Here is a 72,089-nt window from a genome sequence, read left to right on the forward strand (position 1 = left end):
TATAAAAAATTATCAAGATAAAATGAACAACTATTGTCTTTTTATCCGAAATTCAAAACCCTAGGCGTCTAACGCCGAAATTGAAATAATGTTTTTTGGTAATGTTTGGAACATGATAAAAATCTTAAATTTCTAAAACAAGCCCAGAGGGCAAAGAAAAATTGAGTGTCCCAACGGATACAGCCACAATCCCTGCTCCATTACTGACCCGGAGTTTCACTTCTCCCTTCACTAGCCTTTTACTTTTCCTTAGTCCCTTAGCATTGGAACAAAGGTGTGAGCCACATCCAGTATCTAATACCCATGAAGCTTTGCTAGTAAAGTTAGGGGTGTACACCGGCCCAAAACAGTACTGGACCTGTTTGGACCGGGACCTGAATCAGTAAATTTTGAGGACCGGAGACCGGACCTGATTCAACAGGACCGGAGACCGGACTTGATTCAACAGGTCCGGTTCCGGGTCAAACCTGAAAAATCAGGTCCGGTCGAGGTTTAGACCTGAACAGACCTGTTTTGTATTTAATCTTGGATTGATTCCCATGTTTCTTCATCCAAATGCTCGATCAATAGCTCAATTATACATCACACATACAAATTTCAAGCAATTTCCAACCAAAAATCAAAAACCCTACTCAACCAAATTGTTCACTTTAATACACACAATATACAACAATCAATCACTGTACTTTTAAAAAAACCCCAAATTATAAAATCAATTCAATTCCTAAAGTATTCATAAAGTAATCATACAAAATAGACAGTTCACCAATTCAATTCAAATTAGGTCTACTTACCATTCCACATAAAGTATTCATACAAAATCTTAATCAAATAATTCCTAAATATACAAAAATTATGCAACCCCAGAAAGTAAATTTTACTCACAAATGCCCTTTGAGTTCTTCGATGCCTAGATTTTGCTGCTAGAAATCTTAGAGAAAATACCCACCATTTTGAAAGTTTTTTAGCTTTGAATCAATCACTATACTTTTACAAAAAACCCCAAATCATAAAATCATTTTTTATTAAAGCTCACGAATAAACGATTAAGCTCGTACTTGCTGGCTTGATGTATTGCCTTTTTCTTGCGAACGATTAAGCCCCACCTAGAGATGAAGGAGAAAGAGAAGAATGAGTGGGGGTTACGGTGGTTTTCTTGCCAGAAGATTCCGACGCCAAATGGTGGTAACGGCTGTTGTAGTTGACGCCAAATTGCCGGAAGTTGCGGTAATGGCTGATGTCGTGGTTTTCTTGGGGAGGTTGTCGCCTTTTCAGTGTTGGCTGCTGCGGTGGTTGTCGGTGTTGGGCGAGGAGAGGAGATTAGATCTAGAGTTTGAGAAGAAAGAGGAGAGGAGAGAATTTGAGAAGAGAACTACAACTCTGAAACTCTGAAACTAGATCTAGGGTTCTACTGACTTGTTGTTAAAAAAAAATTATAATTTCGAGGTTTCAGGTCCGGACCGGGGTTTTTCGGTTTTTACCCAGACCGGACCGGAAAACCGGAATCGCTTATTTTTAAGGACCAGGACCGGACCTGAATCAACAGGTCCGGATCAGGTCCGGTCCGGTTCAAGTCGGGTTTCAGGTCCGGTCCAGTTTTTGTACACCCCTAAGTAAAGTTAACGTTTATAACATATATATCTGATCTAGAAGTAACGGTGTCGTTCTTCTTATCCTCCTTGAACTTGAGGAAATCCCGTTTCTAATGTCCCTTCTTCTTACAGTAGAAACTCTTGGAATCGGATTGAGAAGACGCTGCCTTCTTTTCTTTGTTGCTCTTGGTAGCTTTTGACTTAGGCGGAAAGGTCTTTTTAACTTTCCCCTTGTAGCCCTTCTTCTTGCCCGAGCGCTTGAATGGCTCGCCCTTCTTGACCATAACCATATCATGATTCCCCTCATCCTTGACCGTTTGCTCGGCCTGCTTCAACATCCAATGAAGCTCGGTGAGGGTTTTCTCCATGATGTGCATATTATAGTAAATCTTGAACTGATCATAGTCTTTGTGCAGCAAATGTAGAATAATGTCAATTGTCATCTCGTTCGAGTACCCAGCATCAAGCCTTTCCATGTTCTCAAATAATCCGACCATTTTAAGTACATGTGGGGTGACCAGCTCTCCTTTTTTGAGCTTGTTCTCAAGGATCTCCCTACGGGTCTCAAACTGCTCAGTTCGGGCCTGCTCTTGAAACATGTTTTGAAGCTCAAAAATGATTTCAAAAGTCGTCTCCTTCTCAAAGAAAGTCTTTTGGAGATCTGGAGACATTGTGGCCAACATGATGCACTTGGCATCCTGATTGGCAGTGTGCCATCGGTTAAAGGCAGCCTGTGTAACCCCCTCATTAGGAGCGTCGGGCATTTCCTCATCAAGGACGTATTCCTTTTGCTCTTGCATGAAAACTATACGCAAGTTCCTTTGCCAATCAAGGAAGTTTGGCCCACTCAATTTCTCCTCATCGAGAATTGAACAGAACGAAAATTGGTTGTTGTTGGTGTTAGTTGCAGACATTTTTCTAAAATTGAAAGAATTTGGTAATGAAAACCCATTCATAAAACCAATAAGAAAGAAATTTAAAGCATACACGCAAACTTTCAATCATATTAAGCGTTTTATCCACACATTTAAAATTGTCCCCTTTTAGGCGAGAATAAAACGATTCCAAGACCCCAAAAATCAAAAAGTGATTAACCATGCTTTGGCTTGTCTCAAAACTTAATATTTTAAGGTAAGAAATCCAATCGCTAATAGCACTAAGCTATTCTTGGTTCGATAAAACGTTGCGTCTAATGCTTTCTTGACATTTATCTCCATTGCCACGATATCTAAGGACTCCTTACTGATATCGTTGAGTTTAACCAAAACTAACGTGTATACCTAGTATACCTTACGTCCCTAGGAAAGTAATAATGCCTTGCTTTGGCATAGCCCATTACTATTCTCATTAAGTGTCATTTTGGAATGGCAAATTTTAACTCAATTTTATAGGGACTTAGGGTTTCTATGTTAGTTGATTTAAGTGAACTAAACTAATCATTCAACATTCGAAATACTAAACATGCATCTAATATCGCAATTATATATAAGAAAAATATATAAGGTATAAATAGAGATGCATTTGACAACTAGCATGACCCCTTGAAACTCGAATCTTCAAATCTTCAAGGGCCTTCATTGCATCTTCTTGGCTTCGTCTTCTTATAAATGCCATCTTCGAGACATCACCACAAATTATACAACTACTAGAAAAACTAGGACTAATCTAAATAATTTAATTACAAAAATACTTAACGGCACACAGTCTATATTTAGATTTACAAAAATACAAAACGGAACGCAGTCCGTATTACTATCCTAGACGGGCCCCACTAGTTGCCATTTTGTAAAACCTGCATTAGAATATCTATTCCATTCATCCATTCACTTCTAAAGTGAATGGCCCATGCATTTCACAAAATAAATCAAGCAACAATGCAAAACGAGCACAAACTAGTAACTAACTTAGGTGGTTAATCCAATTGACGCGCCTAATTAATACTAGTCAAAGTAATTATTCGATTATGTGAATTAACGCAATAATAATAACAGCTCAAAACGATTAATGAAGCTCCCACTAAATTCCACATCCAACTTAATTAAAATTAATCCAAGTAAAATTAATTAAGTCGGTTAACCCAAAATTTTGCCAATTAATTTTGCAAGTGCCGGAAAAACTAAGGCCTAGCCTCGTTTTAATTAAAAACACAAAATTACAAAAATCAATGCCAAGTGCCTAGCCCCGAGCCAAAAGGCCTAGGGGATTGGCTCAGCACCAAGCATGGCGCGCAAGGCCGGCTATACGCACGTGGCCTACGCACCAAGGCTGCCACTACTAGCCACAGCAACTGCCCAGCAGCTCTAGGCCTTGCGGCATGGTGCGAGTGTTCGCCCCCAACCCAGCAACACTTGCTAGGTGCTCCCCTGGGCGTCCTAGCAGCGACCGCTACTGGCTGCGTGGCATGCAGTCATCCGCCCAGCCTGCTAGCTCTTCCCATACACACACACGCTCGTAGCCACACGCCCGCACTCCCTCGGTAGCAAAATGCAGGCTGCGTGAGCAGCCCTGCTAGCCGAGGGTGGTGCTCGAGGCTTGGGGCCTCGTTTCACATGCTCATGCCTCGGTAGTTCATTTTGAATTTTGTGTGTGACTTTAAAATTAATTCTAAATTGATTTTAGAACTAATATTGAGCAATATTGAAAATAAAACAAGTCCAACTTAATTAAATTCAATTTAAGTGCACAAACCAAAATTAATTCAAGAACCATTCTTTAAATTATTTTAGCTTAACTTGATGCAACAAAAATTGAGAGTTATTCTCACAATTAATTTAATCAACATAAATTAATAATGAGATTTGACAAAATAGTTGAATAAATAATCAATCATCCAATGAAATGATTTACTGACACTTACTTATGCACATTTGAATATTGTAACCTTCCAATATGACGAACAATAATATTTCAAGCACAAGTATTAACATTTTAGATTATAATCAACTTCCAAAATGATTAAAACCAAAAATTAGTTCATTTTGGATTTTAGCAAGTTAAGGTTCAACCATTTAAGCCATTAAAGATTGAATCTTTAACATTTTAAGGGCTTCAAAAATCATCTTCACCATAAACTTTCACACTACAAGAAATTTATTTGCAAGAATGTGAAATTTCAAGTTTATGTGAAATTAAGAGCTCACCAAATTAAGCAACCAATAAGCCTTCATAAACATGCTTAGTAAGGTGTAAAATTGCAGAAGATTAATGGTATAATCAAACACATAATCCAACAATCACATGCCATAATTAATCAAGGTTTAAAGATTTAAAAAATTTCGTTCCAAACGAAAAACCCCTAGAACAACCACTTTCTGGGTGGATTTTGGCTTCTAGAAGGTCAATTTAACCACTAATGATTTAGAATGTCGATTCCACCCACAATTCACTATTTTTGAGTCGAAATCGAGGTTCGTTGGCCAAAAATAGCATAAATACGATTTTAATCTAATTAAATATGAGCTCCTAATCTAATTAGGATCCTTAACCAAAAATTTAAATCACCTTAATTAATTTTTAGTTGTAAAAATTAAATGCAATAGGCTCTTATAGCGTTGTTGGGTTTTGCGGTGTACGACACCGCGCGGAAACAAAACTCGAAAACCGGATCGCATGCATAATAATTACAACATAAAACAAAAGCATGCAAATAAACAAAACACGAACACATAAAGAGAAGATAGAGGAAGAAACTCACCCTAGATGCGTGCTTCACTCACTCAATGTGCTTGGACTTAAAGCTTCATGCTCCGCAAGTACGAAACCTCCGACGGCTCACACCCTCGCTTACCAAACAGGTATCGGCCCCTACCCCGTAGCTTAGACAGGGCTAGACCAAAAATAACATAGAGTTTACGAACTAAGTTTTTCTCGCTTTTGGAGATCCCTAAGAGTTCACCAATTCAAGTGAATTTTCCAATACCCAATAGTTGGTATTTAGAGGGAATTGTTCCTAAGAATTCTCATCATCTTGCAATGTGGGATAGTTGGTAAAATGCTAAAAGAAAGAATGAATTTAATTCTAAATTAAATTAAAATGGTAAGGCAATCATCAAACAACAAGTGGCACAAGGAGAGCAAGGGGTCAAGTGAGGACCACAAGGGGAAGACCATCTTCCCCTTGCTCCCCAAGAAAAACCCCTTTCACAAAACCGGTGCAATAGGAGGCGACCAGTTGGCAACCCGCCTTGGGCACCGAGGCAACCATGCTGGCGCCTGGTCCCTCGGCTCGGCCTTGATGCATCAGCCTGCAACAGCAAGCCATGCATATGCGGGTCGCTTGCTGCTGCTGCACCAGCCTCGCTACCCCACAAAAGCTATTGTGCGATGCGGGGTGCTGCTGCTCTTGTTGGGCAAGCAGCCCGGGCTAGCTAGCACTAGCAGTAGCCAGCAAGGCCCAGCATTCTAGCGTGCGACTGGCCTTGCCAGCACGCGAGCTCAGCCAACAAGCTCCAGCCAACATATGCATAGGTTGCTGGGCTTGCGGCCTTGCTAACATTTAGGCTAGCAGCCTTATATAGTCTATCCCTCGCTTGGCTAGGCCAATGCGAGGTTACGACTATGTATTGACTTGTTGTTTAACTGATTTTTCAGTCTTGTGGATTCCAAAATACGACTCGACTTTTGACGCTCGGGTTTGATGCTCTAAGCTCGGAATCCGACGTCTTGGTGTGTAAATCTCCATTGACTCATTTAATCCTTCGGATTAATTCGTCACTTTGGTTCGGTCACACGATTGGGTGTGACCCAAAGGGTTTAGTAAAGAGCAAGCTGTAATATTAATTATACATTAATATTACTGATCGAAAGCAGCCTTTAGCTAGGCATTCCTATCACTTGACCTCACTAATTAATTAGCTTTCCTAATTAATTCTGAACCCTTTATCGGAATAATACACTTGTTCGAAGGACACCATTCCTTTAAGAATGAGATGACATCCTTTTTCTTAATGCCCTTAACCGCCTCTGCTTCAACCCATTTGATGAGGTAGTCAACATCCACTAAAATGTACCGTCTCTGGCCTGACGCAGGTGTATACGGACCCAAGATATCTATGCCCCATTTGGAGAATGGTATTGGGCTATGAATTACAGTCAGATCAGTGGTCGAACGCTGTATGAGCTTGCCAAACCGTTGGCATTTGTCACACTTCTTCACCATTTCCATGGCGTCTGCCTCCAAAGTTGGCCAAAAATAGCCTTACCGCCTGGCCCTGCCTGCTAGAGCTTTGCCGCCTATGTGTGAGGCGCAATAGCCCGAGTGTAAATCCTCTAGGATCTCACGCCCCCTTTCTGGGGTGATGCATTTCAAAAGTGGCAATAGAAAACTCTTCTTGAATAGTTCTCCATTGTGAATTTCAAAATTGGCCACACGCTTTTTCATTGCGACCTTTTCTAGATAAGTATCCGACAGAGTGTCGTCTCGCAAGTAAGCACGAATGTCGTCCATCCAAGTTGAGCTTCGCTCTAGTGCACTAATGGGATCTTCTTCGATACTTCGTTTTTCCATCACGCCCCAAAAGAATGACCGAGGTGTATCAAAGGAGGCGGATGATGTCAGTTTTGATAGAGCATCCGCCAAATTGTTCTCTAACCGGGGAACTTGAATTAGGTGAAATTCGTCAAGTGTTCCAGCCTCTATCTTGACCGATTGCAAATATTTGATCATAGTCGGATGGGTGGCCTCATAGTCACCGTGGTATTGGCTAACGACCAACTGTGAGTCCAAGCAGGCGTTAATTTTATTTGCCCCTGCCGCATTACACATGCGGATGCCGGCTAACAGGGGTTCATATTCAGCCTCGTTATTTGAGGCTTGAAACTTGAACCGTAGGACATATTCATATTTGTCCCCTTCAGGAGACTGACATATAAGCCCTACACCACAACCGTTCATAGTAGAGCTCCCGTCTACATACACTTTCCAAACCTAATCCAAATTTTTCGGCTCTATCGGACGGTGTTATTTCAACAATGAAGTTGGCGAACACCTGACCTTTCACTGCCTTCCTTGGTTCGAAAGTGATTTCAAGACTCTGCATTTCGATAACCCATTTGAGCATTCGACTGGATGACTCTAGGGTTGTCATTGGCCCCTTGAGTAGTTGGTCTGTATAGACTACCACCGGATGTGCCAAGAAGTATGGTTTCAGCTTCTTGACTGCCATGAAAAGGGCGAGGCCAAATTTCTCAACCGTTGAGTACCGGAGTTCTGCATTTCGAAGAACGTGGCTAACAAAATAGACCGGGAGCTGATTGTCGTCTCTCTCGGCAAGGAGAACAGCTCTAAGAGCATGATCTGAGACGGCTAGGTACGTGTAAAGCGTCTCCTTGGCAGAGGGCTTATAAGCCTTGGCAAGGAGTGCAAGTGTTCATTTAATTTTGAAAATGCCGCCTCAGCATCATCTCCCCATTCAAACACCGTTTTCTTTCGGATAGCTTAGAAGAAATAGAGGCACTTGTCACCTGACCGGCTGAGGAATCTTTCCAATGCCGCTAGGCAAACTGTTAACTTCTGAACTTCTCTGACAGTGCAGGGTGACTTCATGTCAATGACCGCTTGTATCTTCTCTAGGTTTGCCTCTATCCCGCTTTGATCAATTAAAAATCCAAGAAACTTCCCAGACTCAATGACAAAGACACACTTCTTGGGATTTAGCATGACCTTGTGCCGCCTGAGTGTGGTGAAGGTTTCTCGGAGGTCAACAAGGTGACCCGTGTGCAGCTTGGATTTGACTATCATGTCATCAATGTACGCCTCTACATTCCTACCAATCTGGTTAATGAAGACCGTATTAATCATACGTTGGAATGTAGCAGGTGCATTTTTCAAGCCAAACGGCATCACAGTATAACAGAATAACCCTTAATCAGTGAAGAATGTCATCTTCTCTTAATCTTACTTCCACAAGGGTATCTAGTGAAAGCCTGAGTAGATGTCCATAAAACTCATCATGGCATGTCGGACTATCGAATCGACCAGACTGTCGATCTTTGGAAGCGTGTAACTGTCCTTTAGACATGCCTTGTTCAAATTTGTGCAATCAACACACATGCGCTAGGTCCCATTCAACTTCTTGACAAGAACAACATTTGCTACCCAATCTGGGAAGTAACATTGCCGAATCAACCCGGTGTCTAACAGCTTTTTGACTTCAGCGGCTGTCGCCTGACTTCTCTCCTCACCGTGAAACCTTTTCTTTTTCCTGACAGGCTTTTTCTTCGGGTCAACGGCGAGTTTGTGGACGGCTAGATACAGGTTGATTTTTGACATCTCCTCTACTTCAAAATCAAAAACATCCTTGAATTCCTTCAACAGATTGTGTAAGTTTGCCCCAATCTTCCAAAGGCAACCATCCCCACCTTAACAGTTCTTTCTAGACGTGTGTCATCCAAAACGATGTCAATGTGCTCACCAGCCAGCTGGGGACGGAGTTCATCTGACCGTTCCCCAGTCAGTGATTGCTATTGCTTCTCCTTCTTGACGGTTACCAGCTGGTCGACCTTTCTCTTCTTGCCTCTTGTTGGTAGGGCAGACTTAGGGCCCTTGACCTCGTTAAGGTCTATCGGCTCCATGTCCAAGCCAATAGCTGTAGGCTTAACATCTGAGAGGTAGCACTTTCAAGCCGTCTTCTGATCTCCGTTCAAGGAGACAAAAGAGCCATCATCCTTCTCAAATTTCAACAAAATGAGGGAGTGGATAATGACGGCCTTGGATTCATTTAAAGTCGGACGGCCTAAGATGAGATTATAGGCGGTCATCTCTTCATCTACCAAGAACCGGACGACCATGTGCCGCCCTTCTCCCTTCTCTCCTAACCGGAAAGGTAGATCAATGAGGCCAACTAGGTACACAACTCCACCCCCAAAACCAACCAGGGAAGAAGAGACCTTGTGCATGCTGTCTAGGTTGTATCTCAGCTTTGACAAACATTGCCAACTAATTATGTCAGACGAAATGCCGGTATCAATGAGGATCCGACCAACCTTTTGGTTACCCACCTTGAATTCAATAACTATGGAGTCTTCATGCGACCGGCAGACCTTGCCCCGGTCCTTTTTAGAGATGACAAACTGAAGAAATGTGTTGGCAGACGTTTGGCCTTCGTCAACTGAGTTGACCATTTTTCTGACATGATCCTTGGTGCCTCTAATAGTTGGGCCGCCTGAAGCAAATCCGCCTGTGCAGATCATGTCCTGATCAGTGTCCGAACCACTGCCAGCTTTGGCTGCTTTCTTCGACAACTGCTTGGGGTCAGTTTGCAGAGTCACCTTGGACTTCAAAACATAAAATTTCAGCAATCCCTTTGCAGCCAATTTATTCCAATAACCTCTTGAGGCTGTAGCATTGATGTCATGGCCTATATATTCATGGAAATGGCAATACTTGTACTTGTCTCGGTACTTGGCCGGACCTTTCATTGCCAAGGGCTTTTCATAGCTCACCCAGTCTTTGATCTCCATGAGGATGGAGTAATAGTCTTTGTTAAACTCGTACTTAAGGACGTACGGTTTAACTTCTTTCTTTTTCTTCTTGGATGGCTGACTAGAATCGTCGACCGCCTAGATGTTATTTCTCTTTTTGCTCTCTTCATTTTTCTGAGCCGACTGAACTTGCCGACTCCCTTTTTTTCTGTCGGACCTCTTTGAGTCCGACTACTTGCTGTAGGAGCAGAGCTCAGTCGCTTGTACATAGGCTTCTACCTCCCTCGGCACTTCCTGAAGAGTGAAGATTCTCTTCTCAACGAGGTCAAACTTGAACCGTGACCCATCCTTCAGACCTTTGAAAAAGTCTGTGAAAGCAACTTCGTCTGACAGCCCATGAATCGAGATTCTCACCATATTGAACCGCCTGACGTAAGAGCGGAGCCCCTCCCTATCTCCCTGAACAACCGTGCCCAAGTTGATGATTGTCTTCTTGGGCGGTTTGTTCATGGAGATGTTAAAGGCGAACAGGAACGCAAGCGTCTTGAAATTATTTATGCACTCAGGCGGCAAGTTGCCAAACCACTATTGGGCAATTCCTTTCAGTGTAGCTGGGAAGCATTTGCACCATACAGCATCATCCAACCCCTGTAGATACATGAGGTTGGTATATGTAATTAGGTGGTCTTTTAGGTTGGTAGTGCCATAATAGGCACCAACTAGGGTATTCTTAACCTTGGCTAGTTGTGTCGCCTCGGTTATCTCCTTAGAGAACGCAGTGGGTTGTTCTCCAAGTTTGAGCAGATGGATCTGCTAGTCCAAGGGTTAGACTTGATATGCCTCCTTTCCACCAAAGAGTGCAGGCTGCTGGAATTGTTGGGAAAACACCCCGCATGGTCAATGGGGTACATATAGCGCCGAGCCTATCACATTGGGACCTGTATGGACGGACTGGCCGCCGGACAGGTGCTCTTGTGCTGATTAAAAATACCTCAATGAGGTATTCCTAAAGCTGTCTGGCATTGTCAGCGTGGATGTCATGTCAGATAGCTAGTTGTTCCTCCTATGCTCGATGACCTACCGAGCATCAGTGAAAGTCTTCTTGCTGTCATCTGGCTGTACATGTCGGATGGGCTTCCTCTTCATCGTTTCTAGGAGACGGAATTTTGCCCAGTCAATCAAGGGTCGATCCCCCTCCTTTTTCTTGGGATGTGGAGTGGGTTGCCGGTCCCTGACCGACTTGGCCTTCTCAGAGTGAGAAGGATTTTTGGCCGACTTTCCCTTGCTTAGACCGGCCGCCTGACTCTTGATGAGATCTTTAATCTCACCTTTGAAGTTCGTCATAAACTTCATAAACTCTTCACGGGTGATGTGAGCAGTCTTCCCTTCAGCTTGAGGCTTGCCGGCTGACTTGCTCGACCTGCCTTATTTTCGCCCCGCTTCTTTTTCTCTTTTTGGCGGATGCGTTTAGAGATGAGAGATCCATCTTTGGTCGTATGTACTTTGACCTCTAGATCCAACTCAGTATCATGTCCGAATGGACCTCTGCTGACGGACGTTTGTCCTTAGAAGTCGGCACAGGTTCTCTAGAAACCCTCTTAGAGGTACTCTCCCCACAGACGGCGCCAAATGTTTTGGGGTTTTTATGTGTCCTGCGGGAGAGTTACGTCACCAAGACTGGATCCTCTTTGCCTGTACCTGTAAGTATGGAAGCTCTGGTTGTACAAAGTTCCGCCTCCGACAATCAAGTTAGCAAGGGTCGAAATTGAGTAAAATGCAGAAAGTAAAATGAATCTTCTCGGATCCCGAGATCAGGTAATATATATGCTGTGAGAGAATTGTGAAAGGAATGGTGTCCTTCAAACAAGTGTATTATTCTAATAGAGGGTTCGGAACTAATTAGGAAAGCTAATTATTCGGTGAAGTCAAGTGATCGGAATACTTACCTGGAGGCCGCTTCCGATCAGTAATATTAATGAATAATTAATATTACAATATGCTCTTGATTGAACCCTTCGGGTCACACCCAATCGTGTAACCAAACCAAGGCGACGAATTAATCCGTGGAATTAACTGAGTCGACAGAGATTTTACAAACGAAGACGTCGGATTTCGAGCTTAGAGAATCGAAGCCGAGCATCGTAAGTCGAGTCAATTCATGCAATTGAGGAAATGAGAAAATAAGTCAAATGGCAAGTCGTCGCAAAAGACCTAGCCTCGGATTGGCCTAGCCAATCGAGGACTAGGCAACATTAGCTAGCATGGCGACTACCATGCTAGCCTCGGCCGCAAGCCCAGTAGCCACGCATGTGCGCTAGCCGGGCGTGCTGGTTAAGCTAGCTAGCCAGCAGCGCAAGGCCTCACAAGCATGGCTGGGCGAGCTCGCAGCGCTAGCATTAGCCCGCAAGCATGCGAGCAGGTCAATACTAGCAGCACTAGCACCAGCCCGCAAGCACGCGAGCAAGCCTAGCAGCAGCCCGCTAGCACCCAACAGCTCTAGTGGGCTTACGGCGTGCTAGCGGGCCCAGCCAAGGGTATGGCCGCCAGCTAGGCGTGCCTTGGAGCCCAACGCTTAAGGTCGGTCTTCCTTATGTTGACCAAGTGTGAGTTGGTGGGTTTATGCTTGCTCTCCAAGGATGGGTTTGTGGTCCTTACCTACTCCCTCCCTCATGTTTACACTGTCATTTGACTATTGCATAGCTTATTTAATTTAATTTGGAATTAAATTAATTGCTTATTTTCATATTTCACCAACTCTCCCACATAAGAAGTTGATGGAAACTCTTGGGAGTATTTCCCTATAAAAACCCACCTTGGGTATTAGGAATACTCACTTGAGTAAAACTCAAAAGAAATCTCCTATTAAGTGAGAAAGCCTTAAGTTTGTAAAACTCTAGTAATTTTGGTCTAGCCCCGTCTAAGCTACGGGGTAGGGGCCGGTTCGGTAATCGAGGGTGTGAGACGTCGGAGGTCTTACATTTGCGGGGCTTGAAGTTTGCCAAGTCCGAGCTTGATTAGTGAGCGAAGCACGTGTCTAAGATGAGCTTCTTTCTCTCTCTTCTCTTTATGTGTTTGTGTTTTATCTGTTTGCATGCTATTTTGTTATGCTGTAATTATTATGCATGCGATTCGGTTTTCGGGTTTTGTTTCCGCGTGGTGTCGGACACTGCAAAACCCAACTAAAATAATTAATTAAGGTAATTTAAATTGATTTAAATTTCTTGTTTAGCATCCTAATTAGATTAGGACCTCGTTTTTAATTAGATTTAAATCGTATTTATGCTATTTTTGGCCTACGAAGCCCGATTTCGACTCAAAAATAGTGAATTTTGGGTGGAATCGACGTTCTAAATCATAGTTTACCCACAAAGTGATTTAAACTGACCTTCTAGAAGCCAAAATCCACCCAAAAAGTGGTTTTCGAGGGGTTTTTCGCTTTGAACGAAAAATTTTAAATCTTTAAACCTGATTAATTATGGCATGCAATTGTTGGATTATGTGTTTGATTATACCATTAATCTTTTGCATTTTTATATCTTATTAAGCATGTTTATGAAGTCATATTGGTTGCTTAATTTGGTGAGCTCTTAATTTCACATAAACTTGAAATTTCACATTCTTGCAAATAAATTACTTGTAGTGTGAAAGTTTATGGTGAATACAATTTTTAAAGCCCTTAAAATGTTAAAGATTCAATCTTTAATGTTTAAATGGTTGAATCTTAACTTGCTAAATTCCATAAATGAACAAATTTTTGGTTTTAATCATTTTGGAAGTTGATTAAAATCTTAAATGTTCATACTTGTGCTTGAAATATCATTACTCTTCATATTGGAAGGTTGTAATGTTCATATGTGCATAAGTAAGTGTTGGATAAATTTTTTCATTGGATTATTATTTATTTATTCAACTATTTTTGTCAAATCTCATTATTAATTTATGTTGGTTAAATTAATTGTGAGAAAAGCCCTCAATTTTTTTTGTTGCATCAAATTGAGCCAAAAATAACTTAAAGAATAGTTCTTGAATAAATTTTGGTTTGTGCACTAAAATTGAAATTATTTAAGTTGGACTTGTTTTATTTTCAATATAGCTAAAAATTAGTTCTAAAATTAATTTTACTTCACACAAAAATTTGGAATAAAATCCTGAAGCACAAGTTTTCGAGTACCTAGGCTCGGTTAGCAGGGCTGCTTGCGCAGCCCGCATGTTGCTGCCAAGCCAAGGGTGTGCGTGTGTGTGCGTTGTGTGCGAGCAAATACGCGGTGGGTACGGCAGGCCAACCCGCTAGCACTGCTAGGCAGTGCGCGAGTGCTAACAGGCACAGCACAAGCTGCCAGCGCCATCAGCATGCTGCGAGGTAGCTGGTGCCAGTAGGTGTGCCATGCACTTCTAGCTGAGCGTGCCAGCACACACACGCGGCTATTGGCAAGGGTGGCTAGCAACCCTAGACCCCTGGCTTGGATGCTAGGCACTCGGCCTTTGGGGTTTGCTATTTTGCGATTTTATTAAAATGAGGCTAGACCTTGGTTTTTCTAGTACTTGCAATTTTTTGACAAATTTTTTGGGTGAACTAGCTTGATTAATTTTAATTAAGTTGGATAGTGGGAGCTTCATTAATCGTTTTGAGCATAAATTAGCCTTGATTTTGCTATTATTATTGCGTTAATTCACATAATCCAATAACTACTTTGACTAGTTTTAATTAGGCGCGTTAATCGGATTAACCACCTAAGTAACTAACTAGTTTGAGCTCGTTTGAATTGTTGCTTGAATTTTTTGTAATATGCATGGGCCATTCACTTTAGAAGTGAATGGATGAATGGAATAGATGTTCTAATGCAGGTTTTACAAAATGGAAACTAGTATGACCCGACTAGGATAGTAAATACGGAATGCGTTCCCTTTTTTTTTTTGTAAATCTAAATACGGGTTGCGTGCCGTTAAGTATTTTTGTACTAAATTATTTAGATTACACCTAGTTTTTCTAGTAGTTGCATAATTGGTCGTGATGTCTCAAAGACTGCATTTCTAAAAAGACGAAGCCAAGAAGATGCAATGAAGGCCTTGAGATTTGAAGATTCAAGTTTCAAGGGGCTCATGCTAGTTTGCAAATGCATCTTTAATTATCTCTTATATATTTTTGCTTATATATATAATTGTGATATTAAATGCATGTTTAGGATTTCGAATGTTGAATGATTAATTTATTTCACTTAAATCAACCAACATAGAAACCCTAAGTCCCTATAATATTGAGTTAAAATTTGTCATTCCAAAATAACACTTACCGAACTAATGAGAACAGTAATGGGCTATGCCAAAGCAAGGCATTACTACTTTCCTAGGGAAGTAAGGTATGTTGGTGGGCTTGCTAAAGCAAGGCATCATATACACGTTAGTTTTGGTTAAAGTCAACGATATCAGTAAGGAGTCCTTAGATGTTGTGGCAAAGGAGATAATAGTCAAGGAAACATTGGATGCGACGATTTATAAAACCAAGAATAACTTAGAGCTATTAGCAATTAGATTGCTTACCTTGAAATATTAAGTGTTAAGACAAGACAAAGCATGCTTAATCACTTATTGATTTTTGGGATCTTGGAATCGTTTTATTCTCGCCTAATTGGGATAAATTTATAAATTTATGAATAGAACGTTAATAAGTCAATTGAAATTGCTATTTTGCATGTATTTCAAAGCTTATTATGTTATCTTGATAAATGGTTATATTTTGCACTTATATTTGTAGAATTCTAAATCAAATTATAATGTTTCCAACGATTGGTAAAAGGAAATCTTTTGAGAATGGTTCTGAGGGAAAGAAGATGCATTTCTAAAATACAACTTCTCATAAATGACTTTATTGCTTAAGTCTGAAAGGACAGTTGGACATCATGTATTCAAAACACTAGGTAGTTTTGATAAACATGAAGTATTGAGTTGAAAACTCAAATTGTCAATAGTTGACAACCAACATATCTTTTCTCTTTATACACTAATGAGTAGGACTCATTGATGTAATAATTCAAGTACGAATTAAAGGAAAAGATGGAACTTTGTTTTATGGCGCATTAGATATTTGATTATGCCTAACAAAGTATAAAAGTCAAAATACTTAAAGAAAAGGTTCTTAAAGTTATGAGATGATGTATGATAAGAAATATAGGAAACAAGGAGCAAAGAAAAGGAATTTGAGATTCCAATTTTACCTGAGAAACTTAGGAACTTATCTTCACAAGTACTAGATACTGCTTGAGGTTTCACTTCCGAAGTGACCTCAAAACAAATGAAGTTAAGCTAGGTTATTGACTTACGAGCTTGGAATGAAGAAAGTGGTGCTACATGAGCTGTAAGGTCATCTGCTTGTTTAAAGACCTTTTAAAGCTAAGGTTGGAACAAATAATAGTTATTGTGTTCCATACTCAGCAAATGTTCTATTTACACACAGAAAGACTCACATTCAAAGTAAAAGAACAATAGTTGGTTTTATTTGAATGCCATGGTTGTTTAGGCCATGAGTCAAGGATGCTTGATTATAAACAAACATTTCCCTAACGTAAACTTACAAGGTTCAAGTCGTAGACATGATTTGTGTTCCGACTATCTTTAGCAATGTCACATCAACAAGAATATACTCAAGGCTCTATTAAATAGACTCTTGAAAGTTGATCGATTCGGAATCGTTCAAAGGCAATGAAGTATTACTTATTGAAACCGACAAAGAAAGGACCTATTGTGCTTGGAATAGATAATTGACTATGAAAGCTAAAGATAATTCCATTACTTCAACGTTTTCACAAGAATTTGAAAGAATATGGCTATATTCATCAAATGTGAACAAACTGGATCTTGAATAGCTCAAAAGTTCAGTAAAGTATGGAATCGACTTGGCAAGATATCAAAACATCTAGATTAGATCGAGCGATGTTTTCTTGAGCCAAGAGTGATCATCTCAAGGTTATAAAATTGGAATTTCATAATCAACTCCACAAAGAATATAGTATATCTTAACGGAGACCTCGAATTGAAAATGACTCGAACGATGATGAATCACATCCCTTCCTATAACGTTCTTAGAGATATGCACAAATGACTAATGTTACACTAAACAAAATTATTGAAGCTAAGAAAAGACAATATATTCAGTTATGAATAGAAATAGTTTCTAGCGTCTTTTCAAGTAGATGTCTAAGGCTCTTAGCCTCAGGGGGAGCTCATTGGCTCAGTGGGAGCTAAGTGGCTCAATAAGGGCTAAGGTAGCTCAAGTGGGAGCTAAGTGTTTGTTTCACAACGAACTTTTACCCAAAGACAATATACAAGTCTCTTTGTAAACATTCAAGTGAGACAAGGGGCATTACTTCCACAACCAAAATGAGAACATAGTACTTGTTACTCTAAGTGGTGTCTTTCTGGAAAGTAACACATTTCCAAAACGACAAGTGGGAGGAAAATGAACTCGATGAACATCGAGATTAGCAACAAGCTAGAACTAAGAATCTCGGAAGACTTTAGAAGGGCTTCATGAGAATGATTGGTCAAGAACACTCAAAGGACTTTTACAAAGTGCCTTAAGAGAATGCATTACTTCTAAAACTTTACAAATGTTTGAGTAAGATCAAAATAATTAAAGGGCTTTAGAAGCGCCTTGAGACTCAGTGTTTGATGCAATTATCCTGTATAGGTATTGAATACACCAAAAAGATTGGATTGAATCCCGTAAAGTTTCTATTAAGTTAGAAATGAACCTAAGACTTACAAGTATACTATTTACTATTGGATAGTGTCTTGTAAGACAGCTACGACAAATCCTATTTCCGAAAAATGGTTAGAGGCCATAAAATCTGAAATAGACTCCATGTTTGAAAATCATGTTTGAAACTTGATTAATTTGCTTGAAGGGTAAATACCCATCGATTGCAAATAAGTTTTCAAGGAGAAAACTAACAAATATGGAAATGTATATGAATACATAGCTAGATTTGGTTGAAAGGTTAAAATTAAACTCACGGTGTTGATTTTAATAAAACCTATTCACTATCGGAATGCTTAAGTCTTTTCGTGATTATTCTAGCAAAATTGTGTATATGAAATATGGCAAAATAGATATCGAAACCGCCTTCCTAAAAATGGGATTTTAAAAGAGACTATGGATATAGTCTAAGGCTTTTGTAAATCTAAATAATGCTAGATTAGAAAGAAAACTCAAGAACTCCATTAGTGGATTGAGGGAAGCATGTAGGAATTGGAATGGGTTTTCTCATAAAGTTAATATAAGGTTTGGCTTGATGAGAAACATGAAAATTCTTTGAATAAAGAAGTTAAGTGGGAGCTAAAGTCAATTTTGTAAGGTCCAATAAGAAGTTTACGAACTCTAGTGTAAAATAACTATCAAATGCTAAATGCTTTGATTTGAAATAATTTTTCAATAATGGACCAGGCGAAGACGACACTTAGTACATAGTGGGAATTAAGATATATTGAATAGACTTAATGAAATATTTGAACGGGTAAAGGAATTTATCGTGTTAAACATGAAGGACCTGAAAAGGCTTTCAACCCATATGTATAAAACTAAGCAAATGTTTGAACTAAGTATAAGCTAGGGAAATACTAAGTCAAACAAGAAAGACTCTGGTAGAGACTTTCAACCGTATCAGATAGCAAACAGTTTAGCAAGACTCAGTGGAACTGGATGAGTTAAAAGTTACATGAATGGGTGAATCCATCATGTATGCTACGATATGGAATCGTCACATGACCTGCATGCTTAGAGCATGACAAGTATAAAATACCAATCAACTTGAATCTAAGCAATGGATCTTTAAATTATGATCAAAAATGGATCTTTCTAACGAATGACCTGAGACGTTAAATAACCATTTAAAATTTTCTTAAAAATGGTATTAATTTGGGAATGTATACCAAATCACACGTCGATCGTATAATTAATGTTAATTTCAATTTAATATTCAAGGTTATCTTATCTAATGCGCCTTGGGAGTTGATTAGTTTTTGCATAGTAAAAATAATGCATGAAAAGTAAAGTACTACATTCGTTTTGTAAAAAATTGCAACAATTGACTTTTGCATTATTCAAATGTTTACTTTGACTATACCTTTTATCAATTTATAAAAAACATATGTTGTCATGTAAAATATTTTTGAATTAGTCTTAGGTATATATTCGTCATATCAACCTTTTATACTTCTTAGGGTGTGTTTTTTTCACCTTATTGGACCTGAACTTATTTGAACTTATCTGAATTGAACTGAACTTATTTGAACTTATCTGAACTTATTAAAATTATTAGACCTTATTGAACTTAATAGAACTTATTGGACCTTATTGAAATTTATTGGACCTATTAGACTTGATTATAACTTATTGGAAGTTATTAAACCTTATTTAACTTATTGGAACTTATTAGAACTTATTGAACTTATTAGACTTTATAAAACTTATTAGGCCTTGTTAAACTTATTGGACCTTATTGTAACTTATCTGAATTGATATGAACTTATTAGACTTGAAATTTATTTTTATAAAATGAAGAGAACAAACCCTTAATAATACTCAATATATATAATAATTACAAATATTAATAGTCAAAGTTGTATATTAGCATGTGTAACAATTAAATTTTTGCTATGATTATGAAACTAAGTAAAATTGAGTGAAATGTCTCAACTCAAAGTATATTTGAATTTGAAAAAATCTTTTTCAACAAATGTCATATTGTCTTATAAACACTTGTCAACCTAATAAACTCTCCACGCCAATAAAAACTTCTTTATTACAAAAACCATCGATTAAAAACAGGAAATGTGGAATTATTGATTTTTTTTTTCCATCCAATTTTACTCTTTGTCGGACACTAACGAACACAGTCGCGCCTTTCTCACTCTTCTGCTCCACCCTTCTTGTGTCCCACACCTTCGTCGGCGACTCTTAAACCCTAACCCTAAACCCTAATTTCATGCGGATTCAATCTCTTTGATTCATCTTAATCGCCCCCAAATTTAACCCTAATTTACAAATTCGATGAATATGGAGGTTGATCCTCTGCAGTCTGAGACCGATGCATTGAAGCAGAAATCAGAAGCGTTAGTAGCTTTATCAAATAGTGCAATTACTTCGTCGATTTCGAAGATTTCTGGGTCGTCTAGGGTTTTGCCTTCGGAGAAGGACTTCCATTTTTACTATAATTTCGATGAGTTTAAAGGTCCAATTGATGAAATTGGGGCCAAGTCTCAGTCAATGTTAGAACAAATTAATTCGGCGAAGCAGTTGTGGGGTGGTAAAGAGATGGAGTTTCCTCAAGATGTTGATGATGAAGCCTATGATTGGCTTGTTAATGTTAATGATGAAGTTATTGAGAAATTTGATGTTTCTGTGGACGAGTTTTCGAGGTTACGGAAGGTTGAAGAAGAAGCTGCTAGGGCTAGACCTTTGGTTGACGAAGACGGGTTTCAGTTGGTTTGTGGGAAGAAGAAAAAGGGTCTTGGTATTGGTGGGATGAGAGAGAAGGAGGAAATTGTGCCGTCTCCATCTGTACGGGTTGTGGAGAGGGATAAGAAGACTGAAGGACCAAAGCAGAAGGTGCCGTTTCATATATCGACGATTAGGAGACCGCAGGAGGAGTACAACATATTGGTGAACAATACGAATACACCGTTCCAGCACGTCTGGCTCGAGAAGAGTGAGGATGAATCAAAGTTCATTCACCCATTGGTGAGTTTTAACCCCAGTTTCTGTCTTTTATTGAATTTGGCTAGCATCTCAATTATTCGATTTTTCATGCATTTATATATGATGCCCAAGTTTAATGTGGCCTGATTCTATTTCAAATGAAGTAAAATAAGCCAAATGAAAGGAATGACATTGTTTGTTACTCATCTCCCTATTTGGTTCCATTGTAGCTTTTGGCAGGCTATTATTTGAAACCTGTTTCGCCAAATGTTGGTTAATGAGTTCTTCGATATGAAATATTATTTTGAGATGATGTGTTAGGTTGTACTTGAGTGGTAGTGAACTATATTATATGTATTACTCTGTGTATACATGTAACATATTTTTGGCCAAACAAAAGAAACCCTTCTTATCAAGGGTGAATTCTAAAGAAAAAAATTATGTCATTTTGACTCTATCTAATTAGGTATGTTTTCCTAGATCAAACAGTTATCCGGTACAATTGTGAAGTTGAAGTATCACAAGTCACTATTTTTACATAGAATTTGACTATAAATTAATTGATCAAATTGCAATTAGTTTTCCAACTATATCTGAACCTTGTTGCTTTTACATTTTCAACTGTTACTTTTTCAAGCACTTATACTATCAATATCTACTTTGACAGCTAAAAACTATTAGTTGCAAGCTGCCCATTGCTTTAACAGCTACCAACTACTCTAAAGATAAAAGCTAATGGCTACCAGGTACCGTTAGTTGACAACTTGTTAGGAATGAAAAGGAAGCCAAGTTGATGTATATCATAAGCATTTAGTTTTAACTTACCTTGAATGTGATGTGGAAGAAATTTGATGGATCCTTTTATTTTTGGTGAAGATGTGAATAGTTTAATCAATGGAACGTTGAGAACTTATTTTTTTTTTTGGTATTGATGTGATGTCTCATGTCTGATGAGGTTTAGGTAAAACATAGATTGCTTAAAAGCGTCATTTTGAGTCTTTGTTATGCCAATTTCTCTATGGAAGGTTGATTAGAATAGTGCCTTATTAGAAATACATAGTTGAAATTTGAAGATCAGGATTATGTATGTTGGTAGATACAAGCTCCTGATTGTCATGTCTGATAAGGAAATGGGAGAAACACTAGGCTGTTGTTCATTGCATATGTCCGATCCATTGATTTCTCTATCAGTGAGTATTGGCTGTTATGATGGAACTTTGTAAGTTTGATGTTGAATTGCATTTAGGCTGTGCACCGGTCCAGAACCAGACCGGACCAAAGGCTGATAGTATAAAATATTAAAACCGAAGACTGGACTGGTCAATATCAGTCCAGACCGGACCCTGGTTCAAACCCCAAATCGGACCGGTTCCAGGAGATAGTAAGTACCTTTTCAAAGTTTCCAGTTTAAAGTCAACCGCCTTCCTCTGCTTTCACTTTGCATTTCTGCCATTCTTTCCACTTTTCAAGGTTTTTTCTCTCCTCCAAACCTAACCTTTAACCATTGCTTAAATTACCCTACAACTACATCATCTTCTTCTTCATGCTACTTTTTTTCAATTTATTCATTCAAATGCACAACCTCATCTCGAACTCGATTTTTCTCAAATTTACCCTACTCTTTCCTCAAAACCACCCCTTAATTAACTCACCCAAAAATCTAAGTCTTTCCACCTTCGCTTGCGCTAACACAAGCCCCTCGCAGCCGGTTTCGGATACCTTCAACACTGGTTTAGGTTAGCACCAAGCTTGATGAAGAAGGAAGAATGAGAGATTCAAGGCTGTGTTAAATCTTGGTTTAGATATGCTCATACAAATAACTGTGAGGTGAGTAGAGGGTTTTGTGGGTATTTAATTTAGGGTTATTGAAGGAATTTCTTTTTTTTTTTTTCTGACTGCCATATTTGATGATGATGGTCAACTGTAGTAGAAGAAAAGTGGTAAAAACTGGAGAGAAAATTGTTAAAAAAAAAAAAAAGGGGTACAGAGATGTGGAGATTGTTGAAGGAGTTCCTGGGGAAGTTAATAGTGCAGTCAATCAAAATTTTCTTTCAAAATACTAATATCGAGTTCGGTCCGGTCTGGGTTTTTTTTCCGGGTTTAGACCGGACCGAAACTCGAATTAAAAAATTTGAAACCCAATGGACTGGTTATCTTCGGTCCGGTTCAATAAACCAGTCCAGACCGAAATTTGCACAGCCCTAATTGCATCATTTACCCATTCGTTGGGATGTACCCAATATTGCCTTGTTTTCCCTTTATGAGGTGTTTTTGCTCTTGAATATATGGGTTAGGAAGTGAATTATTATTAGATTGGTATAAGTGAAAAAAGTTGATTACCTTGGGAGGGTGTTTACTGAGGTCATGTATATCTTAAAGAATAAATGTTCAGAGTGTAGATAAACAGGCAGTAATTACACTAGAAATATAAAAGGGGAGGATGATAAATCCAATCGACAATAAAACCATATGTGGTGTTCTAATAATTTATCTGTCAATGAAGCTTGTGTGTATGGGATTTATTCTACATTTTCTACTTCATTCAATTTTTCTAAAAGGCAGTTTTGTGTTTGTGGATGTCTTGTTTATGGAAACTGATTTAAATTTTTTCTTGATTTAAATCTATTTTGTTTGCAAAAAATGACAACTGTAGATTTGGTGATTTTAGTGATTAGGGATTTAGGTTATAAAGATATGAAGATTTTAATAAAGCTTTGTAAGCATGCATGAGTCTGTAGATTGAGGGAACTTGGCATGTGATGTTTATAGATATCTTGTTATGGGAGAGTGGGGACTTTTAAATGTCCTGGGGACATGGTATATATTAAGTTTAGCCATCCTTTTTGTATACACCTGACATTGCCTTGTTTGTCCTTTATGTAGATTTCTATATTACCTGTAAAAAATTCGATTGATATAAGTTAGTTAATTAATATTTTTATTTCTAATTTTGTAGGAAAAGCTATCGGTTAACGATTTTGTGGATTGTAATATTGAGAGTCTTGAGCCAGTGATGCCGCCGCCTCTGGAATCTACTCCCTTTAAAATGGTTGAAGAAGTCAAGGATTTAAAGGAGTTAGCTGCTAAACTACGGAGTGCAAATGAAATTGCTGTAAGTATATGTTTTCACAAAGTACCATTGGATGCTTTAGTATCTGTTTTCCTCCTAGCATACTCCCTTAATATTTCTAAATTGTGTTGCTTTTTAGAGCTGGTTCTTTTAAAAAAAGTGCCACACTAGTACAAGAATGGGTAAAGTAAGATGATGCCTTGATGATGGTTAGGCAATATCAATTTTTCTAATGACTAAATCCCTCTTCCTAGGGAATCAAAGAAAATGGTTCCGCCATGAAGGCATGAAAATTAGTACTGTTCTGCTCAATTGTTTTCTTCGCTCGAACAGTTGTATGCAGAATCAGCCTCTTTGTGTCTCCCAAGAAAATGATACTGCCCTTAACCTTTCTCCTTGGTTGACAAAAAAAACACTTGTATTGCTTGCTATTTTACTGCCTAAAATACTGAATTTAGCCAAAACCGACATCTTAGATGTCACCCAAGGAAACTGGTTCAAAGTTTATATTATCTAACGAATAAAATGGCCATTTTTTAAAAACCTGTTATCTTTTTTGCTTAAACTATTGTTCTCTCTGCTGCATTTATCCATAGTGTGTTTAGCATATAAAAACTGGCACAATTTGTATTTCTCCATAAAGGAGTTAAAAGTCCCAATTAAATGTAATCTAGGGGTAATGTCTGAATGTTTGAAACACTGAGGATGGTTTGAAATTGCAGTTTTGGTCGCGATTGCTATAACAGTCGCAATGTCGCAATTACGGTACTGATGCGTTGGTCATGGACCATATTGCTTTCGTCACAATAGAAATTTGGTAAAAATGTTACACACTTACACTAGTACATACCACATACATGGCAATCAAATACTACTGTTATATTCTTCGAAATGGGACTTATTGTCGAGCCTATTTACTTTTCAATATTAATGGAATGTTATTTTTGGTACTATATCTACTCTCGTTTGTCAAACCGGCATTGTTTTGGGGAAGGTTACTTGGTGAATTATTTATTGACGTGGAGCACTCTGGGAATGAAGTAGAGTATGCCTTTCAGATTCTTTGTACAGAAAAGATAAGCCAATTTTCCTATTGTTCCTTTGCCATGCCATTGCTAGGAAAGTTTTTCAGCTCAATGCCTAATTACCAACTCAGCACTTACAAACTGATGCATGAAACCATTCAGTGCGTGATTTATTTTATATATTAGAGTGAAAGGCTTCATATAGTCATACTACCTGTATTTGTGTGTCTGCAATGTATCACCAAAGAGAGAGAAGCCAAGTGTTTGACTTATATGTCGCTAAAATTCTCTTATGAGATAGGATTTGATATTGATAATTAGGACTCATTCCTCGAGACGCATGCGTGATTACAATGCACTCTTTTGTGAATGTAACTTTACGAAATGTAAATAGATAAAGTAAAGCGTGCATCTCATTTGTGAAGAGTGCATCGTGATAAGTAATTATATAAGTTCAAATGAACAAAGCCTTATTGGTGTGATATTTATTAGAAAGTATATTAGTAATTAAATACCTTATACATAGTATTAACTAGTGTAACTTTCTTATGAATATCATTGGTTCTTAATTTGCACTATTTGGGTATAATATTATGAGCAATTAAAATCCTTGTAAACCATATCTCCATCATGACATGGTCGGTGACAACACATCAATTCTGTTATTGTGACCATCACCAGCGGCTAGCGAAAGCTACATTTTTGGAATAAGGTTATAAATGAGAACGATTGATGATTTTGGGAGTATTTAAGGTGCCTCTACATGCTCTTATTGATATGTAGGTTAGTTTTTTATATTATTTTATTTTTAATTTTATGTTAGTTTTTTTATATTATTTTATTTTATCTTTTAAATTGTGTGTTTTTGGCCCTTTTCGCTTTAGCTGTCTTGGCTTGTTTTTTATTTTTTTTTTAATTTTTTAATTTTTTAATTTTATTTAATGTGTGGTTGGTTTGATCTTCTTATGTTATTGTACATAATTTACTTGACAAATTGTATACACTCAGATAATTTATGTAACGTATTTGTTTTTCCTCAAAAAAAAAAAAAAGAAAAAAAAAAGTAACGTATTTGTTCTTTAGGTCGATTTGGAGCATAATCAGTACCGGTCTTTTCAAGGGTTGACTTGCTTGATGCAAATATCTACTAGGACTGAAGACTTTGTTGTTGATACTTTGAAATTGAGAATTCATATTGGTCCATATTTAAGGGAAATCTTCAAGGATCCAACTAAGAAAAAGGTTTGTAGTTTCACATACTCTTCTCCCTTTAATGATCATTTATGATATGTTCTTGGATTATAGGGATTGGGCGATTTATACACGGGGAGTCGGGGACAGGGTGTCTTAACTCTTTTATAATATTTATATGTATGCTGTATCATGATGGATATATTAAATTGGTAGGTTATGCATGGAGCTGACAGGGATATTGCATGGCTTCAGAGAGACTTTGGCATTTATGTATGCAATTTATTTGATACAGGACAGGTATGCTTCAGAATGTTCAGCAGTTCAGATATGTGTTTGAATTTCTGTTTTATAGCCTTTTTCTAAGATGCCTTCTTTCTAAAACATAACTCCTGTTGTGTGAAGTGCATATATATATATATTTTCTGGGTTATCTGTGATGAAAACTAAATCATTGTTTTGCTTATTGAGTAGGGGTTAGTTGCGGCGTCTTTGCAAATTTATCCATCTTTGTGGTTTTGCGATTTGTTAGCTTCATTTTTATTAATTATGATTCATCTCATATATGTTGGTCATCAAGAGTGGAAGGTGGTTCTCATTATCTGCAGTCCTTGCTTATTTTGTGAATTGGAAACAAATTTATCAAAAGAAGAATACATTTGAAAAAAATGCCCTCTAATTGTGGATTTGGTATAAATTGAAAGTTTGTCACTTAATCAGGAGAGTTGGAGACCTTTGTTTTGCTTATATTTAATCTCATATCTACATAGACCCTGTTCTAGTCACCTGTTTTTTTTTTTTACTGACCAAAATTTTTTTTACTGATTAAATTTAATTTTACTATCTTCTCCTGGTTTTTGCTTATTTTTATCAATACACCAATATGTTTATGTACTAAATATAGGTTTTACTGAATATGTTTTACTGAATATTATTATTTTTACTGACCTAAAATATGCTTATACTAAATTTATATTTTACTAATTCACCAATATGTTTATACGGAATATATACTAAATCTATATTTTACTGAATATTATTATTGCAAGGTGTAGAGAACAAGGCCATAATGTATAGCTTGCCTTCCTTTTTATATTGTCATAGGAACTATCATCCATAATTTTGAACATTTTTGTTATCCCTACTTAACTTGAAGACCTGGAATCGTACCCTTGGCTTTTGTATCTTGGTTTATCGGTTTAATTATGAGAACTACTTAAAGGACTAGTTTAAATCAAGACTTGATCTGACATTGTTTGTGTTAAATTTCATACCTCGTTGATTTTGCTTTCAAAAGAGATGAAATCTTATGTACAAGTGTTGATACTGCCTTTTGTGAGCATTATAATACAGTTCTTTGAAATGAAAATTTATGTCTTTTCATCATGCATATCGCTAGAGTAGAATAGGAGATATCATGTGGGTTTTATGGCTCAAATCTTTTTCCCTTGACTGAAAAAATTGAATTTATCTCAAATTCCTGTTGGGGAGGATATTGATTTCTTGATGGACATGGTGTTCTGGGCAAATGTGCAATGTCAAACATATTCCCTTGATATTACGATTATTATTTTCTTTATTTACTGTGCTCAGCTTCTCCCTGTTTTGAATGCAATTGTGTAGCGCAAAATAAAAGTGAGCTATCAATTTTCTTCTTCATGCTATTTTGGTCTCTTGTATCATCTAATACGAAATGGTTTTGACTTTATTTAAGGCTTCACGAGTGTTACAAATGGAGAGACATAGCCTGGAACATCTTCTCCAACATTTTTGTGGTGTTACTGCAAATAAACAGTAATTTTTCAAACCTTGTTGACCTCTGTTTATAAGAACACTTTGATTTGAAGGTTGATATGGGTTTGATGTTTATTAAATTTCATTCAGATACCAGAATGCTGATTGGAGGTTGCGTCCACTTCCTCGTGAGATGCTAAGGTACATGCTAAATAATTATGCAACTTTGTGTTTTTTTGAAAAAATTGCAGTTTACACTATTGAACTTTAGACCCATGAAACTATGCCTCATCTGAGCAATGATTATACCTTGATATCAGTGAAATGTTTAAAGCATAAGTGTCTGTTAATTTGTTAGCCATCCATTTTGGAGTTGCAGTGGAGGGTTAATGTACTTAATCAGTACTTCCTCCGTTATTGGTTACTTGCAACACAACATTTTGGCACGCACTTTAAGAGAGAGATTAAAGTAGGTAAACGGACCACCAATAAGAAGAAAGTGATAAGTTACTACGGTATAAATTTATTGCTTAATTCGTCCGTTCACCTAGTTTAATCACTTTCTCAAATAGCGTACCGAAAGGTGTGTTGCAAGTAACAAAGGAAGTATATGTTTTTTACATTAATTAGTACATTCTATGTCCTTAAATTATTGTCCTCTTAGGCTTAGGCACGCATATCTAGAGTATATTAGTAGAGTAGTGTGGGTTTTCTTAGTAGATGGTAGAAATTAAGAATAAAAATAATTTGATTGAGGGAGGAAGAGTTAGTGGAGGGCCCACATCACATGGGAAATGAAGAAAGAGAGTGAGCGAGATAGTGGTGGGGCCTACATCACATGGTTTGAATGAGTTGGTTGAGCGGTATTATTCATATAAGGTGAAAAGACAATTATTTGGGGACTGACCAAATTTTATACAAGACAATTATTTGAGGATGGAGGGAGTAGTTTTTAATATAAATGAATCGGTGATAAATATTTTGACCCTTTTTATCCCTAGATGAAAATTTGTATATTCTACAGTTTATAAAGAGTGCAAATACGAGGATAGCCTCAAGTTGGAAACAAAGTGACAATTTTAAACATACCCAAGACCCAACTGTGGGTGATCTTACACAACCTTACCCAACTGTGGGGGATTACACAGCCATACCAGACTATGAGTGGCATGGAAAATGTTTACCCAGCTAAGATATTATACATAATACCCATGTACAAGTCATGTGAACAGATTCCATTAATAGACACCAGAGGTGGAATTACGTACTATGTAATCAGGAGAAAACATTTTATATCTGGCTACCGAATGTGTAAATTTAGTTATAGAATTTTAATGTCTTGCCTATATTTTTAGTCGGTAATTTCATGACTTTTGAGTTTTGATGCACTTCTGTTAATAAAGTTGATGGGTATATTTCTGTATGTCTCCTTATCTGAGTATACATTTTATTTGATCGTCTATTTTTGGTTATATATATGTTAACATTCTAATTACAAATTTACTTAATCTTTTAATCTCTCCAATTGGTCTTGAAAGCCTTAGCTGCCTTAGTCCATAATGATGCTTCCAATCGCAACAAATTACGTGGGTGGGAAAGTAAGGAAACTCCTGAAAATTTCACTGCAATTCTGTTTCAACTACTCACTCCTCAAATTGCCTATCAGCATTGTGCCACAACTTCTGCTTTAAAGCATTGTGCCACTACTTCTGCTTTAAAGCATTGTGCCACTACTTCTGCTTTAAAGCATTGTGCCACAACTTTTCCTTTAACTCTTCCAACTCCACAAAGCAAATCTGCAGCCAGTACGGAATATCTGATTTACCTATAACTTTATTTTTCTGATTTTTTGTTTTTGTTCTGTCAACACTGATGATACCAACATATTTAACTGGCTAGAATGTCTTAAAAGTCTCTGGGACTCAATTTCTGTGGATTGAGTTGGAAAGCTTCTAGCGTCGTTGGCATAGATATATAGGAATGACTTTAGTCTCTTTGTAACTCATATGATGGGTGCAAAACTGATCAAATGAAAATAAAAAACCCATCATGGATGCAAAGAGGCTGCCTTTCCTTTCTAAATTACAGGCAGCATCATGTAGATCCCATTGAGATGATTTGCATCACTTTTTATTGCTTCTCTCTTTGATCTCAATTACTTACCTTTTTTTGTTGTCAAACTGATTGTGCATATAACTGTTACATTAATTACTTGTCACAGGTATGCCAGAGAAGACACCCACTACTTATTATATATATATGATTTAATGAGAATCAGGCTGCTCTCAGAGAGCACTGATCCTGAAAATCCTAAAGTGCTTCTTTTAGAGGTATGCCTTGTTTAATTTTGTAACACTATGATGCTATTATGCTACTACATGTAATTACTTATTGGAATTGTTTGGAAATTCAGTGTTATAGTCTTAAGCTCTTATCAATATTTATTTTTAGCGGGTCTTCCCTCTGTTTCCTTATAATGGTAAAACTTTTTTAAAAATGGTTGTTTTAAATTAATGGTCATACTTCACTTAATTCCATTTTTGGGTTTATTTCCCACCTTATTAAAGTCATTTACTCTATCTTTTCCCACTTTACTTGCAACATTCCACTCAACTGAATTATTATTATTTATTATTTATTTATTTATTTATTTATTTATTTATTTATTTATTTATTATTATTATTATTATTATTATTATTATTATTATTTTTTTTTTATATCAACAGTCTACTCGATCTATTTTTTTTTTATTCTTCTTTTCTTACAAAACTCCATTCAACTATATTTTATTTTTCTTTTCTTACAACCCCACTTTTCTCATACCTTTCTCTTACTTTCTAATCTTTTTTACTTGGCTGTGAAATGTTCAAGTGTAACTATTATAAGGGAACACAGAGAGTATTTTGATTGATTTGCATTTTCCAACCTCTATTTGGAGTTTTGGTTGATAGGCTGCTGTACTAGGGAATCATTTGCTCCTGCCATCTTATAAGACTGTTAAAAAGTTATTTTACTTGTTCTTGTTAAAAGTGGTCTTATTCTTTATAATTTGATCTCAAAGTATTATCAACTTTTTGGATGGTATTCCAATTAAAAGGGAAGTGGTCTCTTAGAGCCAATGTTGATCATGACAAGAATTTGTTGCTAAAATTTGTATTATCTATTTATTTCAGTTGATTAGTGCTGTTATCTACCTTGATGTCAGATAAGGGGCTTGTTACATTTTGGTATTTTGTTAAATTGAAGCTTTAGAGATAGAATTTTTACCAGTTGATCGTCAGCTGTGAGCACTTTTGGTGGATGGAGATCAAGTTGGAACAAAAAGCTTTACTTCAATTTTTAGTCTCTTTTAGTGGGTATTTGGTAAAGAGATTAGATTGATTCCCATATAACACTTTTAATTAATCAAGCTACTTTTGTGAAACTTGAATATAAGCAGATTGGGTTGAATACTTTTTTTTTTTTAGATATGCTAGTAATTTGCTTACAATATTAAAATATCTAATTACTCTCTATAAATATTAACTATCATCTACCTTTGCTATTATGTACATCAGAAAGCACATGTTATTTGGCTTTTATACCAAAATAAAAAAAAAAAACAACATAAAAAAAAAAAAAAACTCCTAATTTACCTAATACTTCTACATATTATGTTATTATTATGTTATTTATAGTTTGTATGTGCTAGTCAAATCTGCCATCTGCTGATTACCAAATCCGAAGTATGTTTTTTTATTACTCCATGTACTTGATTTTTTTTTTTTCAGATGTATTGATGTTAATTTCATTTGAAGAGTTAAAATCATGGTTTGTGGATTCTGTTAGTTGGAAGTTCTAGGGCTCCAGGAATACTTAATTACTTTGAATTTTGTTTTCTGATACAAATTTAGTCTTCTTTGGTTGGTGTCTTCTGTCATGTATCAGTCAAATCGTCTATAAAAATATTCTCTTTCTCATGTGGACTTTATGTTGATTCTATAATCGAGCAGGTTTACAAGCGCAGTTATGATCTATGCATGCAACTTTATGAGAAGGAGCTTTTAACGGATACTTCATATCTTTACATATATGGGTCAGTCTCTTGTAGTTTGAACATGAGAAGATGCACGTTGTCAGATCTTGCTGGTTTAGCTATTGATTTTGCAAAGTAATTCTGCACAAGTTTGATCTTTGGTGGCTTAATTATTGTATATGTTGATGAACAGTGTGCAGGCAGCTAATCTTAATGCTCAGCAGCTATCCATTGTCGCTGTAAGTATGATTAGTATAGGAATTTGATATCATTTTTTGGCCAAGTTAATACTGAACTTGTGCAATGTGAATTGTTTGCTTTTCTATGTTTGAATGTTGATTTCTAAAGGGCTTTCATCATGCACTATATTGAAGTACCAATCAAAACCCTTAGGGTTAGTGAATCAGTGACGAGTGACTCTTGATAATACCTTGAAAGCTCCAAATTTAAAGGTCTAGGCCATTTTTTTTTTCTCCTTTTAGTGTCCTGTAAAAGTTACAGAGTAATATCTAGTAGTCTGTTAGCTATAGCTCCTTTCCAATCAATATCTTGTTCTTTATCCCGTGTCTGATACTGTGAAAAAGTGTGCTATAGGCAATGCTTTGTCATCTGCTGCTGCACTGCCTTGCATGAGCCAATAGGAAAATTTTTACATTCTTGCATAATGGAATTTTTTCCATTCAGAAAGCACCTTTTTAACTGCGATAATTTTCACTCCTTTCCTATCTAAAACTTAAAACCCTCTAATATGCTAAGAGCGTGTTGTCACCTCTTGTTATAACTGATTTTAACTTGATTATCCGCAGGGTCTCTGTGATTGGAGGGATGCTATTGCCCGTGCAGAGGATGAAAGCACTGGTTATTTATTGCCTAATAAAGTACTCTTGGAAATAGGTATTTGAAAGCCCTTTGAAAGCATGCTTTGATATTTACCATTCTGCTCAATTTATGTGCAACGCTTATGCTTGGAATTTGTATGTGACTTAGTCATTCTTCATTATTTTTTTAATGGAAAAGCCAAGCAGATGCCTCTGACTACTAGCAAATTACGACATTTGGTAAAATCTAAGCACCCATATGTGGAGCGCAATCTTGGTGCTGTGGTCAACATCATTAGGCATGCGGTTCAGAATGCTTCGTCTTTTGAAGCTGTAGCTCAGCAATTGAAAGAAGCTCGAATTCAGATGGTGAGTTTGTAGTAATGGAAGATTACATGTGCGTGTGTGTATTATTCTCAATTTCATAAAAACTACTGAAGTCTTGAATTTTAGCTGGGATACTCTCTTTGTGTGCGACTGTTTTAAGAAGCTTATAACTTTAATATTCTGTTGAACTACAGCATTCTGCACCTAGCAATTTATTGTTCTCAATTTCATATACTTTAGTTTCATTGAATGTCTCGTGCCTGAAGTCTTGAATTATTGGTGGTACTCTCTTTGAGAGTTAGTTTTTTGGCCGCTAATCTGAATTTACCATAGTTATCACTTTGTTGAACAGTCTTGTTAGCAGTTGTTAATTTTGAATTGGCTGGGCATTTATGGTGATTTTTTTTTTTCAAGCAAAAAATGGTCTATATATCCATACATTGTGCAGAAATGGAGAACTAGTTTGTTCGAAATTTAGTGTCCTTGAAAATTTTCCTGTCATGTTTTGTGACGTCATGTTTCATTTCAGGCACCTGAATTGAATAATGCAGGGACTGATATCTCTGAGGCTCAGACTGGTTGTATCGGTGAAGGTTCTGATGGTAGCCAGCATGAACAAGCACCAGCTCATTTGCAGTTGAAAGATCAAGGTTTGAAGCTTACTGGCCATGACCCCAAACCAAGGAAGGATAGATGTGGAGTGTTGGTAAAGGATAGCCGTCAGAACGGAAATATAACAAAAGGCATTAATGGTAGTGTTACTCTTGAATCTCAGAAAGAACAGGTGGCTTTTTCCAGTCAGAAAAATGTGAGTATCATGCCCTTTGTTCAGAAAAGATTTTATGTTCAGAAAAAATGTGAAAATATAATCAATGCATTTTTGCTTCTGAATTTTTTGTGAAGATTTTACTTTTCTTTCTTGTAGGTTGCTGAAACTACTGTCCAGCTGTTGAAGAAGCCTGGTCGTGCATTTGGTGCACTTCTTGGAAGTTCTGCCTCCAAAAAGAAAACTGATTTAAAAAAGGTTTTATGCCACTATAATTTTAAGATAATGTAGTAGAATAATGCGTATGTATGTTATTATGTGGCCTATTTGTCTTGTTCCATGTTTTTTTCATCGTATAAGGTATCTTATTCACTTAATATCCTTTCATTCCTTTGATATGTGATTATACACCCCTGGCTAACTGTACATAACCTCGCCTTCTCTTGAAATGTGATTTTGGTTTGCTTAAGTTAATACAATGGGTTATTATTATTATTATTACTATTTTTTAAATTTGCAGTTGCCAATATTATTACAGTATATTGTAGACTAAGAACTGGTCCACTATGGCCATTTCCACTTGCTCATCTTCAGCATATATACTTTCATGTTGCAGGATGAAATCAAGTTGGAGCAGATCAAGTCTACTGTGAATCTTCCTTTCTATTCATTTTCTTCAAGGGAACAAGAGTTAAAACCAGCAACTAAGGAATCTCCTGAAGAGCCAAACAGAACTTCTGATGCTCAGCTTTCTGGGGAGAGCTCCTGTGAACCAGAGTTAGGAAGCACGTCAGAAGATGTAATATTATTAGATGGTGATCAACGGTCAATCCAGGCATGTGAAGAGCCAGATAGAGCTTTTGAGGTTCTACCCTCTGAAAGTCACCCTGTTGAATCAGGGTCAAACACCATGTTAGATGATGTTATATTGTTGGACAGTGATACCAGTGACGAAGAACCAGCTGATAGTTTAGACCGAGATCAAAATCATGTGGATTCAAATGATCATCAAGTTGCTTGTCAACCGGAGATAGTGGTTTTGGATGAGGATGACGATGAGGATAATGAGCCAATTTCCCTTACAGATTTATCATCTAGTTTTCAGAAATGTTTGCAGCCTATGAATCAGAGCCAAGTTAGCAAACAAGAAAAGGATCCTGAAGATACTGGTGGCTTGCAATTTAAGCCATTTGATTATGAAGCTGCTAGGAAAGAGGTGAAGTTTGGGGAACCTGCAAAGAGAGACTTGAAAACTGGTGATAATAACAATAATTCTGGGAAGAAAAAAGGCCTTGTCACTGATAGGAGCAGTAATGATGAAGATTTACTTCCTCAAGGTAAAAGACGCCAGGCTTTCCCGGCCAGTGGGAATCGCAGTGCGACATTTAGGTGATTTAGGGGGGCCTAGGGCCCCTTAGCTCTATTGCCTTACAGAATGTGGTAAATATAGTTGGATTTGTAAAATCTAGACGAAATGTTGGTTTACTCGAATAAATGCAAAGAGTAAAATTCCAATTAGAATGTGTGCACTCAACTCCAAAGAAATTCAAACTTCTACCTTTTTTTACGTTTAATTATTATACTTTTTTTTTTTTTTTTTTTTTTTTTTTTTTTTTTTTTGTGGAAGGGAATAAGAATCACTTCAAATCCCCAACATTTTTAAAATTTCATTTTGTGGGAAAGAGTCGAAAATGAAAGCAACGAATTTTAAAGTTCTGTATATCACATAAAAATGATTGATCTTCATTCCGTCCAATCTCAAGGCTAGTGGAAAGTATCTGACGCGCCATGCCCCCTGGAAACCACTTCCAAATAATCCCTGGTTTCCACTTCCTGTTACAGTCAAGCAGGTAAGCTACCATGCTTGGCTTTTATCTCCATTCTCAGGTCTTTCTTTGAGAGTTATCAAGCTCATATCAAGCCATCCGAGTACCATTTTTCATGAAGTGAATACTCTTCATAGTGCTTCTTGCACCCCACGAGCTCGGGTTAATAATCTCGTTTCTTCTTCCTTTCTCCAGCCAGTCATCTCTATATTTTCTGCCATGATCTTGCTCACCTGAAGTTGCGGGTTCTGTTTCATCCTTCAAGCTTGCTTAAAAACGAGGGCCTGGTTGAGGATGCTGATATTCTTAAGCCCAAGTCCACCCTCATTTTTATGAGCATGCAACAACTCAGCTTTTTTCCAGTAGATTGGCCTTCTTTCCATGGAGGACGCCCACCAGAACTTTAGGAAGGTTGAAGGCAACATTTTGAGGACACTCTTCGGGAAGAAAAAGATACTCATAATGTGGCTAGCCGTTGCAATGAGTATACTGTTGATGAGAATCAACTTCCCTGGTTGAGAGAGATTTAAGAATTTCCACGATGCCAGCTTGCTTGAAACCTTATCAACCATCAACTGAAATATACTAGCTGATTTGCCGTCGATATCCATGGGGCATCCGAGGTAGGTACCCATGGTATCTTTATCCTTTAATTTGCACCAAGGACCTTCCTGAGTATTTGCTTAAACCTGCCAGGGTTTTCTTCGTAAAGATGACATAGGATTTGTTGAAATTTATCATCTCCCCGAAGATTTGGCAGAACTCCCCCATGCATCTTTTCACGACTCCGAAACTCTGGATGCTTGCCTGAAGAAAAAATAGAGCATCGTCAGCAAAAAATTGATGAGTGATACTCTGGCTTATTCTTGACATTTTGATACCTTGCAGCGTGCTTGTCGAATTTATGGCGTTGATATTCCTAGATAAAACCTCCATACATAAGATAAAGAGGTAAGGGGATAGGGGGTCCCCTTGCCTAAGACCTGCTCTGGGAATGATCTTTTTGAAGGCTCGCCATTAATAAGTATATTGTAGGAGACGGTTGACAAGTATTGCATGATCCAATTGATCCAGATTGGGGGAAATTTCATCTGTTTGTGAACTTCTTTGAGGAATTTCCAGCTTATTCTGTCGTATGCTTTGTTGAGGTCACATTTAAAAATGCTTTGGAAGTTCCTTCCCTTCGCATTTCTTCTTATCTCGTTCTCGTGTAGCATCTAATGTCCAATAAGGCAATTGTCCGCAATTGAACGTCTAGGCACAATAGCATTTTGGTTTCCTCCCACCAGATCCTCTATAATCTTTCGCAGCTTGTTCACCATGCATTTTGAGATAATTTTGTATCCCGTGTTGCAAAGACTGATTGGACGGAACTCAAAGACTACTTCCGACTTATCAACTTTTGAGATGAGGACGATGAAAGTTTCATTCACCTCTCTGAGCATGTGTCCCCCTCTAAAGAAAGCTTGGACTGCTGCATAGGTATCCTCAACCACGGTATTCCAATTTGTATGGAAAATTCCGGAGGAACACCATCAGGCCCCGGTGATTTGTTCCCCTTCATTCCGAAGGTTGTCTGTCTTATATCAGCCATTGAGAAAGGCTTCTATAGCTTTAAAATGTGGCTGTCAATAAGTTGTGGAATATGATTTTTCCACTCTGCCCAAATTTGTCGCTCCATTCTTGCTGGTTACCTGCAAAAAACAATTCCTCATAATGGATTAATGGTTAGTAAACAGAGAGTGAATAGATTTGTCATCATTCACCTAAGCTCAGCTCCCTCCTGATTTTAATCCCTCATTATCTCGTTTCTCATTTTTCTGATGGTTGCACACTTGATGAAGAAAGAGGTATTAAGATCAGAAAGGTTGTCCCATCTTGTTCTCGCCTTTTGTTTCCAAAATTGTAGCTTGAGAGTAGTTTCTTCAACTGCTTTTTTCCTCACTTGTGCCTCTCTGTTCACTTTATTTGCAGACGGAAGACTAGACTGGCAATCAGTCAGTTCTTGAATTGCTCTCCAATTAATTTGATTCTTATGCTTGTAATTTAGGCACCAATTTTTGCAGATCAATCAGGTTGTATGGAGCTTCCTTTGTAACTTTAACATGGCAGAACCATTAGTAGAGATCATCCACTTTTTACTAATGTTCTCGGTTACCTCATTGAATGAAAGGCACCAAGATTCTAACTCATATGGTATTTTCCCCATTTTTTGGGTGGGTTCTTAGCAACAATAATAATTGGACTATGGTCAGAAATGAGGATAGGAAGGTTGACATTGAAAGCATCCGGGATGGCAAGACGCTAGCCATCATTCCCGAGGGCTCTGTCAAGCATTTCAAAAATTGCATTCTCCCAATATTTATTGTTTGTCCAGGTATATTTCACCCCATGTGCAGGGATATCAGAGAGCCCACATTTGAACTTCCAGTTTGTGAATTGCAGGGACCCTGGGATGGTTTTAGACCCACCAAGTTTTTGCGAGGAATATTCAATCTGGTTTAGGTCCCCCATGACTAGTACATTTCCCAGGTGAGATTAGATCATGTGTAACACCCCCAAATCTTCCTCTACGGATATACTAGTATAATACGTATAATTATATCGTAGAGATAGACTTATGCGTATTACCGCCGCGTGATTACGCAAGACTATTCAAAATACTTAACTCAATAACAAAACTTGTAGCGGAAACTCAAGTTTTTTTTATTAATACTTATAAAAATAGTAACATTGTTATGAGTACTCAAAATAAAGACAAGACCAACATTCCTAAACTAGGTGAAGCAAATCCCGAGACTCCCATATGCTCATTCATGACTCCACCTAAAAATAGTCAACACTGCTTACCATTACGGTAAACAGGGCGAACCAAAACAAATAGAAAATACGGATTAGCAAAATATGCTAAGTACGATATGTGCAAGATAAGTAAATTCAATTTATTTGCAAACATGCTTTTAAAACCAATTCTAACAATTCAATATTTCAATAATCAATTCAATAAAACCAATTCCTCTTTTAAAATCCAATTCCTCATCCAAGTGACCCAAGTGTGCACACCCCCCAAGCTAGTCTCCTTATATTGCAAAGCTATTCTTGTGGAAAGACTCGGTCATACAAAGTCCAAAGTCTTATCTACCAAATCCGCATAGTGGGATTACTAACATGCTTGTAAAGCTTTAATAAATAATTCAATAAAATTCCTCTTTGAATAAAATCAACCTTTATAATAGGTTAACTCAAAACTCCTTTTTTATTTAATTCAACGTGCTTTCAAAATCAACCTTTTAATAAATATTTGAGAATTAAATCTCATATAAATAACTTTTCAAAATCAATAACTCTTCCTTTGAAAAACCTTTTTAAAAACTCTTTAAAACAATTCAACATACTTTTTTAAAAAAAAAAACCAAATTCCTTTAAACATAATAAATAATTTCAAACCATTCAAAACATGATATTAAAATCAATCCTTTAAAAGTACATTTATCAAAACAAATATTAAAATCAAAACCTCCAAACATACTTTATTTCATAAATCATGATTCAAATAATTTAATTCAATCACCAATAAAATCGTATAAAACATGCTATTCAAACCAATCACTTTTGAAGGTATCTAGCCACCTAAACGTACCTTTGATCCTTGCTAGCAATTATACAAATTGACTTCAAGAACCTTAATTGAAAACACCCAACAAATAAATATAACCTTAATTAATATAAGGTTAACAATAATCACAACAATTAAATTAAAAACTCCCAATTATATGTACATGAACCTTTTAAATTATTTTTCATAAACATGAATAAAAATCTGATTGTATTTAATTAAAACTACTCATAATAATTTTTACAAATCCCCCATAATAATAATAATTAATTAATTAATTAAATAAGAGAAGAGAAGAAGAAAAGGTAAAAAACCAAGGAAAAGAGAGAGAGGTGGTGGCAAGGACAGCCTTCCGGCAGGTGGCTGGAGGTGGCGGTCGTGGTGATTGGTGGTGGTGCAAGAAAGAAAAGAAAGGAAAAAAAGAGAAGAATTGGATTTGCGTTCGAAAGAATAGGCAAAACTTGCAGAGGTTATAACTCCCTCAATATAATTTCGAATTAGGTGATCTTGAGCTTAACCTCAATTATTTTTTGAGAGGAACAATTTTTTGTGAAATAGCAAAACCACAAAACTTACCAGAAGTTCCTGAAAATTGGCTCCAAAGATATACAGGCTGATTTTCTTTTAGAAAAGAGGAGAAGAAGATTAAGAGAGAAGAAGGGAATTGGTGTGAGTGTTCGGCCATGAATCAATGGGTATTTATAGGCTAGCTCATGCATGATTTATGGTAGAAAAATGTGTGAAGAATTATGGCAAAAAGAATTAAGAAATTACTTGGAGAAGAGAATGAAAGAAATATGGATAGTTTTGATATTAAAGTGATTAAGAATAATAGAATTAAGGAAAGTGTGTTCTCATGAAAAATAATATGGCGAAAGAGATTACTTGGGGAATAATCAAGGAAGATTTAAGGTAGGAAAATAAGATGATCAAATATTTAGGAGATGGAGAAATAAAAATTAAGGAAAATAACAGATTTTAAGGAGATAATTAAAAATACAATTTTCCAAAATGAATCACCCAAAATTTGACCATGAGGGCCGAAAATATTGAGCTTCCATAGCTCAAATTTTTGGATCCTATTAGTATATTTTAGGGAGTTATTTTGCTAGATTTAAGAAATTAAAAATAATTGTGTAAATAATTTTTATTGTATAAAATAATTAATTAATAAAATACCAATTATTCACTAAATAAATTAACCTAGAAAATCAGATTTTCCACAATAGGAAAATCCAAAAATCTTAGTCAATGATTAGGAATTTTCGGACCTTATTAATTAATAATAAAATTTAGTTTTTGGTTTATTTAAAATATCCGAAATATATAAATAATCCGGTTTTTAAAATAAATTAAATGGATAATAAATCTTATCCAAAATCTAAAAATAATAATTAGGTTTCAAAATAATTTTGGCGCCAAAATTCAAATATCATTTTGGCTCCAAAATTCAAATAGTAATTTAAATTACCAAAATACCCTTTTTAGGAAATAATAATTAATTAATTAATTTAGAAAATACGTATCAAAATACGGGGTATTACATCATGGCTCTAAGAGTGTCGCAAAAAAATTTAATATCACATAGGTATAGGGAGCCATACACAAACAAGACATAGAAAAATTAATTCATTTCATCAGCAACATTACAAAAGAAGTAGTTAAAGTCCTTAAACAAGATATCCAGTTTAACAACTTCTTTCCAATAGATAAAGAGCCCTCCTTTTAACCCATCAAGTTTAATACAGTAAAAACCAACATAGCCCCATTGGGTGAAAATTGGGGCTAGTACATAGGCTGAGTTCTTAGTTTCTGAAAGGAAAATTACATCAATGTCCAAGTCATGTGCCAACCATTTTAGAAAGGGAACAACAGGGTTGTTGGCACTAGGGAAACCCTTACAGTTTCAAGCCATACATCTCATATCTCTAGTTGGGTCTGGTTAGGGTCAGCCACCACACCCTCAGAATCAGAAGAAGAAATATTGTCCTTGAGGTCATGTTCATCTAGACCATAACAGAAGACACCTGCACCTGCATAACATGTCTGAAAATTTGATCTTATTTTAGTTCTCCCCCAGCTAGAGCAAGAAGGTTCGTCGGGGTCGTAACCACTAAACCTCTTGATACACCCATTGTGCTTAAGACCCAGAGTATCCGAGATGGTCAAACACATCTTTTCATGCTTGCAGCAACATTCAATCCCCGAAGCTTCCTTTTAGGAGAATTACGTGGAGGCTTAATGGTTTTGGAGTAGGAGGGCATATTAGTAGTAAATAGTTTTTTGTTTAGGTCAAGATTGGCAAGGTCTACAATGGAAAAGTCAGAGACGAGTGACAAGAATTTCTCCTCAGAGGCAGGAGAATTAAGGGGGGTTGGGAATAGGGTCTTCAGTGATGATTGTGGGGTAGATACAGAGGCTTGTGTGGTAAGATAGGGGATTAAAGAAAGGAAAGTTTGTGGGTTCAGAGATGGAGAGGGATTGGGTTGAGTCACTCAAGGCCGAGCTTGAGTTGTCACTCTCAGAAGAAGTGAAAGGTCTTATTTTTTCCCTTAATGACATAAGATGAATGTTCGATTGGGATTGGCTTTTGGGAAGCAGATAAGGAAGGCTCTCTGTGCGGGAAGGCTGGCATGAGCTGTCTATCAGACACAGTGAATGAAATTAATTTAGGAGGGATGAATAGGATGGCAACATTCTATTGTTGATGGCCAAGTAAAATCTCTTTTGTGGTGGGCTCAGAAGACTTCATGTTTGCAAGGCTAGGAAAATGGGGGCTTGTAGTTGGGTTGAGTTTGGATTTTCTCAAATGGCTATCTTGGACTTTATAATAGGTGATGGATTAGAATTAAATTTGGTGGTTCGGGATGTTGGGCTTGAGACTTGGCTGGGCTCATTAATGAACTCGAGAAGGGGTGGGGTTTTCTTCTTTTTAAGAATTTTTGTTGATTTACGAGGGAGGGGGACATAAGCATGCTTAATTGGGTAGTAAATGAAGCTAGGGAATCTAGGAATAAAGTAAATGCAACTAGGTAGAGAGGGTACCTCTAAGGATATTGTGCTGGGAGTAGAAACTTGTAAATATGATATTCTTCGAGAAATAGAATGTTTGCTGACAAAGACCTTGGTCTTGGGCTCCTTAAGCAAGGGGATTGGCTTGGGAGGGAGGCAACTTCACTGGTTCTAATGGGCTTAGGTGGATACTCAAAGTTTGCGGATTTCGTGCATCTTTTCCAAGACCAGTTTCCCGCCTTGCCCTTTTTCGATCAGGTGGGGGTTCAACCTTCAATCACCGTCTTTTTTCACATCAGACACTTTTGTCAAAAGAATGACTTCCTTCCTTTTGGAAGGGTTCAACTACTTCTTCCATCTTCACCCATTTCTTAAGCCATCCTTCGAGCTCCTGGCGTTCTTCTTCTTCCAAGCATTGCTTCTCTTTCTCAGGGTGCTCAATAGTTAGTTTCTCAAGTTGTTGATAAACCCGTGTTGGCCCCTTTTGATGAGACTCGGCAATACTTGAAGTTGGAATTTCCATTGCAAAGACAATAAAGAAATTTGGTAGAATTTGTTGAAGTTAACTTCTCAGAGAAAAGACTTTAGTTTGAGAGAGAAGATACACTTTACGTTTTTTAATGAGAAATAATTTATGATTTTAACCTATATTTATAAGTTGAAATAAATGTACTGGACACTTTAGAATCTTTTAATCAGTGTAATATTTTGGAAATAAACTTATCGAGGGATAATATGGTAATTTTTTTGTAACTATCACTTGGTTTTCAATTACCAAATCGAACATTAAAACGCGTCATTTAAGGTTGTGTTTCTCAATTTCAATTGAAAATCAATTTTTGCGAGACTCTGACAAACCATTTGCATTGTTTTGTGTCTGAACGAAAATCAAACAGTGCAATTTAACTAACTCTCCAAACCTTGGGAATGCTATAAAAACCTTCAAAGCACCCTTTACACCATCTTATCATCACCATTCACTCTCTGATCTTCCAACTCTTTCAACCTTGATTTGTTCGAACTTTGTGAAGTGAAAAATGACTTCCCTTCCTTTACAAGAAGTGTTGGACTTCCTCTTGGTCAAAGAATGTCCCATTGAGGCTCATGAATTGTGTGAGTTGATAAGCAAATGCCCTAAGAACTTCATATATGGCTTCCTTTGGCATATCTCATCTTCAACCACCATATCAAGCATTATGAAAGGCACAACCTCCATTGGGCTAGCATTTCAGTTTGATTTTTCCTCACTTGGTTTTGAACAAGAATTTAAGAAGGAAATTCAACCAAAATTGACCCAAGTGTATCCTTGGTAAGGACACGCTCCGCCCTGCTGCGTTTATTGAATTAAACCCAAACGACAATTGGATATTAAGCCATAATCCAATCAAAGGTTGGGTTTAAGATCTCACAGCCAGGGGTTGGATTAAACGGCTCTCCAAATTCCACTACAAATGGGAGAAGAAGAGAATTTTCAATTTCCTTAGGTTAGCAACATATAGCAAGATTCCATTCAACGGATCGCTGACATGTGCCCTTATATCGCTATGGGATCCTGTGTTAAATTGCTTCATCCTTCGCCGGGGTTGTAGGAATATAACCCTTGATGACATTGCTTTTCTTACTAGTCTATCCCCTTATGTTGATGAAGGCCAAAAAGTTAGAGTTTTCAATGTCTTTGAAGGCGCTAGACTCTTTACAAAAGAAGCTATGATCTTCTGATGAAGGTATTAGCAACATCCAAGAGTCAAGAGGTCGGCTTCAATGCCTTTATCTCATACTTTACATCATCATCAAACTCAACTGGAGTATCGTCAGAGGAAGAGGTACTCTTTATTCTATTCGCTCTTACTCATTTAATAATGTGCAAATCTGGTGGCATTTCTGCACTGTTATTGCCAAATACTGTGAATATCGCCCATTGTAAATCCTTTGTAGCTTTAGGTCCAATTTTACTAGGACAGTTGTACATATGTCCATTTAGATGTAGAAAAGCCCTAGTATCAGGACAAAATCTAGAAAGCATTGGAGGCCCCTTGTGGTTAGTCACCTGTTGGGGTCATCTTTCCACCACTTTGTGTATGGAGAAAACTGAAGAAGAGGTTATGAAAGAGATGGAAGATGAGACAACTCTGTATTCATCTAGGTTTGATTGTAGGGAAAGAACTTTGAAGGTGGACTATCGTTCTTATGCCGAAATTTGTTTTAACTATTTTGACCACCAAAAAGTTCTTGAACCCAATCTGGTTATGCACTGTCTACTGGAGTTAGACCCTTTACCTGTCAGTTAGCATTTTATGAGTCGTAAAAGGAATATAGATAGTGACAATATTTAGGTCTTTGATGCTACTCTAGATTGGCTCAAGAAAATAGGGATGGTGAAAACCTTTGAGAAGGACTCCCCATTTTGGTGTTCTGTTTTAGCTTCCAGAGATTTGCCTGCAGGAGAGCCATACACTTTGGTTTTGAGGCTTATAACCCTCAAATGGTAGCCAGACAATTTGGTTTATGCCAATTTCTTGCTGTTCCCTTGTTTACCACTTCCAACATGCCCTGGGATTCAAGACCAAAGTTTAATGAAGAATATGTTTGGACCAGTGACTCCATCACATATCCCTTAGTTAGATTGCAACCCAGGAAGTCATGCAACGTGGTCTCCTTGAGTTATCTCGAGTGGTTGTATCATGGAACACTTCAAGATTCTGCTGTAGAAGATGCCAAAGCACACTTTGCTATGAGTATGGGCAACTACAAAGGTATTGTTTCTTCTGAATAGTCATTCCAATTACTTCCTTCATTTCCACTCACAATGTACTTTTCAGGTAGAAAGAAAACCACAGCTTCTTCAGTCAAAATGAAAATCAAAGGTGCTCAACATCAGACTGACCATTCATAAAAAATAGTTGCAGACTTCAATTATCAGCCCTTCACCATATATGATTCAAACATAAGCATTTTTTTTTACCTCCACACTAACAGAGTTGGATTGTGAAAGATGATATTCCCTTCAAATCCGAGTTCCATACAGAAGTTAAGGAGTAACAGGCATAGGAGCATCCCCATGTCAAGTCCTAGCACAAGAGCACAATCTATTTTAAAGACAGAGCCAGAGCCAGAAGATATTGACATCCCTCTGAACATTAAGTGCATTAGCTCTAGCTTGTCCAAGTTTCTTACATCTTGTTACTCACTTTGCTTCCTTCATGTCAGATTTAGTTCCTAACATTAAGAGGAAACGAAAATATCTAGAGAAAACCACGCCTTCCAACCCTATTTCAATTGATAGTGATGAAGAAGAAATAGAATGTACAACAAACCACCAAATCCCCTAGAGAAAATTGCTGCTTCAAGCTTGTTGTCATTAGAGAAGTCACCTACTCATGATCCTATACCCTCTTCCCATACACATCATAGGGTTGATAAGAAAAGGAAGAGCAATACTACCTCTAGTAAGAGTCAGGATGCTGACCGGCTTTGCATAATCAGCCAACGGGGGCTGGTTCATCATCTGGCAGTGACTCTTTTGTTCTAGGTGCTAATGGTAATGTGGGTGATAAATCAGAACTCTCCCAATCAAATTTTGAAACTCCTATATCAAAATCAGTGTCTATTCACACTTCTTGCCCAGACCATCCTGTAGGTCCAAGTTCCAATCTTGTAAACCAATCCCCTTAGTCTGTCGATGCTAATGTTGACACTAGTGCCCCCTAGCTTCAAATCTATCAGTTTCAGCTTTAGAAGCATCGCTTGAACAAGGTCATCCTGTAGTTGTTCAAGACAACATAATAGATATTCAAGATGAATATGAAGCTGGACAAGATGCTAGGGATCCTGAACCCCAACTATTCATGAAGCAACTACTGCCACAAAGTCAAGTCTTTGTGAGGAAGTTCATATGGAGAAGGGAAAATCTTTTTTTTCAGACTTTGGTGAGTGAAATGTGAAGGATTTACGTCTTCGTCAAGTGCAATTACTAGATATATCATGGATCAATATTATGGAGATAATAAGTTCATTCTTTTGGGTCGTCATTGTCTGTAGTTAGATATGATAAATGATCTTTGGGCTAGTCAACTAGTCCAAAGCCCAATATAATGGATTCTATGAGGTCACACATAAGGGTTATGGATTGAAAAAAGCATGAAACCCATTCATGGGCCTCATGAGGTAATGACAAGCCACATAAGAAGTAAGGCTAGTGTAGTTTGGGTTAGATTAGGAGTTTGGGCTTCACATGAACTCTAATTATATATGAGATATATAAATAGAGGCCTTGCCTAACTTAAGCATACAAGACACAATTAACCTAGGAAGTAAAGTGTGGAGCAAGCAACCAATCTCTCCCATCCCCTCTCTCACACGCCTTTCTCTCTCCCCTCGTCCGTACAACCGTATGGACCACCCAAGCAAAGTGGTTGCTCGCGGTGGCGGTGGTAGTTCGTGACTTGATAGTTTCCTATCCTCTCCGCAAAAGGTAGATCGAAGGGTTCGTTATCAACTAATTAGCATTAGTGGAGGTTCAATTCTAGCCCGTGGACCAAGTAGAGGAATCACGTTTGGGGTTCTTGTTCTCCTAATTGTTCTAGCTCGATCACTTGTGGAATCATGCTTCAAAGGTATAATTATGTGCTTTCTTTATGTGTTGTGAATAGATCATGTTTTAGATGCTTTTGAATATGATTCATGCAATTCCGCTTAGAGTATCTATAATCCTACAGTGGTATCAATCAGCCTAATGCATATATGTAATACCCCGTATTTTTACACGTATTTTAATTTAAATAAGTTTTTCTTAAAGTATTTAAATAATTCGAAATGAATTATTTATGGTTTTTACTAATTTAAAAAGAATTATTTTAATTAAAAAGTTTATTCTTAATTATTTAATAATATTAAAAATATTTTATTTTATGATTTGGAAATATTGGGGCATATTATTTTATAAAAAGATAATTTTTAAAGTTAATGGTATTTAAGGGAAGTCAAAATACTAGTTTGACTAGGAAAAAAATCATTAAGGGTAGTAAAGGAATTTTTAGTAGGAGGGATTTTGAGAGGGGGTATAAATACCCATCATATGCCTAAGGTGGAGTGCACCCAAAGGAAAACTCTCTCTCTCCTCTTATTTTCTTTTCCCCTCCCCCTTTAATTTATTTTATTTTATGTTATTATTGTTTTAATCACCACCCACACACACCACCACACACCGGCCGACCACCACCACACGCCACCACCGGCCAACGACCACCACCACCAGCCCTCGCCGGTAGCAGCAGCCACCAGGCGGCGCGACAGCAGCTAGCCTAGGTGGTTGTGTGCGCTGGTGGTGTTCAAAAAAAAAATTATTATTGTTTTTGTTTTTAATTCAATCTAGCCTTAATCTAATTATTGTTTTTGGATTTTGTGATGATTTTAGGATGTTTAATGATAATTATTTTGTATATAAATTTTCAGATTTGGTTTTGAATAAAAAGCCCCAAATTGGAAACCCTAGGTTTCTAAATTAATGTTTATTGATGGAATTTGATTGTGGTTGATTAAAACTATTGAAATTAATATTTTTAAACTAAATTACAGCAATTTTATAAGTTTTAATAAAGCTGGAATTTTCATATATAAGCTATAATTATGTTTCTTAAAAGGATTTTTAATTACCTATTAATTGAGAATAAAAGTAAGGGTTTTAAATAAAATTTCAGCTTGTTTTAGAGGGTTTATGAGTGATTTAAAGAGTGTATATATTGCTGGAAATTTGTGTGGAAGAGGTATTAATACTTCTTTGTAATTTTGGTTTGTAGGAGACTTTCAAGTGAGTGATTTTATCTAATTATGACGATTTTGAAATCATATTCAAGGTACTTCCCATACTTAGCAATTATTTGAATATGTAGAGGCATGCTAGGCTTTGCTTAATTAATTCCAAGTAGTATCATGATAGGTGATGATTGGAATTTGTTGATTGGGTCGATGTTGGTGAATAATTTGTGATGTATGAATTATTTGTGGTGAATTGGTGATTGGAATTAATAATGTTGGCATGTTGGTTATGAACCACACTTTTATTGTTGGCATGTTAGAGAGCATGTTTGATTAAACTAAGTGTTTAATTTGGTTTGGAATATGAAAAGGAAATTTTATTATGGTTCATATAATTTTTATTGATGCTTTAAGCATGAGAATTGAGCTATCAAGTGTTTAAGTACACAGGAATGAATTATATTGCGGTGCTTATGTGCACTTAAGGTGTTTCTAACACCGAAGGATAGGATTTGCGGCGCATTTTAAGGTGTCTTTGACACCGAGGTAGGTTAAAGAGGGTTCAACAATTAAATTTATGTGGTCACTAATTATTCAAGATTTAAATTGGTATGTTTGATTGCTTGAATGAATTGTAATGTTTGATTGTGCTATGGTTTGAGAGTCATCACCAAGTATAATAATATGTAAACAACGTAAAGTGAAAGAGATTACGCACTAAAACTCTTGGAACGTATATACCTTGAGTATGAACATATGGGGGGAGTTATGCGACTTTATATTTGACCATAACTTCTATTGGGAGTACAGGACGTTGTATTTTCCTTCTTATTATTATTATTATGCAAAGGACGTCCAGTCACTTCATGTGACATTTGCCTACCCGGTTAGCTCCCGGTGTAGTTTACCTCAATTTATTTGAGGCAGGGATTTCATTGGAAACCCGTTCGATGTGTAATCAAAATTAAATGAACATTGGTGTTGGTCTAGTTAGGTGTTGGATGTTTTGTATGCTTGTAAACAGGTGCTACATGGTAAGTTGTGTGATGATAGGATGAAAGCATGTTAATGTGTTTTATTACGCTTATGTACTCAGCATTGCTGATTGTGTGTTTGTATGTTTGTTTGGCCTTCCTTGGCCCTACGCCGACCCATTTTTAATGGCGAGTAGTGGAGACAAGTAGAGAAAAGCTTTTCAGGTGATGAAGCATTTTCATGAAGGGCATGGGCGAAGAGCGAATCATGCTTAGTTCTCATAGGAATATGATGTGTTTTATTTGCTTGGAATATTATTTGTTTTATTCTGTTCATGAGACTAACGCAAAGGTTTTCAGTATTATTTGGTTTTAAGGGCCTACAATGGTTCCAAGTTGTAGGTTTACTTCGCTTGACTTTGTTTGACTTAGTTTGACTTTACTTTCGTTTGGTTTGACTTTTTAAAGTAGACTTGTTTTAAATGGTTTTAAAGATAGTCTTGCGCTGTGTGAGTCTTTGATAATTGCCTTAGCCGTTTTCACGGTGGCAGTAATGTCTTAGATTTTCCTATTTCGTATTTTGAAAAGGGCAAAATAGGTATTTTAACGGAAAGGAATTTCTAGGGTGTTACAATGTACGCATATTGATCATAATTCTTTGATGTCCACAAATTTTAGTTTAATTAAGAGGGAGAATAATTTAATTATGGGTCAGTTATTATTTTAAATGGTGATTTAACATATGGTCATTAAATATGATTTAATTTCTCAATTTTGGCCTAAAATTTGGACCAATTTTGCCCTATTATGTTCGAAAAATTCGAACCCCCCAACCCTTATTTCGAAATTTTTAAAACCCTAAACCCTAAATTTTGATTTGTGTTTTGAATAATTTCGATTGTTTATAGTTTCATGAATTTAATTTATTTGATTTCATGTATAAATTATGAATTTTGCATGATCAATGATTTAATTTAAGTGTTAAATTGAATTGGGAGTTATTTTCATTAAGAACCCTAATTTTGAAATTGAATGTGATTTAATTTTAAATTACTTAGACTAATTTAATTTAATTTAACAAGTGTCGTCTTTAATTAAATTAAAACACAAAAAAAACTATTTTTGTGGCTTATTTGGGGCGGGAGCCGCGGCTGGGTGGCGCAGCCATGGCGGCTGCCGCCGGTGGTGGGCCAAGAGGGAGGGCAGGTGCGGGGCAGTAGGTGCGGGCAAAGGAGGTAGCAGCGGTAGCACCGTGTAACAATTGTGTGGCACTGTTGCTGCCGTACGTCGCTGTTGTGCAGCGTACACCATATGGTGTACGACCACCGTGGCTTGCTTCGGCTGGCCACACCATGGTGGCTGGCGCTATTTTTCAAAAAGAAAAAAAATTGTTTTAAAATTCAAAATTAAAATCAAATTTTATTTTGAAAGATAATATCAAATTTAAAAGTTGTTATTTTGATAAGTTTTCAAAATTAAAGTTGTTAATTTTGATAAGTTTGTTAGGACATTTTGAGCAAAAGATTCCATATGGATAATAATTGATTTAATAATGAGATTATCCCGTAATTATTTTAGGATATAATTGATTTAAAATTATGTGATTGGCTAGTAACTAGGATAGAATCTCCTAAATTAGTTAGGATAATCATGGAGAATAAATATGATTTATTTTTCCAGATTAAAATAAGATTTGATTCTATCTCATATCTAAATTAAAATATATGATATTTTATATATGGTCATGAATAATATATGATATTATCTAATTACAAATTAAAATATGAGATATTTTGGTACCATGTTTCCTTAATTATGAATATTCGATGTTGTAGTTTAGGCAAGCATGTTTAAGTGATATTTATTATGTGGTAATTTTATAATATATATGATATTATGTTGCTATATAATGACTAGTATGGCCCTGTAGATTACTAAATACGATCTGCGCATTGTGATGTATTTTTGTAATCTAAATACGGTCTGCGTACCGTTAAGTATTTTTGTAATTTATTTTATTTTATTTAAGTAGTAAATAGAATAGAGTAGAATTACAGGTTGCTGTTAATCCAAGAAGCCCATGGACTGAAGGCCTAAAGGAGCAAGGTGGATGAGATCCATGAAGGTTCAAGTGGGAGCTTTTGCTTTATTAGTTTTCTTAGGATTAGAGTAACTACTCTAATCAAGAATCAATCATCAAAACCAAATCAAACAAACATGAAATTAGAGAAAACAGTAAGATGAGATAGAGTACGAAATGCTCATTGGGAATTGAGAAGATCTTCAATATAATTGTCACCATTGCATCTTCAATCTCTCAAATCACCATTGAAATCCCTCACTTTCTCTCTCTAAAACTACTCCTAAAACTAACCCTAAACTAGAGAGAGAAACTCTCAACTAAGCTAAGAATTAATTGCTTAATTGCTTTTAGAAAGAGAAAAGCTATTTATAGTATAACTAACCACAAAGGAAATAAGGCAAAAATCCCAAAATAGACCCAGCGGGCGCACCCTCTCACGAGCTTGCACGCTCGTGACAATTAGGGTATGGAAATAGATAACTCAGGTGGCGCGCCCGCAAAGAAAATTGCGCGCCCGCGCAAAGGATACGCAACCCCCGCGTAATCAACCTGTTGAATTCTAACTTCCTGCACAATTAAAATCTGTCGTGACGCGGTGCAGGCTGCCGTGGTGCGGTGGTTGTTGCCGTGTCGCGACGGTTATTGCCGTTGCGCGGCACTGCTTGCCGTGTCGCGGCGGTTTTTTTCTGCACGCCCGCACTGCTGGAGCAGGGGGCTTCCTTCGGTGCATGTGTGATGTACATGGTGCGTTCCTCATGATCATCACTAGGCATGGAAGATTTGAAATGAATTTTACGGTGGGTTTAACACCATGAACTAATGAGAGCGCAAGCATCAAGTCTTGGAGTAAGCCATCTCTTGCCTTGTGAGCCATAAGTAAGCTTCCACTTTGCACCTTGAGCCTCTTCCAACCCGGAAAATCATCGTGATGGGTCTTGAGCTTTGCCTTAAACCTACAAACAAAGGAAAAGAACAAATAAAAGGGAAAAAACAATAGAAAATCAACAAAAGTGGACGAAAACACAAAATAAGCAAGAATAAGGAAACTAAAGAGCAAATGAAAATAAGCATGTTTGTGTGATTTTAATTAAATTGTTTTGAATTATGATTTATAAATTAACCTTGAGAATTCATGTTTTAATAAATATGTTTGAGAATGGATTTCTATCTTATTTTGAATGGTTTGAAATTATTTATTATGTTTAAAGGAATTTGGTTTTTAAAAATAGTTGGATTGATTTAAAGAGTTTTTAAAAAGGTTTGATTTTAAAAGCTTGTTGAATTAAATACAATAGGAGTTTTTGAGTTATTTTATTATAAAGTTTGATTTTATTCAAAAGAAGAATTTCATGAGAATTATTGAATTACTTATTAAAAGCTTTACAAGCATGATTATTATATTAATCCTACTATGCAAATTCATTGAAAACTATGGACTTTGTATAACCTAGTCTTTCCTCAAGAATAGCCTTTAATATAAAGATACTAGCTTGGGAGTGTGCACACTTAGAGAGGAATTGGGTTTTTGAAAAGAATTGATTTTAATAATCATTATTATTAAATTATTGAGTTATTGGAATTATTATTGAGAATCTTGAGAATTAGTTTTGAATCATGAATTTGGGATTATTGAATTAATTATTGGAATTGGTTTTAAAAACATGTTTGCTAATAAATTGAATTTACTTATATTGCACTTATCGTGCTTAGCATATTTTGCTAATCCGTATTTCCTATTTGTTTTGGTTCGCCCTGTTTATCTTAATGGTAAGTAGTGTTGACTATTTTCAGGTGGAGTCAATAAATGAGCATTTAGGAGTCCCGGGATATTCTTCACCTAGGCTAGGAATGTTGGCCTTGTTTCTATTTTTGAGTACTCATGACAATGGTTATTACTATTTTATAACTATTAATAAAAGAAGAGTTGAGTTTTCCGCTGCAAGTTTGTTATTAAGTCAAGTATTTTGAGTAGCCTTTATGCCTAAGTCTATCTCTACGGTATAATTATACATATTATACTAGTATTTTCATAGAGGGAGATTTGGTGGTATTACAGTTTTTGAGAAGGACTAAGGGTATGTTCTTGGTATATGGTGGTGAGAGTGAATTGGTTGTCAAAGGCTATACAGATGCGAGCTTCCAAACAGATAGAGATGACTTCCAATCTCAATCAGGGTACATTTTCTGTCTGAATGGAGGAGCAGTGAGCTAGAAGAGATCAAAGCAAAGCACTATCGCAGACTCTACGACAAAATCTGAGTATTTAGCTGCAGTAAAAGAAACTAAGGAAGGCGTTTGGATCAAGAAGTTCCTCACAGAGCTAGACATTGTACCTAGTGCTCAGGATGGAATTGAGTTGTTTTAATGGTGCCATTGCTCAATCAAAGGAACCAAGGTCACATTACAAGTCTAAACATGTAATGAGAAAGTTTCATCTCATTCGAGAGATCGTTGGTATGCGGGATGTCAAGATCTGCAAAGTTCATACGGATGAGAATATCGTTGATCCTCTCACCAAACCCCTTCCACAACCCAAGCATGAGAGTCACACTAGGGCTGCAGGGTTGAAGCAAGTGCTTGAACGGAATTAAAGTTGTATATGTTTTGAGAAAGTTTATTACAAATGTAATACATTGACTTATAGTTTATGGTTAATATGAAATTTCTATTTCACTTATTTAATTGTGGTTTGATATTAAATAAAATGTCCAAAATAATTTTGAATTGGTGGGATCATCAAATACGTGATTTGGTGAATGAAACCCCACAGGTGAACTGAATTCATACATTATACTAAGTTCCTAGTTCGAAGTCATTAAATTGGACATATTTGATTTCAATAAATGGACTAACATGTAATATTGATTGATAGCGCGGTTTCATGGGTTATAGGGACATAGAGATGTCAAATCAATCACATGGATATGTATGAATGATACATGATCGAACTTTGACCTACTTTGAAATTCAAGTATACAACTTTCGGATATGTTAGTGGATTCCTTTGACATGAGTGGAACACTATCGTTGCTTAATGATTTGTTTAACTTTGATTGTACTCCATCGTCATGCCATAAAAGGGGAGTATATAGAGTACTTTATTTTGGGTTATTCTAAAAGTTGAGTGGGATTTTTGGTTGCTACAAGATTGGATTGAGTTATCCTTATAAAAGCTTAAGTGTCATGGCCGCTTGATGAGGGAGAATTCAGAAAATGTGTGGCCACGCTCAAATGTATTATTTAGTAATCATTTGTTTTGTAATTCTAACTCAGTTTTAAGAAATGATTTGTAGATTAATATGATCTCGACATGTGATGCAATCATATTATCAAATCAGACACTAATTGACTTAAGGAATTTGAATATTGCACACTTGTCTCAGACAAGTGGGAGATTGAAGGATTTATGTCTTCGTCAAGTGCAATTACTAGATATATCATATATCGATATTATGGAGATAATAAGTTCATTCTTTTGGGTCGTCATTGTCTGTTGCTAGATATGATAAATGATCTTTGGGCTAGTCAAATAGTCCAAAGCCCAATAGAATGGATCCTATGAGGTCACACATAAGGGTCACGGATTGAAAAAAGCATGAAGCCCATTGATGGGCCTCATGAGGTAATTACAAGCCACATAAGAAGTAAGACTAGAGTAGTTTGGGTTGGATTAGGAGTTTGGATTTCACATGGACTCTAATTATATATGAGATATATAAATAGAGGCCTTGCCTAGGTCTAGCATACAAGACACAATTAACCTAGGCAGTAAAGTGTGAAGCAAGAAACCAATCTCTCCCATCCCCTCTCTCACACGCCTCTCTCTCTCTCTCTCTCTCTCTCACCTCGTCCGTAAAATCGTACAGACCACCCAAACAAGGTGGTTGCTCGCGGTGGTGGTGGTTTGCGACTTGATCGTTTCCTATCCTCTCCGTAGAAGGTAGATCGAAGGGTTCGTTCTCAACTAACTAGCATTAGTGGAGGTTCAATTCTAGCCCGTGGACCAAGTAGAGGAATCACGTTTGGGGTTCTTGTTCTCCTAATTGTTCTTGCTCAATCACTCGTGGAATCATGCTTCAAAGGTATAATCATGTGCTTTCTTTATGTGTTGTGCATAGATCTTGTTTTAGATGCTTATGAATATGATTCATGCAATTCCGCTTAGAGTATCTATCATCCTACAAAATGTTCATATCTTCTCTTTGCACTCCTTGATTTTATACCTAACATGCTTTATTATATTTAGTGATGGCATGCTATGACAAGGAGATTGGAACTAGCAACGCTTCAAAAGATCAAGCATCAGATGAAAGTAAGTATTCTAATTTTATAAATTATCATACTCATTAAGTTTTCATTCTGATTAACACTTGACATTGTTTAGCTCCAGTATCTGTATCTCCAGAGGTTAAATTCCTTTAAGAATTTCTTTCTCTTTGTGAGAGATTAGAACTGCAGACATCTCCCGGCACGCAGGTCAAATTATCTTTGCAACTAATGGCCTAGGTTCGAGTTTTAGGAGCTAATGACCTTGTTAACTGGGAGGATCTATCTATCGCTTGTCAGGCTTGTGCTGCTGAGCTAGCTCAGGCAAGGCCATTGTAAATATCTAAAAATGTTTCCCCAAAACCAAACCCGATGATGAACAACCTTTCACCGCCATTATTGGTCAGGTTGAGTATTTAATCTCGGGAGTTCTTAAAATCCATAATTAATCCAACACAGCATACAAATCAGTCCACATTTCAGTCTAAGTATTTAGTCAAAACTTGTCCAATCCTCATTTTAGCCTAAACCATTTAATCCATTTCATTTATATATTAATTGAGCCTGATTAATAAAATAATAAAACCCTAAACCTGAAAATAAGTCCGGAATGATAGAAACGACGCCAAATTATCACGTGCCTTATTTAAAAATAAGATAAAAATGAATTTAAAAGAATTTTCTAGAAACACAATTGCCGCGCCACGGTATTAAATACCGTGCCATGGTACACTTTGCTGTGCCACGACAATTCTGTTTACCCGGTTTTATCTTTTTGCGCATTTTGACTTTCAGAATTGATAGAATGTCCTACCACGCTACGGTACAAATAATGTGCCATGGTATATCTGTCGTGCCACGACAATCTGTACCATTCCATGGTGCCTAATGCCGTGGTGCGATGCTCATTTCTTCTGCGGCGCCTCATTTCTAGGGTTTCGGACCTCATTTCTCATTTTAGTTTCGGGGGACCAATTAAGATTCTCTCTTTATTTCTTATACTCCAGCCTAAATACTTACCTTCCCTAACTTCACAATTCATTTCTTAAGCACTTTCCAGAGTCCGTATTTTACTTAAACCAAGGCGTGAAAGGTAGAACTGTTTGAGAGTTTGGCCCCAAATCAACTTTACTTTCATTGAATTAATTTTCATTTTATTATTTATTGTCCTTGAAGTTACTAACGTGTTTATTGTTTTGTAGTTTCAAGCAAACGCAATCAAAGTAAGGAATCATGTTCCTTTTGTTCTCATTATATTTCTAACGATTTTTATTATGTTTGTCATATATTAATTGTTAGATTTATGGTTAAATTGTTTCCAATGTTATTGTTATTCTACTATATTTATTGATCACCATATTGCATGTTAAAGGGAATATATAATTACAAATCACGCTTAATAAGATAATTTGGACGATTGGTTAGGATCATTTTTAATCTTGTTGCTAATTGAAGTGATCACGATATTTAGAATTACGAGTTGCATTATCATTCAACCATTTTAGCCTAATATTAGTTTGGAGCAAATTGAATCTTCGTATTTTGTGCCTTTGAGATCGCAGGTAATACTTTTCACTATAACAATCGAGTAGAGGCCAATACAGGCGAATGTGACTCCATGACTCACTTCGTACCATCATCCACGATCCTCCTTGTGTGGTTCCGAACCATATGGAGTTAGTAATCTCATGGATTATGAATGGGATGTAACCTTCACGGGTCAATCGTTGTCCCTTATTCGTGGTTGCCTTTTAATGATCCGTGAACGGTTTACAAGTTCCTTAAAAACTTGTTGGCGGCTCCCTACTTTCCTTGTCCCTAATCGTATAATGTCAATTCCAACTTCCTATGATTGCCATGCATATTCACAATATGCTTAATTATGCGCGCTTTGAATGAAGCCTACAATTGGCGACTCCAGTGGGGAGGATTCTTGGTTACTTATCGATTTGATTGATCGGTGTAAACATCTACTTTTGGTCCCCTGTCCTGACCAGAAGTGTTATGACGATAAATAATTCCATATTTGTTGTGGATTGAAGTAAGGAATGCTAATGTACTAATGATTAAAGCCTTAACACATAAAACTAGATAGCTTGACCCAAACAAAATGAACTAAAGCTCATTAACAATAAGCCTGATCAGAAACCAAGCCTAATATAAAGATTAAACTTAATTTATGACGGATTTAGAGCGTCTAGGTTAAAATCTAGGGCTGACACAGGAAAAATCCGCGTGCAACTCATAAAGTTGCGCTCGGTAGCCGCGCAAAACTCATAAGGTTGCGTAGCAGCCAGCGCAACTCTCAGTGATGCGCTTGCGGAAGATTCAGAATTTCAGAAAGATACTGAATCGAATCTTACCATATAACCACGCACAAGATTAGAAGTTGCGCTACCCTATGCAATGCAACTCCTTCACTTGCACGCGGAAGCCGTGCAACCTGTTGCGGCAGAATTTCCGAAACCCTAATCCCAACCTTTGCCTATAAATAAAGGGTTCATTACGAGCTCTGGACAAACAGAAAAATACTCAAAATGTCAGTAGTAACATCTTTGTGAACTTATGAGATAACCAACCCTCTTGTCCTAAACAATCACCCTTTAATTTTTTTGTTCTTACGGTGGAGGTTCCCTAGCAAGATGGTGTCCATTTTCATTCTAAACGAAGATCTAGCAAGGAAAAGTGGTAATTCCCGAGAGCTTAGATAAATCACTTTACTTTTCTTGTCTTAAATCACTTAAATCAATTAATTAGTGTTTCTTGATCACGATAAAATAAACATTTAATTAATTAATTTGACATAGTATTCTTTCGTTGGTCAAGACTAGAATTGAATAAATTAATTGATTGTTTTATCACTTAAGCCAAGGCGAATCTTGTTTGTTATTGTTCTTTCACGAATTTGAATTAAATAAGAATAACGACATTCGTTGTAATTTAATCCTTATGTGATTGACGCGTGTAAATAAAATCAACTAACTTAGTTTTAGGTATTACGTTGTATATATTATTTGGCGATGAAATTGTGAAAAGGAAGAGCTAGTAGAGGCCGCACTAGGGCTAGGATGTCGATTCCCCTAAAAAAGGAACATTATCTTAGTACCCTCGCTCCCGAACTCATTTCTGGTACAAGTAGAACAATTTGGGCATGGGTAAACTTATGTTTCGTGCTAAATATCCCCTGAACTCTACTTGGGAGAAAGGCATGAACGAGGTTTATGAGTTTTCCTAAAAATTATTGGCGACTCTCTATTGGTGTGTCTTAGAAAAAAGCGTAATGATAGAATCAATTCTAATTCAAAGTTCCCTAAACAGTCAAGAATTCAAATCCTAACACACCTTAAAAAAGTGTAAAGTCTAGGTTTTAAAGGGCCATGGGCATAGAGGAAATGGGATCCTTAACGACGGGCTACCCTCCTCACAGTGGCGACTCAACTGGGGACTTAGAGGTTACATGATTAACTTATGGTTATGGTTCAAGGTTTCCTACTTAGGTTACCTATGAGTTGTAATAAAAGCCTAACTTGGATAATCTCTAGTTAGAGAGCGAGACTTGAACGGTATCTTCCTTTTTCACAAAAGTAAAAAGCCAAACCAGCAACATTGCATCATGCATAATCATAGCACACTTTAAACATTGGGGATTAGCTCATTGATTAGGGGTCTCCAACACTAGGCTTCTATTCTGAAATCAATAACAATCATCCCACCCATACTGTCAACAAAATGTTGGGAGAACTATGCCATGGGTGAACACGTTGAGTGATTGATTCGTGCATCGCTTCTTAAGATATGGTACCTTTGGACACCCAAGCCTTGACCTTAGAATGACATTGAATGCTTTAAAGGTTCCTCTTGTATGCTTATGTGATTGCATGATTCTATGTGAAGTGTATAGGATAGTCTAACCTCTTTTAGGAAGACCCCACTTGGATTAGCTCATTCATGTCCCTTGACATGGGTGAATTAATTTGGGTTGGTCAAGGAATGTAATAGCTTGGTGCTTTAAGTAGAACCTTGTTAGTGTGATCCCTCTTCCTAAATTTTTTTTCCTTTTTAGTCTTAGCTTAGGTTCCCAACTACGAAATTGTCCCTTCATAGTTTTGAGTCACGTTCAAGGGATATCAAAATATATATATATATATATATATATATATATATATATATATATATATATATATATATATATGATAATTACAAAAAAAAAAAAAGAAATAAATCGTTCAAAAAAAATCATTCGAAATAGGTGGCGTGTGCGACTTATAGAGTTGTGCGACCCCTTCAAGTGCAAGTACAGAAGTTGCGCGCGCCAGAGGCTCGCAACTCTGAACCTTGTGCGCGCCTTCTGATATGAGACCATTATGATTCTTCGTGAACTAATGGCTCGTCAAATAATATCACTCTTTGTGAATTGTTGAAAGATGATGGTATCCCTTTGAATGTAGTTTTGCGTTCTTTCTTTCTTCTTCTTTTTTTTCTCTTTTTTTTATTTTCTTTAAAAAGCAAGCGTGTCAGTTTTCTTAATTTCTCATACTTTCTTTAGGGCTAGTAACCAAGCTTGAGAACGAAGACACCCGAGTACTCGCATTCTATGTTTACCATCTACCAATCCATCCCTTTCAAAGCATCTCCCTTTGTCAACTTATCCTAGTCCAACAATGTCGACCATCGAACAACTCCAAGAAAAGATTGCTCGCATAAGGGAAGAAAATTCTCAAAAGGCCGAGCAAAGAAGAATTAAGAAACTTGAAAAGGCCGAGAAGAAGGAGGTCGAGGCTCTAGCCATAAAACAAAAAATGGATGCTTTAGCCGAACGAGAAAAGTCGTTAGAGATGCTTGTTCTTCGTTCTACTATGGGGAACAAGTACTTTGACGCAGAAAAGTTTGCTCCTCCTGTAGGACTTACTTTACCTGAAAAGTTTGTAGCTATAGACTTACCAATGTTTAAGGTGACCAATAATCCAAAAAATCATCTACTGAGTTTTTCTAGCACCATGTCTTTAAAGGGAGTTGATCCACAACTCTATGCTTTGACGTTCCCTTTATCTCTAGACCCAATCGCAAGAGAGTGGTTCTATGGGCTAGATGCTAAATTCAAGAGTACATGGGAAGATGTAGTTTCTGCTTTCATCACCCAATATGAGAGTAACGTAGAGTTTAAATCAACTTTGCGTGAACTTGAAATGCTTAAGCAAGGAAACGATGAAGGTTTCCTTGATCTCTATGTTAAATGGCGTGAAAAGGCGGCCCACCTTGCTCGAAAGTCGTCCGAACACGAGTTAGTACAAAAATTTATTGACAATTGTCATGAGAAGTACAACAAGCATTTACGTTACCTTGGTTTAAACACTTTTCAAAAGGTCTATTCTGTGGCCACTAGGATTGAAGATGATCTTGCAAAAGAAAAGGCTAACAAGTCTCATTATCATCAACCTAAGAAATACTACAAGAAGGGGAATGATAATACTTCATCCTCTATTGATGTTTTCGCAACGTCCACACAATATAATAATAACAATAATCGAAGAATGTGGGTAAGAGATAGAAAATTTACACAATTTCCTGTGACTTATAAAGAACTTCTAGAAAAATTGACTGAAAAGAATTTATTATTGCCAACTAGGCCACTTCCTACTCCTATAGAAAAAATACATGCTCAATGGGATGGTAACACTTACTGTACTTACCATAGGGGTGTTGGACACGATACTGAACTTTTCTTTGTTTTAAAACACAAGGTTCAAGATCTAGTAGACGATGGGAAAAATTCCGCGCCTAAACCCAATAATAATAATAATTCCCCATTGGGAATATTTCACATTAATGAGGACCATGTGAGGAATGGTGCGTTCAATCCTTTGGATTACATCACTCCCATAGGGAAACCTCTAACCACAACACTCATAGGGGCAACTAATGAGTTGTGTGGACTTTGGGACGATGACTTTAAAGACTTGTATGTCTCAAAATATTCTGCCGTCCCACCTCCATCTTATCTTCAAGTTGAAACAAGTGGAATGTTGATTGGGATCAATTCCTAGGGAAATCACAAGAGTTATCTAACCTTTCTCTAGAAGAACAATGGCATCAAGCACAACTCATGGAACATTTAGCAATGGAGACATGTCCAACACCTTTAGAAGAAGATAGGTTCTTGAGTACCAAGGTTAACCCAAATGAAATCGATAACTTGACTTATTCTGGGCGAATCTATCAAACACAACCTATTGGATCCTTGACCAACCAAGGTCAAGTGCAAAATCCAACACCACCTCCACCTGAGGTAGAGGATCCATTAGTAAAACAACTTTGCTAATCCAAGGCGAATGTTAGCATTTGAGAACTCCTAAGTACCTCTAAGGAACATAGGAATTATCTCATGAATGCCTTAATTGCTTTGTCCGTAAGAACGGACACAACTCCTAGGGATCTCGTTAGCTTGCTTAGTAGCGAAAAATCCGACAAATCAATCACCTTCACTACTAATGATTTGCTATAAAAAGACACCACCCATAACAATGCATTATATTTAACTATGGGTTGCAAGGGATACAACATCCCACTTACTTTGGTTGAAAATGGGTCTACTGTTAACGTGTGCGCATTGCAAACTACAAAATATCTAGGTCTAGACTCTGAAAAAGATTTCAATGCAACAACACAAAGCATTAGGGCCTACGATAATTTAAGGAGATCAATGTGTGGAACTGTTAATCTACCAATTCCCACAGGCCCAATTCAAAAGATGGTTGAATTCCATGTTATGGACATTAAATTTACATTTAACCTTCTTCTTAGACGTCCTTGGATACATGAACTTGGAGCTATACCATCTTCGCTCCATCAAATGATTAGGTTGAACTATCAAGGTCTTCCTATGACTATACATGCTTTTCCTCTCAAAGTCGCAATAAACAATCAATCTCTTCTAGAAATAAATCATGACAATGATGAAGAAGATATGTGGGGATCGGATTCGCCGCCGAGGCTATTTGCACACTAGAAATGGATGAGGATTCTGAAATCCCTTTCAAACTTGATCCATATTCAACCCCGATTGTAAACAACATCTTATTTAAGAGTAATTACTTTCCTTAGATGCCTTTGGGAGTAGGAATGAAGAAATCTGTCTTGCTTCCTACCCCAACTAAAAGTTTTTCCTTTGGATTGGGATACAAACCAACCAAAGAAGAACTTGAAGCTCACGATGCCAAGATAAGGGCACGTAGGAGTAATAATAAGAAAAAGGGGATAATTCCTTCACTCCCATCTTACAACCAAACTCTTAAAGGACAATTCATTAAGGAAGGAGAGAATTACCCATGCTATTACTTTCCAGAACCACTAGTTCTCGAAGGTATCAAGAAGCCTGGGTTCGAGATTTTCACGATTGCTACTTCTTAAATGATGGCTTAAGTGTCACTCAATTAAAACACCCAACCCTAGGGTGCTATGATAGGCAAGCCTTTAACTTGCTATTTGGACTAGAGCAGAATCATGTTGCTGTCATAACCAACCAAAACGCCATCCAAGATGAAGCCTTTGATCCAACTTCGTTGATCACCACTTTTAATAACACCTTTGAGCATGGATGGAGGAAGACTTTTAAATGGACAAACCACAAAGGTGACAAGCTCGAAATCACCACAGGCAAAGGGCAAATGTTTGAAGAATCCAACAATGAGTCTAGCTTAGATTTAAGGAAGTTGAGAATTTAGGCCTTGTGGCCATTATCGAGTCTTTATTTTCTGGTTTTAAGGACAAGGATCTTAAAAAGGATTCCTCTCTTGATGTACTTGCTTTTGATTTTAATAAGATGAGGTCTATTCCGGAGTATATGCCTTCTCTTGAATCTTTTGAATGCTATGATAATCAACCTAACGAAGATGAAAATATTTATAAATTGATTGAATTACTAAATGAACGAGAACAAAAGAATCATGTGATCGAAGAAACCGAAACGATCAACATATGAACAAATGAAAATAAGAAAGAAGTCAAAATTGTCTTACCTTAAATCCGGAAGAGAGACCGATCCTCATATTAACGCTCAAAGAATTCGAAGACGTGTTCGCTTGGTCATACAAGGACATGCCTGGAATAGATAGGGAAATCGCAGAACATACCATTCCCTTGAACCCTATGTCTAAAACAGTAAAACAAAAACTTCAACGAATGAAACCTTACGTTGCTTTAAAAATAAAATAAGAAGTACAAAAACAATTGGACGCAGGTTTCATTAGCGTATGTAATTACCCAGAATGGGTAGCAATCATCATCCCAGTCCCTAAAAAGGATGAATGAGTTCACATGTGTGTCGACTTTAGGGACCTTAACAAAGCTTGTCCTAAAGACGATTTCCCTCTACCACATATTGATATATTGGTGGATAATATTGTTGAACACGCGATGTTATCCTTTATGGATAGATACGCAGGTTATAACCAAATCCTCATGGCAAAAGAAAAGACATGCTTTATTACCCCTTGGGGTACTTATTGCTACACAGTCATGCCATTTGGTCTTAAAAATGTAAGAGCTACGTACCAAAGAACGGCTACGACTCTCTTGTATGATATGATGCACAAAGAAATAGAGGTATATGTGGATGATATGATCGTAAAATCCAAAGATCAAATGGGTCATGCAAAAGCTTTACGCAAATTCTTTACTCCAATCAAAGAGTATAAGATAAGATTAAACCCACAAAAATGCGCTTTTGGAGTAACTTCTAGCAAGTTACTCGGATATGTAGTAAGCACACGTGGCATTGAGATCGATCCCTCGAAAATAAAGGCAATTGTTGATATGACTCCCCCACAAACGTAAAAACAAATTAGGGGGTTTCTTGGCAAAATATAGTACATTAGTTGATTTATTAGTAAATTGACAATGACTTGTGAGCCAATCTTCAAAAAATTGAAGAAAGAGGAAAAACATGAATGGGACGACCAATGCCAAGAGGCCATTGACAAAGTGAAAAGCTATCTCAAAAGTCCTTCTATTTTAGCACCATCAGTACCCAAACTACCTCTTAGACTTTATGTCAGCGGTACGGACACGGCTACATCTAGGTTCATGCTCGCACAAGAGCTAGATGAAATAGAACGTGCGATATATTACATAAGTAAAAAGTTTGTACAATATGAAACACGATATTACACTTTGGAAAAAACATGCTTAGCACTAGTGTGGGCAACTAGAAAATTACGACATTATATTTTTCCCCACCACTCATGTGATTTCTCAACACAATCCGATAAAGTATTTGTTTGGACAACCACCCATACAGGGAAGAATATCCAAATGGTTGGTAATTTTGGCCGAATTCGATCTCAAATATATTCCCGAAAAATCAATAAAGGGAAAAGAAATGTTTGATTTTCTGGCTCAACATCCCATTTAAACAAGTCGTGAAGAAACCACTCATCTTCCGGATGAGGAAATTCTCATGACACAAGATGACAAATGGGTAATGTATTTCAACGGTGCATCTAATAAAAAAGGATGTGGCGTAGGAGTGTTACTCATAGGTCCAAAGGGAGCACATACTCCAATCACTTTCAAACTAGACTTTGAGGCTACCAATAATGCCGCAAAATGTGAAGCGTGCATTATTGGATTAGAAGCAACAACTAGCATAGGTGTGCAAAAATTGGAGGTATATGGAGAAAGTTTAATAATAAACCATAAACTCAAAAAATGGAAAATAAAAAACTCCACAATGATATTATACCAAGCACACCTAGAGAAACTCATCGAGCAATTCGATTATATCGATTTTAAATATCTCCCAAGGGATGAAAACCAATTTACCTAATGTGCTAGCAAAATTAGCCTCAATGATCAATATTCCTGATCAATTACATACGATGCCATTATGCGTTGAAAGAAAAGATGAACCATCTTAATGCAACGCAATAGAGGAATTAAATGACATCGAAGGGGAAAATCCCTGGTATGATCATATCCTCTAATACATTACTTATGGCACATATCCTGCAAATACTTCACCTAAAGACCAGCGCGCCTTGAGAACGCTCGCAACCCATTATGGGATAATTAATGGTCGATTGTGTAAAAAGGGCCCTAATGGTCAAAGCTTACGCATAGACCAACCCGAATCCACACGCCTTATGGAAGATACTCACAAAGGTGTTTGTGGACCTCACATGAATGGAAAATGCTCACCAAAATAATATCACGTCTAGGGTACATTTGGTCCATAATGGAACATGATTGTATTTAATATGTAAAAAAATGTCCACAGTGCCGAATGTTTGCTAACTTACAACACCTTTCACCATCCGAATTATATAATCTCACTTTCCCTTTTCCATTCTCGACTTAGGGAATTGACATTAGTGGTAAAATTTCTCCAACAGGAACGGGAGAGCACGAGTACGTATTAGTAGCCATCGACTACTTTACTAAGTGGATCGAGGCTGCTTCTTACGTTAATATCACTTCTAAACATGTCGCAAAGTTTCTTGAACGAAACATATTTTGTAGATATGAAGTTCCACACGAACTAATTAGTGACCGGGGATCTCAATTCAAAGCAGAAGTTAAATCCCTCTTGGCTCATTATAAAGTAAAACATCACCATTCTTCCCCATATCGACCTCAAATGAATGAAGCAGTAGAATCGGAAAATAAAAACATAACAGCCATCATTAAGAAGATGGCAAAACATTATGAAGACTGGCTGAATAAACTACACTTTGCTCTTTGGGGTTATAGAACGTCCATACAAACTTCAATAGAAGTAACTCCATACTCCTTAGTTTTAGGTATGGATGTTGTTCAACTAATTAAACTGGAAATACCATCTCTATGCATTGTACTCAAAAGTAAGCTACCAAAAGCCGAATGGGTACGATCAAGGTATGAAGAGCTTTTATTCCTCGATGAACGATGACTAAAAGCTTTGCATCATGTACAAGTCTACCAACAACGCATTGCGTGAAATTTTAACAAACGGGTACGACCCCGTAATATTAAGGAAGGTGACTTTGTACTAAAAGAGGTTAGAAGTCCTCCAACCGACCCACGAGGGAAATTCAAACCCAATTGGATAGGTCCACACCAAGTAATAGAAATTCTAAAATAGGGCAGTTAGACTAATGGATATTGGTGGCGACGAAATCAGCCAACTAATAAACAATGATCGTCTTAAAAAATATTACATATGATTCCTAATAATCTCGTTCATTCAACCGTTCTAATCAAATTTCATTGCATTTGCGTAAAAGATTCTATTTGTTACAAATTTTACCGAACTCCACGGTAAAATTCATTACACTTGAGGGGTTAGACCAAAAATTGAAAATATATATATATATATATATATATATATATATATATATATATGAAATTGTCACTTAAGTGTTCTAAATTTTACTGAACTTCAAGGTAAAATTCACAACACTAGGGGGGGGGGTAGATCAAAAATCAAAATGAGCCATTCAAGTGTTCAGATTTTTTCGAGAAACAAATATTAAACTTTGATTTAAATTATTAAACAAGGCTTAATTAAATTTTCATTTACTCCTACAAATAGGATTAAAGAAAAACAAAATAAAAAAAATATATATATAAACTGTTATTGAACAAGAACTACGCGAGACCTGATTTTGTAATACGAATATGTAGGCAATCTTTGATTCGGTCAAATAAAACAATAAATTAAATAAGAGCTCTTTTTATTTCAAATATAAAAACATTCAAAAGTACATCATAGACCTAGATAATAATGATAAATAGATTTCTAGTAGTGATTACACTTTATTCAGAAAAAAAAATTCATTGTTGTGTAACATACTAAGATTTTACTATATCCTTAATCGGTATAGACGAAGGAGTAGTGTCCATAACAGTGTTCTCAGCAGCCATGAAAGTTTCACCTTCTCCTTTTTTCTTCAAAACCAATTCATTGTTCTTCAACTTGGGAATAGGAGCCTTTTTTTTCCCCTTTTCTTTGGGATTTAAAGGAGCCTTTTTTCGAGGATTCGAGGATGGTTCTTTAATTTTTATGCCTTATTGCGCGGGTTTAGGAGCAACCTTCTTCTTAGGTTCTCTTAAACGAGCCTTAGGAGATGAGCAAAATTCCAACTTTCTCCTCACTCATTTGTTTTGGTCACTAGTAGGAGTAGTAGAGGTCGATTGCACTAGAGGCTTAGGTGGATTATGAGCCAAGGTGGCTTGGTTTTGTTGACGCGCCTTGTTCAACTCTCCCTTGTCGATAGCATTCATCCAAGCCTTGTAATAGGAAGTTAAGACAACAGGTGTCAGATTGCGAATTTTAAAACAGCAGGTGGCGCGCGTAGCTTAATGAATTGCACGCGTCTTCGGAGTGCAACCTTGAAACTTGAGCTGGGCATACAAGCGCAACCTTCTGAGTTGTGCGCGCTAACGAGTATGTAAAAAAAAAGGTATGTGTAATATGAGTGGACTTTCGATTGAACTATTTCCGTTTGGATCTCCTCTAAGGCGATTCAAGCAAAGCAAAGTTTCCCCAATGCTAGTGGAGCGGGTGAGTGACACCCCTCTGTTTGCTTTACATAAGACACTATTGAATAATCTCCATATTATTTGTCTGTCCTAAGTAAACAAATGACAACAAGACAAAAAGACAAAGCACGAATTTTAAAACGTTGTTTAGTCAAATTGTTTCGAGGAGTCACAAAGTGTTCGATGAATTGAATTAAATTCATGCCATGCTCCGTATCAATTTTGGCCATATCATTATCATTCAAGCAAAAAGAATCACTGAAAAGTAGGTTTTGAATCTGACAAAATAGGGGCATAAGTCACAGGGAGAGTATTTGCAGGGAAACCTAGTAGAGCTTCAAACTTACCGAGTAATGGGATTATTTTGTCCCCTTTAAAGAGGAAAAGATGGCGGTTTGAGTCCCAATGGTTGACAGCAGCGTGAAGAAAATCAAAGTTAATATTAAGTTGCATATAACTTAGTAGGGAATGTAGATGGTATATTTTAAAAGGTAGTTTGTCCTTACTCGAAAAGAAGGTTACCTACTGCTTTAATCGTTGCTCAAAGGTTTTCGCCATTGTAAAATTAGAAAAAATAGAGAAAATAATAAAATTCTTTGAGTGATACTAAATATGTTGGTGTCGAATAAATGTAAGATGATCAAAAGCCCAGACGTAACCATGTTTAAATAGACCAAAATGGTCCTTTTTTTGGCAAAAGCGCTCAAAGGAAAGTTTCCCCGCAGGTGCCGTGTGCAACTCAAGAGGTTGCGCTCGGCAGCTACGCGCGACTTCCAAAGTTACGCGCGCGCGACGTCCACGTGCAACCTTCAGAGTTGCGCACGCCCAGTCCGTTGCAGCGGAAATTTTTTTGTTTCCTTATTCCACTTCGTGATTAAGGGAAACTTTATTACGGTTTTTATGATTACTCACACGCTTGCGTTTTTTAATACATCCTACTTTCTTTTCCTTTTTTTTCTCTTTTTCCTTCTCCCTTTATTTCCTTTTTTTTATTATTATTATTTTATTTTTATTTTTATTTTTTATCTTCTTTTTCCTGCATTATTTCTTTTTCTTTTCCTTTCCTTTTCCTTTATATATATATATATATATATATATATATATATATATATGTATATATATATATATATGTATACATATATATGTATTGTGTGTGTGTGTGTATATATGTATGTATATATATACATATATATATATATACATACATACATATATGTATGTATATATATACATATATATATACATACATACATATATGTATATATATATATATATATAATGAAAAAATGGAGTCATGGTGCTAGACGACTCCCGGAAGGTTGTTGCACATCCTGAAAAATCCAAATCAAAGATTAATACGCAATCGTGTGATAACTTTGATGTAACAAAAAAAGAAAAAAAAAATTACTACAACCATCCGTTGATCACGGCATGACAAAGCTACTAGGGCTCTTCAATAAGCAGCTCGGAAAGCTCGTAAGTCCTTACCATGCCATTCACGGTCTCCCGCGAAACCTGTTCCAAACACAAAAAAGGAAAATCATAAACACGTAAGTGATAGATAAATATTTATATACATATACGAAACAAAACATACCAACTCGTCCGTCTCTGGGACGTATGATATGTCCTCATCCTCAGCCGCCGAAAGAGTCGCCGAAAGAATCCTCTGGCGAAATTCGCCGGCTGCAGTAGCTCGTCTCTTCTCTATCTTGACCAAACTATGGCCAATAGGGAAACAAGTCGGCCTAAGTGTCCTGGGGATAGAAAAGGCAGGTACGAATACCCCCAGGCCTAAAGAAACACCAAAAAATGTAGTAAGCAAAGGGTTATAACTTGGGAAATGTATGGAAAATGAAAATATGAAAGAAAAAACGCATACCTCAAGAATACGGCCATGCCATGAAATGGAGATCTTGGGTACCTCAGTAGCTGCCACGAAATCCATCACTCGTGTCGCCTTGCCCGTAGCAATAAGCATGCGGGCATACGACACCTCCATAAAATTCAGGTTACCCACCTGCCCTAACTCACTACGACATATGAGTAACCCGATAGCGAAACGCTCTCCCTGATCACTCAAAATGGTGACTGAAAGAATGTTAGCAATGTATATCTAAGCCAGCTGCTCCGGCGAACACTGTTGATCCACCTCATCAACCAACAACTCGTCGGAAGAACCGAGTAATGACAAGACTGCGCATACACATGTAGGTTCGCCGCAAGATGGCCCCCCACGAGGTCACGCAGTCCCTCATCTGACTCCTTTATGTTCCCCAAAACCACGGGCTCGCCCCCAAAAGGAAAACCCATGATCATGGAGAAGTCGTAAAGGGTAACCGTCATCTCTCCCCACGAAAAGTGAAAAGTTTTGGTGGAATCCCACCAAAACTCTAATAACCTACGAAGGAAAGCTAGTGACGCGGGCTGACTCGATAAATCCCGAAAAGCTGCCAGCTGGGGACTGACCCTCGAAAGCTCAATAACTTCCTACACCACCTCGGGTAGAGAGTTAAACCTACCTCTCAAATCACCAGATTCGTACAGGCGCATATTAGGCTTATTCTAAGAAGAGAAGAAAAAAAAGAAACTCGATTATGACGGGCCTGAAAAGAAACAACGAAAAAAAAAAACACAAACACGAGACTTTCACTATGCCGTGCCAACCCCGAATTAAGACATGGTGATCTGGGTCCCATTTAAGGACCTGTGGATGTCAGTTGGGAGGAGACTCCCAAACTAACTCCTCATGATGACGTCGCTCAGCACCGACATGTCACTCTCGCCCTTCCTAACAAACGCGTGCCACCCTCTTTCGAGGGTGAACCGCCTCGTCAGGACTGGTCCCTCTAAGATGTCCTCCGCGTCCACAAATGGAGGAGAATCCATGCTACGAACATTCAATCGTTGGAATTTCAAAAAAAAATCACACGATTGAATATGTTTTCTAAATCCTAAATATTATATTAAAAAAACATAAGCATAACTGCTGCGAAAGGGCCAAAACACTAAGTTGAATACCACCCAATACTTGGGGACTACGAAACCTGCAATTGAACTTAGTAAATGGGGGCTTGAACACCCAGAAAGCCAACCTATACCAGTTCAACTAATCATTCTAAAGACTCTGTTTAAAGAGTCTTGGAAATTAATAGCTTATGGATGAATAATAATCAAACAAACATAATTATCATTTATCAAACGGTTATTTTGTAATTTGAAAAATGGTAAAACAAAAAAAATATACATTTTGCACCATTTTCTCTAACTCAAAATTTCAAAACATGATTCATGAGCATAACACTGTGATTCATTTCATAATCAACATGTATAACCAAATGAGCAAGCAAGAACAGCAATTCGTACTTAAAAAATCAAAGAGAAAGTGCGAAAACGAACATAAACCAAGACATGCTCATACAAGGTTTAATAATTTACCATTTTCATGAAATTTGTTGCAAAACACTCCTTAAACATAGCATAAAAACATATAACAAACAGATTCAAGAATTATGGATCGAATCGAAAACCCCCAAATTCGAAAATGAGGGTTTTTCGGTTCGAAATACTCCAATTTTGACCAAAATTTGCGAAAATAACAAAGGATTATGGAAAAATAGAATTAGAGCTAAGACTTCCTTTATTTAGCTTAAAATGGAGGCAAAACCGAGCTTTGTAGAGGGAGAAAGGGTCGAAAATGGTGAAAAATGGCGAAGAGGAAGTGAGTAACCGATCGCGCTCTTCACTTCTTTTTTTATTGATTTAAGTGTCGCGCGGGCATCCCAACGCAAATCTGAACCTGGCGCGCGCCTACGCAGCGCGATTTCCAGAGTTATTCTCTGATACTGGTCACTTAAAAGACCGGTATCCGGATTTTGATCCGTTTTAAGTTTTTTCTAACGGTTTCATGCATTGTTAGACGTAATTAATAACGCGTGAATTTTCAAAATCCTTTTATTTCTTTGCATTTTTTAGTTTTTTTTCTTCTTTTATAGCTTTTTGTATCATCCTTCATGCACACCGTGCTTTGTGCCTTCCCAAGCATATGTTTTGGATATTTCTCGAAAGGCGACGGAAAAATATCACGTAGTAGTGCTTTACGTAAAAGCTCTCATAGACAGTTTGGCATTTTCTCTGTACTCCCCTTTAAGACATGCCAAATTTTAGTATTTTTGTCGTTATATAACAAAAATACCGCGTACATAAAGTGTAAAATTGTATGGTGTACATACCGCGTAAAATTGGATGGCGTATGTGCTGCGTAAAATTGCACTAGCAACGTGATCTGCCTTTCGTCAAAAATGGTAGAACCTTTTTTTTAGGTGTTAGCTTAACCAGTCGACAAAGCGCGCCGACCATCAGGGCCATGACTACCCCAGTTGGGCAAAT

At 37.0% G+C, this 72,089-nt stretch overlaps 2 protein-coding genes across 2 annotated transcripts; one reads left to right on the top strand and one right to left on the bottom strand.

Moving 5' to 3' along the window:
• Positions 1-9,209: 9,209 nt before the first annotated feature.
• On the bottom strand, positions 9,210-10,052 carry LOC110739905. Its single transcript, XM_021920386.1, has one exon. The coding sequence runs from the start codon at positions 10,050-10,052 to the stop codon at positions 9,210-9,212; it is 843 nt and encodes a 280-aa protein (XP_021776078.1).
• Positions 10,053-19,829: 9,777 nt separating this feature from the next.
• LOC110739869 (protein RRP6-like 2) lies at positions 19,830-35,239 on the top strand. Its single transcript, XM_021920350.1, has 14 exons — positions 19,830-20,748; positions 23,663-23,818; positions 25,885-26,043; positions 26,209-26,292; positions 27,707-27,786; positions 27,877-27,927; positions 29,948-30,056; positions 31,720-31,802; positions 31,936-31,981; positions 32,549-32,636; positions 32,760-32,929; positions 33,417-33,695; positions 33,813-33,911; positions 34,270-35,239. Exons 1-14 carry the CDS (start codon positions 20,059-20,061, stop codon positions 35,044-35,046), a joined length of 2,871 nt encoding a protein of 956 aa, XP_021776042.1. The 5' UTR covers positions 19,830-20,058; the 3' UTR covers positions 35,047-35,239.
• Positions 35,240-72,089: the final 36,850 nt, after the last annotated feature.

This window comes from Chenopodium quinoa, unplaced genomic scaffold (genome assembly GCF_001683475.1).
Source record: "Chenopodium quinoa cultivar QQ74 unplaced genomic scaffold, ASM168347v1, whole genome shotgun sequence".
NCBI classification, from domain to species: Eukaryota; Viridiplantae; Streptophyta; class Magnoliopsida; order Caryophyllales; family Amaranthaceae; genus Chenopodium; species Chenopodium quinoa.

Coding starts and splice junctions, on each gene's coding strand:
- LOC110739905 (XM_021920386.1), bottom strand. CDS start 10,052: ATGGAGATCAAAGACTGGGTGAGCTATGAAAAGCCCTTGGCAATGAAA.
- LOC110739869 (XM_021920350.1), top strand. CDS start 20,059: ATGAATATGGAGGTTGATCCTCTGCAGTCTGAGACCGATGCATTGAAG. Junction 31,803..31,935: donor TCATATCTTTACATATATGG/GTCAGTCTCTTG, acceptor GTTGATGAACAG/TGTGCAGGCAGCTAATCTTA. Junction 33,912..34,269: donor AGAAAACTGATTTAAAAAAG/GTTTTATGCCAC, acceptor TTCATGTTGCAG/GATGAAATCAAGTTGGAGCA.